This window comes from the organism of the source record quoted next, unplaced genomic scaffold (genome assembly GCF_019419815.1).
Source record: "Pyrus x bretschneideri cultivar Hongxiangsu unplaced genomic scaffold, Pyrus_bretschneideri_v1 Contig25, whole genome shotgun sequence".
Lineage (NCBI taxonomy): Eukaryota > Viridiplantae > Streptophyta > Magnoliopsida > Rosales > Rosaceae > Pyrus > Pyrus x bretschneideri.
In genome coordinates, this window is record NW_025999557.1 from 145,430 (window position 1) to 206,377 (window position 60,948).

The 60,948-nt window shown below is 37.7% G+C and overlaps 5 protein-coding genes across 5 annotated transcripts; 3 read left to right on the plus strand and 2 right to left on the minus strand.

The window, feature by feature from the left end:
• Positions 1-16,636: 16,636 nt before the first annotated feature.
• On the minus strand, positions 16,637-20,641 carry LOC103966973 (peroxidase 47). The gene is made up of 4 exons (XM_009380214.2): positions 20,122-20,641; positions 19,266-19,454; positions 17,419-17,581; positions 16,637-17,164 (listed from the first exon to the last, which is right to left on the minus strand). The coding sequence occupies exons 1-4, from the start codon at positions 20,332-20,334 to the stop codon at positions 16,782-16,784; spliced, it is 948 nt and encodes a 315-aa protein (XP_009378489.2). The 5' UTR covers positions 20,335-20,641; the 3' UTR covers positions 16,637-16,781.
• A 3,035-nt stretch (positions 20,642-23,676) lies between these two features.
• LOC125478457 (TIR-only protein-like) lies at positions 23,677-24,551 on the minus strand. Its single transcript, XM_048586636.1, has 2 exons — positions 24,262-24,551; positions 23,677-23,746 (listed from the first exon to the last, which is right to left on the minus strand). Exons 1-2 carry the CDS (start codon positions 24,549-24,551, stop codon positions 23,677-23,679), a joined length of 360 nt encoding a protein of 119 aa, XP_048442593.1.
• A 14,251-nt stretch (positions 24,552-38,802) lies between these two features.
• Positions 38,803-39,642, plus strand: LOC125478458 (COP1-interacting protein 7-like). The gene is made up of 3 exons (XM_048586637.1): positions 38,803-38,861; positions 38,970-39,152; positions 39,462-39,642. The coding sequence occupies exons 1-3, from the start codon at positions 38,803-38,805 to the stop codon at positions 39,640-39,642; spliced, it is 423 nt and encodes a 140-aa protein (XP_048442594.1).
• A 376-nt stretch (positions 39,643-40,018) lies between these two features.
• On the plus strand, positions 40,019-45,415 carry LOC125468297 (COP1-interacting protein 7-like). The gene is made up of 6 exons (XM_048586792.1): positions 40,019-40,181; positions 40,286-40,438; positions 40,758-41,026; positions 41,345-43,002; positions 43,324-44,562; positions 44,793-45,415. Exons 1-5 carry the CDS (start codon positions 40,162-40,164, stop codon positions 44,320-44,322), a joined length of 3,099 nt encoding a protein of 1,032 aa, XP_048442749.1. The 5' UTR covers positions 40,019-40,161; the 3' UTR covers positions 44,323-44,562; positions 44,793-45,415.
• Positions 45,416-49,571: 4,156 nt separating this feature from the next.
• On the plus strand, positions 49,572-51,787 carry LOC103966971. The gene is made up of 3 exons (XM_009380211.3): positions 49,572-49,732; positions 50,874-51,079; positions 51,284-51,787. The coding sequence occupies exons 1-3, from the start codon at positions 49,643-49,645 to the stop codon at positions 51,540-51,542; spliced, it is 555 nt and encodes a 184-aa protein (XP_009378486.2). The 5' UTR covers positions 49,572-49,642; the 3' UTR covers positions 51,543-51,787.
• Positions 51,788-60,948: the final 9,161 nt, after the last annotated feature.

Here is a 60,948-nt window from a genome sequence, read left to right on the forward strand (position 1 = left end):
ATGAGAAAATAACACCTCTTTTATGATTGCGTCCCTTTGTCTTCCGACGGTCCATCTCCTCCTCGATCCATTCTGCCATTTGTTCTACATCATTAGCCCACACACCGAAAAGTTCCTAGCTCCACCATTGTGCGTGGATTAGCGAATTATTACCTCCTCTTTATCTTTGGTCATTTCTCCTACAGTTCTTTCTCGGGTTTCAAATGTTATTCAAGCTCAAAGTGGATCATTACCAAAGTTCTAAAAGACAGACGAATGCCCAACCCCCACCTCTAGAAGCATTTTCGTCGGATAGTAGCGAGTTCTATAAACTTGTTCCACCAAAGACCCATTATTGGAGGAGAGCCGCCACACTTGCTTGGCAAGCAACGCCTGGTTAAAACATTCAAATTCTAAAAAACCCAATCCCCCTTCATGTTTGCTCATACATAAATTGTCCCATTTAATCCAATGTACTCCTTTCTCATTCTTGAGCATTGAATTTCTTTGCCCGCCCTTGAAGGGAACTTTTCTTTCCACCAACATATTTTCTTCCCAACTCGATCTTTAATGGCCCCAAATAACTGCTTTCGTCCTTTGCCCACCTACATCGGCAATCCTAAATACTTCTCATGGCATTGAACTTGTGGCATTCCCATGTAAGCAGCCACCATATTTTTTGTTTCATCATCCGTATTAGGACTCAACGCGACCACATATTTCGAGAAATAAACTTTTTGCCCTAACACCTCCTCATAAATCCGAAGGATTTCCTTCACTGTTTCACATGAACCCCTCGTGACATCCAAGAAAAGAAAATTGCCGTCTGCAAAAAAATATGATTTCTCTAACATTACTCGTGAATCTAGTGTATTTAAGACAATAAATTTCAGGATTGTTAGTGAAATTAAATAATAATTGTAATATTAGAGGATCAAAGAATGGGGAAGAGGATCATTTCCGGATCTACTTTATGGGGATCCTAGGGAATCTCACAACCTAGTTATTTATCGTACATCGTGCGGTCAGTTTTTTTTCAGATACTATTTTTGTTTAATTTTAAATAATAAAAAATCAAATGATTTGTGACCGTATGATGCATGATGAATGACTAAGATGTGAGGATCCTTAGGATCCCCACAATTTGAATCCGGATAGGATCCAAATCCGAAGAATGGTGGTTATACACAGTTGGTGGTTAAAAGTTGGCCTATGTGGAGCTCTGTGCTGCCTACCCCTATATCTGAAGACTGCTAGTTTAAAGAATGGCGGATGAGATTGGTTCCACACTTCCCACGTACCTAGTCGTAGAGAATTGTGTTGAATGACTTTCACCTTTCGAATGAAACTCTAGCTTTATTTATTACAAAATCAACGTACCTAGTAATAAACAACTTATAAAAGGAAAAGGATTATAGCACACTAGGAGTCCAGGACAACTTTTATATTCAGGAAGCCTTGAGCGAGAGAGTACAGGTCAACAGTTTCCAGAAAAAAGAAAGTCAAGTTATATGCAGGAGATCAGAGGGAGGAAAGACAGTAGTAATCAATGGTAGTGGGTTTGGGAGTAGAAGTAATGGTGGCATTGGTAGGGATATGGGCAGTATGTTTGCGACCATTTCTATTTGCATTTGCAGGAGAGATGGTGGACGTCATAAGGTTCCATGTACGCGATCTGATTAGGAGACACAACGGTAGGCACTCTTCTTCGTCCTTCCAGTAGCCACCAGTCGGGTGATATAACAAGCGTTGATATCCACAAGAAGAAGTGGACTTTTGGTGGACTTCAGCTACTCGTCAAATGAAGAAATAAGGGATGCCCTTTTAACTGCTCAATAATCCCCATTCTCTTCGCCATTTTTTCAATTTATAATGGAAGAGGAAATGACCAATGAGTTGATAACTTGATACGGATGTAACTTTTTGCAATTTTTGGATTTAATTAAGGAACAATGTAGTAGTTTTGACCTATTTTGTGCTTGTACATATTTGCATATGCATTTTTAATTAGTTAATTTGCGCATGAGTAGTTTTCAGCGTGGGTATAAGTCCAACACTTCCCATGAGATTAGAACTAAACTTTGCATGGTTAGATCAGAATCCCAATCCAGTAATGTCATTTCTGGTTTGACTTGTTATTGATTATTTGGTCATTACAACTTTCCCTTTCGGTATGTAGATAAGGAAATTGGATTACTCGCTTGTCAATTAGCTTTGAGGGTTTGGTTACAATATTTTTATGTATTTAATATATATATATAACTATTATTTTACAGTCAAATATATTTCATGTGAATATGCGTTTTTTACAATCATCATTTCACTGTCGAGATAGTGATTATATTAAATAAATACAAGTATTGTAGCCAAATTCTTTAATTTTTGGATTATTCATAAGTTGTGAGTGCTTACACAATTTATAGAAAGACATTCTATAACCCAAAATTTTGAACAAGCCTAAAATAATTCAAGTGTCGTACAAAGTACAAACACTATACATGAAAACCTACCAAATCAGAAGAAAATATATTGGCAAAGTTGAAGGAGTGTCTCGCTAATTGGGAGCAACGACGGCATGTTGCTATGTGTTCACCGATCATTAGAAGCTCTACCTTTTGTCAAAAGCCCATCACAATTGTATGTAAACAATCAAATTTCAATTTTTATTGCAAAACCAAAATGAAAAAAAAAACAAAAAAACAAAAAAACAAAACAAAACAAAAGAGCATTCCTGATTGATTCAGAGGTGGAGATGAGACCGTGAGGTGACAAGGCAGCAGATCTCAGAGATGCAATCTGAACGGGCCCCAAGTTAACAAGGCAGCAGATCCGAGAGGGACACACCATTGGACTCTCTCTCTTTCTTTATCTCTCTCTCTCTCTCTCTCTCTTTCTAGGTCCATCTACCACACACCCTACCCCAACCCCCATCTCTCTCGGTCCATCTACCACACACCCTAACCCAACCCCCATCCCCAATCAACCCCTCCCTCGGTCTTCCCTAACTTGTCGGACCTCGGTCACCATCTCCGATCAAACTGTAAACGTGTTCGTAATTAAGTCTCATCTCATGTAGATTACCTTTTGAGATCGATCAAGATAGTACTTTGAGTAATGAACATTCAGAACCTCTAATCTTATCCGTTATTATATAATTTAACATGTGTTTTATTGTTTCTAAATGCAAGAAAAACTTACTTTTAATTGTTCTCGTGTCCGCTCAATAACCACCAAGGCCACATTTGGTTGACCAAAATGGGAATAGGAATTGTCCCCCTTTCTCTAATTATCCTTGAATGAAATTGATTAAATATTTCCATTCAAGTATTTATGGATCAAAATCAAATTAATATCCTTAAACTGAAAGATTAGTTCTATGATTAGTTTCTTTTAATTGTACAATTTTATAGATAGCAGGATGGTCACAATATGTGAAACCTAAATCTCAGGGGCGGAAAGACTGAATTTGTTACTTTGGCTTGGTGGCTGCAATTTGGCCAAGGCAATGGGGTTATCTCATATAATTATTGATCGGATTCGAAGGAGGTCATCTCATGTCTCCACAGCTCTATTCACCTTGGCAGTTGAGGAGGCTTTCCCAACTTTTGAGATGATCTCTCATTTGGAGGAGTTCTTTCAAGTCTGTTGCTGGTCTTGATCCCAAGGACAACAATTATGGTAGCGGATATGATGGCTTCAAGTCAGAATCAAGAGATGGGTGCAAGCACTTGGGTCGTCAGATCTCCATCTTCTTTGGTACATATTCTTAAAAAGGACGGTCTGTCGTGTCCTCATTCTAGTTACTTTTTGTAGGGGTGTCTTCTTCTATCATGTATAGCACTCATGTGTATGTATGTTGTTGGTTATGTAATTTGTTAGCCTTCCTATTGGCTTTCTATCATCTCATTTAAAATCCTAATTGAATATCCCTATATTTATAAACCCTTTTAAAATCATTTAAAATTTCAATTGAGCACACCCCGATGCACATTAAATTTGGACACCTAACGGTAAAATCATATAAAAAAGGGAAATTTTAGCAATGTTCCCATGAACTTAGGTCTATAATTGATTTGTCTTCTGAACATTCAATTTGGTTATGAACCGTTTAATCTTTTAAAGGTCTCAATTTGCCGCCAACCATCAAATATATTTTTCTTTTTCGTCAAATTGATAGTATTGTCATCCATTTAAGTTATGACTTGCACTGGTAGCCCATTTGACCCCAAGCACCCTTCCTTTTGATGGAAAAGTTAGATGATCTCACACTTAGGGTCAAATTAGCACAATTCAAAAAACTTGTGGGGGGCTCAAAATCAAATTAAAATTCAGGCTATCATAGGCTTAGGTTTGAATTTCGAGTAAGCAATGCCTCTAGTAATTGTGTGCATCAACCGACTAAGCCGAATGATTCAGATCGTAATGGGCATTTTGATTTAGTTTTGACCGAAGAAAAAGTCAAACGGTCCAAAACAAATCCAATCTATAATTTGGTTCGGTTAAAAATTTTAGGCAAAGTACCCGAACCAACCATTAGACATTGATTTGGTTTTGTATCATTTTTTTTTAGGAATTTTGGTTAAAATCAAATCAAACCAGAATATTGTATTGTGATTAGTTTAGTTATGATTTTAGATTAGTTATCATTTTAGAATAAAACTAAGTTAATTCGGACGGTGCGAAGCTCTAACCTCTTGCAAGATCTCATTCTTGTTCTTCCGTAGCCTTCTTGTGGGCCTTGCTAAAGCCCTTAATATCGTTTTTTCGTCAGAAATACTATTTATTATTATTATTTTTTTAACAAACGATATTATCTATATCAAGAAAGTAAGAAATGAGTTTAGGCTCACAATGGACTAAAAATACTAAGTGTACGTAGGAATTATTGTAAAACTCCAAGCAGAAGAGTTGAACCAGTTAATTTATTTAAAAGGAACCTGATTGGCAGAAAACAACTGAGTCTTTGAATTTGTAGAAGATCATTATCTGAAAGCCAAAATTGCATCTCTAATGTGTTGTATCACGTACAACAAAGAAAAATTAAATTGAATCAATAGCATGTAGATCATTTTAATAAAATAATTAATTAATCATAAAAAGAATGATTAAAACATAATACTGAGGGAGAATGATTAAAACATAATGCTCCCCTGATTGAAGATCAAACTCTCTTTAGCACAGCATCAAGAGCGTGCTAATAATGTGTTGTAGGCATAATTTACTGAACAATTATGGAGGCTATAGAGAGAGGGGGTGTGGCATATAAAGAAAGGAGAGAGATGTGTAATTGTGAGGTGTGTCTTATTCCACCCCATTGTGCCTTTATTTATAGTAGTTAGGGAAGTTAAATTTCTTACCCTCATAAGATTAAAACTCTAATAGGATAATATCTAACCTTAGAGAATATTCTAAGATATCCCTAGATATACTAAAATTTACACAAATCACATTCCTAATCTAATAGGACTGCAATACAAAATAAATTATAGAAGTGCCAATAATAGCACCCATTAGAAAACCCTTAAATATGCCATGATACACAAACATATCAGAGGGAGTTTGTGCTTGTACGTTTAACTTTACACAAACCTTCCCCCACACTCAACAGCTGCATGTTTTTACTGTCTAGCTAGGATGTTTTTTCTTTTTTTTTAACAAATGATATTATCTACACCAAGAATGGTTTGGTATTTTTAAAAATCATTTCTGCTTAAAAGCATTTTTAGTAATAAAAGCACATTAAAATTTTTAACAATAATGCAAGTGCTTTCTAAAAAGCAAATTTAATTTTTTTGACCAAACATAATTAAAGAATATTTTTAGTTATTTTAAAAGAACTTCAAAACATACTCTAAATCGTTGTATAATCTTCTGTCAAGCTAACTTTTTATAGATTGGTGATCGTACCTGTGGAGCAAAAAATAATCAAGAAAATTATGGAGACGACACGTGGACTTTTGGGGTAAAAAAACAAAATTACCCTTAAAGCACATCGGGATTCCCATACGCATGCAACGGACAATAGCAGCTCAATCAAAGTCAAAGGTGATCAAAATGGTATTTTTTTTAAACCCTCTCATCATTCATCTTCAAATCCTCACCCACAAGGTAACTCCCAATTATCCTTTTCAAATTGGGATTATTTACCAAAATTAATTAATTAATTTCCTAATTGATTGCAAAATATTATTTGACATAATATCTTACAATTAGAGTAAAAAAAACAACCATAAGTGGCTAGTCCCCATTTCTCCAAATAGGGTTGGCCACACCCTTATATATAGCCCATCATTTCTCCAAAAACCTAAGTCCAATTTTCTTCTAAATTTCTCTAAACACTTCTCCCATAAATTATAACTTTGGCATCAGAGATTCTTCGGCCAAAGCCCCCCCCCATTCATTATGGGCACGTGAGGCTTTTGGCCTTGATCATAGGTGTTAATTGTTGTTTTGCAGGTAAATTTTCGTCCAAGAAAAAGAAGGCGGAAATTTGCATCCACAAATTGGTGTTTTCATTGAGAGTCTTGATTTACACGCTCGTAGAAGACTCTCGCATTCAAGGTTTCTAATTTTTTGTTCATTTGTAGATTTTTCGTACATTCTTATTTCTAGAATTTTTTTAATCCAAAAATTCTTTGAATAAACGTAAAAGAAAAGTACAATGACAAGAGATTCAGAAACCACGGCCAACGGAACTTCCTACATTCATGGATTTGGACCACAACAATCTACAAGGCTTAACACGACAATGAGTGAAGCAGCACCACCCCCACAAGATACCACCGCAACAGCCACCATGGTAGCCACTACCGTGGCAACCCATGGTGAAAGAGTCACCTTACAACCGCAAGCCTAGGCCCATGCCACCTTGCAGTGGCGAGCCCAGGGTCGCACCACAAGGGAACCCAGCTTGGCCCAAGTTGAGCAAGCCCAGAATCAGGCAATCACGGTAGGAGTAATGGCCCAGGCCTCGCAGGCCCAAAGCTATCACGAGCCCAATCCACTCCAAGGCGAGCCCATGACCAGAAGGCCCAAGCCATGCTACTTCAAGACTTAAGAGCCCAAGCCTAGGATAAGCCGACCTGAGCCACAACCCGACGCGAGTCTAGTGCACATCCGAGCAGAGCCCAAACCCAACTCCCACGCATGCCGCACGTGGAGCAGCCCACTCTCATGGTGTCCCAAGCAGCCCAAACCCGTCCAAGATAGGATCAACCGTCCCGGCTTTAGATTTCTGGGCCGACGATTGAACCGGGGGTATTTTCACCCTGTTTCTCCGTGAATTTGACATTTCCCAACTCAAATCTCTCGCCCAGAGTCTATTACACTTCCATTACTCAAGAAGATGCATTTCATCCAAGCTTTTCCAACCCAAATGGTGAACAACACTTGTGCCCTCGCACAGTAGACGACCTTAGTGAATCAGCTCCTGAAGTGCACCAAGATATAACATACCCTTGATAAGGTGTCTCGAAGTTGGACAAGGGCAGACGAAGAACCTCTCTAATAGCGTCTCAGCAAGCAGCCACTCGATCAACCCTGAACCAAGCATTCTGACAATGTACACTCCCGACCAGGTCCCCAAGATAGCGTATACTCTCGTCTTAGCGTGGGAATGAGCGTGCACTCTAGGTTAAGCCTATGGGTAAGCATACACTCACGATTGAGACCACACTCTAATGATCAACATGAGAAACCTTCCAGGCGAAGTGTTTATTCGCGGCTCGTCCCACAAGGAGCATACTCCACCTCACATTGGAGTAGGCAGCACAACGGACAGAGAGAAGCATTCACTTAATCTGGTTCAAGTTTAATCGATAGCCTACGAGGAATTTACTTGCCAGTTAGGGATATACCATATGCACCGCAGCCGCGGCGTAGGCGAGCTGAACATACAGAAGAGCAGCCTAAACCGGCAAGTCAAGACCGGGGGCAGCCGAGAGCTCCGCAACCCCCAACAAAGGCAAATTCAAGAAGTAGAAAGGCTCCTGACTAAGTAATTACGTGACTTCTAACACAACAAGGTCACCGATGAGGCGTTACGACAAGATATGACCAACATGAGGAGGTCACCCTTCATAGATGAGATCGAGCAGGTAGAGCCTCCATGCAAGTTTAGCATGCCACATTTCACATCTTCCAAAGGATATGGAAAGACATTTGAAGCACTACCGAAGCACCATGGTCCTTTACTAGAACAACAATGCTTTTATGTGCAAGATATTCGCCATCATTTTGCAAGGCAAGGCGCAAGATTGGTTTCACACCCTACCGCCACAATCCATCCGAAGTTTTGATGATCTTTCCTTGGTTTTCACCAAAGAATACTCATCATACCGCTCGATCAAGAAAAAAGTTCGATCATTTGTTCAATGTGAAAAAGAATCCAAATGAGACGCTCCGCGACTAAGTGAAAAGGTTCAAAGCAGAGAAAGCAAAGATAGTCGGATGCGACGACTCGATAGCAAGTGCAACCTTTCAAAAAGGACTATCACCAGACCACTCGCTGTTTGGAGAATTGATCATGAAAGGAGACCTTTACCCTCGTTCAGGCAACCGAGGTCCAAGGGGACGACGAAGCTACCAAATAGCAATTACAGCAAGCGGATCAAGAAGATGGCGTCCAAGCTAACACGCCAGCAGACGAGATGGGATGGAAACCTGAAGAGGACAACGAACACATCATTCTTGATCCCCCAGCAGCCGGAGAAAACTGCTAGAATTGGCTCACGTCTGAGCCCGGAGAAAAATGAGGAACTCATGGTTTTCTTTAGGGGAAATCGTGACGTCTTTGCGTGCTCACCTTCTAACATGCCCAACATCGACCCCAAGATAGCTTGCCCCAAGCTGCATGTCGACCCCACTACTAGACCAGAGATCCAAAAAATAAAACATTTCGCACCTAAGCGAGTAGCGATCATCGAAGTGGAAATTGACAAGCTATTGGAAAACGAATTCATAAAAGAAGTAGCACACTTAGCATGGCTTGCTAACATCGTGCTAGTAAAGAAGAAAGGGAAGGCAAATTGAGGGTTTGCGTAGACTACACCGACCTCAACAAAGCGTGCCCAAATGATTCTTATCCACTTCCTCAAATCGATCTATTAGTATATTCAACTTCTGGGAACTAGTTACTCAATTTCTTGGATGCATACTCTGACTACAACAAATAGCCATGTACGAGCATGACAAGGAGAAAACTACATTCGTGATCAAGCAAGGCACCTATTGCTACAAGGTGCCCTTTGGCCTCAAAAACTTGGAAGCCACTTACCAAAGATTGGTACACATGATATTCAAGAAGCAAATTGGATTAACCATGGAGGTCTACGTCAACGACATCATGGTAAAAGGCAAGCAGCGGTCAGATCACATCTGCAACTTAGGGAAAACTTTCAACATCCTTATAAAGTATAAGATGAAGCTTAATCCCACCAAATGCACATTTGAAGTATCTTCGAGCATATTCTTAGGGTACCTAGTAACCCAACGAGGAATCGAAGCATATCCCAAGCAAATCTGAGTAATCCTAGAGATGAAATCTCCAACTACCTTGAAGAAGATCCAAAGCTTGATTGGACGAGCAACCACCCTCAATCGCTTTCTTTAACGGTCCACCAATCGATGCAAGCCCTTTTTCAAGGCCATCAAAAGGGCACAACAAGACAAATAGGATGATGAGTGTGAAAAAGCCTTCCAAGACTTGAAGAAATAGCTTACATCACCTCATTTACTATCCAAGCTAGAAGCAGCGGAGGATTTATCATTTACTTGGCAGTCGTTGAGGTAGCAGTGAGCTCTGCCCTTATAAGAGAAGAGTTGGGGGCCCAATTATCAATATTCTACACTTCTAAAGCTCTTCTCGATGCGGAAACTAAATATCCAAAGATTGAGAAATTAATTTTGGCACTAGTTGTTGTGGCTCAAAAGCTCAGACTATACTTTCAAGCTCATATAGTCATTGTCACGACCTAATATCCTCTACGATCAATCCTACATAGTCTAAACGTTTCTCAACAAGTGATGAAATGGACGTTGGAACTTAGCCAATATGGTTTAGTTTTCTGACCCGTACGGAGATAAATGCCCAAGCCTTGGTGGACTTCATAGCAGAATTTTCACTTAGCCTAGGCAACGCAACAAAGCGGCCCAATGACACCCTAGAAGCAGCCAAGCACGCCTTAGCCATGTATGCTCCACCTGATGGAGACTTCTAGCACTTGCATGTTCATGGTGCATCTAACTACAAAGGCTCGAGAGAATGTGTGGTCCTTGTCATCCTAGACGGTTCAATGCTTGAGCAGGTGATCACTCCAAGCTTCAAAGCATTCAACAACGAAGCGAAGTACAAGGCCCTACTAGCAGGCCTCTGAATGGCAAAAGACTTGGCGGTGAAAAAGCTCTCAATTCATTCTAATTCCCAGCTAATCATCATCCACACTACTAGGGAGTACACAGTAAAACACCCAAGGATGGTGCAATACCTAGAGAATTTATGAAAACAACTTCAGACATTTCAGACTTACACCCTCACTCAAGTTCTACGGGCAGACAATGCCTACGCGGATGTGCTGGCCAGCCTAGGTTCCGCCATCGACCACCAACTCAAGCGTTATATACCAGTGGAATATCTAGACAAGCCAAGCATAGAGGCGAAGCCAACAACCGCGGTGTCATAGGTTAGTACAACTCTAAACTGGCAAGATTCCATTATAGACTACCTGGTTAATGGCACACTCCCCACAGAAAGATTAGAGTCTAGAAAGCTCCAAATAAAGGCGGCACGTTAATACATGTGGAACGGCATTCTCGTCCGAATACCCTACACTGGACCACATCTCCATTGCCTAGCACCTCCTAACAATCTAAAAGTTTTAAGCTCAATCCACGAAGGCATTTGTGGAAATCACTTCAGATGTCTATCTTTAGCACAAAAGGCTCTTAACGCGGGTTGCTATTGGCTTACCATGCATTAAGATGCTAAGGAATTAGTACAAAAATGCGACCGCTGCCAACGTTACAAGCCGATACCAGCATTGCCTGCTAACGAACTACCCTCATAGTCAAGTCAATAGATGTTCATGCAGTGGGCAATTGACTTGGTAGGACCAATGTCGCCAGCTACTAGGGGCAGAGGCATAACGATCGTGGCAATTAATTAATTCACCAAATAGGTAGAAGTAGAGCCTATGATGACCATGACTCAGACGGACATAGAGCACTTCATATGGAGTAATATCATTTGCCAATTGGGTATCACTTAATCCATCATCACAAACAACAGCCTGTAATTTGTAGGCAAAGATTTGGCCAAGTTCTTCCAAAACTATGGCATCAAGTAGCATATATCCACACCAAGGTATGCTCAAGGCAATAGGTAGGCCGAAGCATCCAACAAGATGATTCTCGACTGCATCAAGAAATCCCTTTCAGACTAGAAGGGAAAATGGCCAGACGAACTCCCCAGATGTCTATGGGCGTATCACACAACCAAGCGATGAGCAACCAGTGAGACTCCTTTCTCTTTGGCATTTGGATCAGAAGCAATCATTCATCCCAATGTCATCGTGACAAGTATCAGCACTCTACTGCTAATCATCGAGCCGAATAGTAAAGAGATGGCGACAAGCTTAGATCTACGAAGTATCAGCACTTGATTACATGTTTACAACAACTACTCACTCCAGAACTTCAAAAGAAGACTGCGCCCTTCTTAGGGACTCATCGCATGAATTACGCCCCTCCAAGGACCAACCATGCTCTCTAGCGCCAGAAGGTAAACCAATTCCTCGACATCTATATGGGCTGTTCTCCAAGGTGGAAAGATAAACTTTACACTTCGAATATCCAGACATGGATGAGCCAGGCTGCCCTAGTATAACAAGGTGCACAATGGCTTACGTCGGGATTCCTAGAAATAGCCACATTGATATTTTGCAAAGCTTAGCTAACTGAAGGATTTTGGGTTTCTCGGCCTAATCAGTGGGGAACCAGGACCTAGAAACGGATGAGGCACATTACGCAGTACGTCTTATGGACAATTGCCCTGAAGATTGCTTACGGCTTACCCTTTAAGCAGTAAGTCGCGTAAAATTTATATAACTGCACGTTTCTATGAAAGGTTAAACAAGTTAGCGCTTATATATGAAGTTTCATCCATTGACGATATGTTACGCAGTCGATAAGCTTCATTTATGCCTAAACGCGAAACGATCTACACTAATTCCTGAAGTGTTGTGATACTTACTACGCAACCCACTGAATTGGTTACACATAGTTTGTTGTGATGCAGGCCACACAGCTCAAAAGATTGAAGAAAGCCAAAGTTAATAGCCAAGTGGTTACGCGGACTCGTCTACTTCTGTAAGTAAGACAACTGGCTGTCGACCCTATGGCTAACAACTTTACCAAAGTTCTACACTACCACTTACGGCCGTATAGGTTACGCAGGCCTGTCTGTTTATACAAAAGTAGCACGCCTGCTGCTGGTCTAAAAAGTCTAAGGTAAGGTGAGAACAAAAGAAATGAAGATGAAGAAAAACGAAGGTAACAAGTTTATTAAATTTTCTTGCAAATTTGATAAACAACTAGCAAAGGTGGAATGAGTTCAAGCAAAGAAAAAAGTAACAAGGGAAACAAAGAAAATCCTAAAGACTACCTAGAAGACTGCTCTTCAACAACTTGGACCACCCATGACTACTCAGTCACCACACCATCAGCAATCGCGACACTCTCAGCAGCTGCATTATCCGGCGCTTCACCCTCGGCTGTTCTAGTCTGGGCACCAGCTTCTCCAGCTACTTCACCAATGGAAGCCTCGAAAGTAAAGATGAGCAAGTCTTCCGGAGAAATTGAGAAGGTCTCGAAGTCTTTACCAGCAATCTCAAAGTCAAACGGCCTACCAAAGAGATGGTCTACATCACCCAACTTTAGAAATCGGCTTGACTCTGAATAAGCAAAACCTCGAACCCAACCTTTTCACCATTTGACTATTCATTCTCCTCGAGCAGCCCAACATGGACACGCTGCAACTCATCCACTTCCTTCTTCAGACTTTCGTTGATCTTCAAGGCATCTTGAAGTTTCAACACTTTGGATTCGAGCTTATCAACTACCTTCTTGAAATGGATCACTTTATTATAAGCAGAAATCAACTTTTCATCATTTGCGTAAGCAACGGAGTGAAGCATAGAGACGGCATACTCAAGGTCTTGAATATGAGGTATGTAACATCCAATCTCCCTCTCTGCACTTTCATACTTAATTTGGATCGCGTCAAGCCTAGTCTTCAAATCCACGATCTATTGGAAAGCGGTCTCAAACTGCAGAAAAGTGGGGGCAGAGATATTAGACCCCTTCAAAACACCAAGCTTAGATTCCAACATCTTGATCTTCTTGGCCAAAGAATAAGCTTCGACTGCCATGGTCTTTGCTACCCCCTTGGCAGCCTTGGTATTCACTTGGTCAAGGATTATCGACTCGGCTGCCAGGATCACCGTTTTCTGCATCATAGCAAGCAGAGCAGTCCTTCTATACTTGGTGGTATGCTTCGCAAAGGAACTTGGCAGATAACCCCTTTAATGCCATCAACAAACTTGGCACATTTATCCATGTCTTCAAGCAGACTTGGTTTCAAGAGCGCGTAAATCTCAACAACTTCCCCAGAAACAGGCTTAGTGGATTTTTCACAACTGCCCACGCAAGCAGCCTCATTCTTCTCAACAGGCGAATCAGTCTCAGCAGCAAAAGGAGTGTGTTTTGGCAACACTTTAGCAGCAGAGTCCATCTTATCGTTCTTCATAATAGCAAGTCTCTTCAAGGGTGAACCAGACTTAATCCTTGATGGACGTTTCGGCATAAACTTTGACACTGGGGCACGGCTAAGCTTCTACACTGAGCAATCCTATCAGCAATCAAACTAACCACCTTTGGAATGGCAGACGTCACAGTCACGCATCTAGCAGCATCATCTTTCTCACCCTTAGAAGAAGTCAAGTCAATCACAAGCCTGGGGGCAGCCGGCGAGCCCTCGCGAGCAGGGGAAGAAGTCTTTGGCTTTTTCTCAGCCAACATCTCTTGAGCAGGCGGGGAAGATCTCTTTTCCCACCGTCATTTGCAGCAGGCTCCACGATGGTTATTGGACAAGCTAGTGTCTCCACCTTATTTGTTTTATCTCATCTCTCGAGGGCAACCCACATTTCCCCAGTAAAGAGGACTAAGCAGCGAACGCCACTTATGGTACTCAGAAAGGATACCTAATGCAACATGTACCTTCTTCATATCTGGGGAAGTCTTAGGAGTCAAGCTGAATTCTGAATCTACAAAAGTAGAGGAAGACAATTAGTAAAGCAACTTAGCAAAAGTATAAAGCAGCAGAGTGACTAAGCAGTCTACTTACTAAAAATGAAAGCCATCAGAACATGCAGCTTGGGAGAAGAATAGACTCTCATTCTCAACTTAACTCCAAAGTCTCCTTGGCCTAGTCATGATCTCCCTTGCTCTAGTAGTCAAAGAGTCTATGGCGAGAGCGCAACTGCCCAAATCCCTCAATGTGGTTTATGTCAAAGAAGTACCAAAACTCATTGACGGATAAATCCAAATCAAAGAATTAGCTTTAGATTGAGGAACCCTACCATCACACGGACAACATTGGGAGAACATAGAGCAGGGACACACTTCATAGAGCAAAGCACCTCTTAGAAGAAACGTAACATAGGATAAGTAAATCTCAACACGAAGTAATAAAAGAGGAACTTGATGACTCTTCGAGCCCCACTACATGGTTCATAGCTGCTACTTTCCTTGATGCGTTTCACACACACCCCTGATGGAATGGTATGCTTATATGCTTCAAGGAAATCTCTAAACAAGTCGTCGGAACTAATTTTGAAGTGAGCAGCATTGAAATAGCCCACCTTACTCGAAGACCTGCCTTGGCGATACAACAACGGTACACCATCGTCCCCCTTATGGCTTAAAGAAGACATGCTCGAAGAAATTCTACTAAGGTGCAAAGAAAATTGATTAGACGGCTACACAAAAAAAAAATGCACTAGGGCCTTACAGCCCAAAGATTAAGTCACGTCCAAGACCGCAAGAGCCCAGTAGCAATGCCAGCCCCTACGGCTTGGTCCATCCTACTCAGCCCAAAAGGCACCGCGACCCAAGACAGCAAAGAAAAGGGCAAGCACAAGGGGCCCAAATGTGTCTCTCTCTTCCTCCTATATCAGTACAGGCTCGAGCCCAGCGTTACAAAAAAAAATAAAAAATGAGGCATGCGCTTCTTCGGCCCAACCACCACGCCGGCATGGGCCCAAGCCTAGCAGGCCATTCCAAACAGGGGGGACTGGTGCCCCCACACCTCCCTTCCTCTCTCCTTTCCCGCACAGGCCCAAGCCTAGTGGCCCAGACCACAACACCCGTCAACTCGGTCCCAGCTAAGCCGCACCTGGCCTAGCTAGCCATCGTCGCGCCAAGCACTCTATGGCAACAACCATGTCGTGGCATTCCAACCAATTTTTCACACTTCTCGACCCTCGTCGAGCCAAATTTCAAGTCCCGAGGCTCCCAAAAATTACGAAGACAAGGAAAAAATAATTTTTTCTTACCTTTGTACGGCGTGAAGATGAAGAAAACAACGAAAGATAGTCATTTGCACGAGCAAGTGTGAACAATTGCTAGGGGAGGGGGAAAATATCCTCTAGCTTTTTCTCTCTTGTAGGGTAAAATAAATTGCTCTCTAAAGTTGATTTAATAATCTACTTTAGGTAGACTTAAATAGACTTGGATCTAATTTCCAATTAAAGAGAGAATCTACATTGAAATAGGAAACAATCCTATGTTTCCTAAAACAAGAAGATCTTCACACCTGCTACCCTTTCCTAGGAGTAGCCTAACAGGTGTGAGGGCATTTGTGGAGCAAAAAATTAATCAAGAAAATTATAGAGGCAGCACGTGGACTTTTGGGGTAAAAAGGTAAAATTACCCTTGAGGTACATCGGGATTCCCATGCGCATGCAACGGACAATAACAGCTTGATCAAGGTCAAAAGTGATCGAAATTGTATTCTTTTAAACTCTCTCATCATTCCTCATCAAATCTTCACCCATAAGGTAACTCCTAATTATCCTTTTCAAATTGGGATTAATTACCAAAATTAATTGATTGCAAGATATTATTTGACATAATATCTTGCAATTAGAGTAAAAAAAAACCACCATAAGTGGCCCTTCCCCATTTCTCCAAATAGGCCCGGCCACACCCTTATATATAGCCCCTCATTTCTCGAAAAACCTAAGTCCAATTCTCTTCTAAATTTCTCTAAATTTCTCTAAACACTTCTCCCACATATTCTAACTTTGGCATCGGAGATTCTTCGGCTAAAACCCTCCCCCATTCATCGTGGGCGCATGAGGCTTTTGACCTCGATCATAGGTGTTAATTGTTTTGCAGGTGCATTTTCGTCCAAGAAGAAGAATGCGGAAATTTGCACCCACAATACCAATTATATTGACACGTTTTAAGACAGTCACCAAAAGATTAATTGTTGACATCTGGTCTTGTGTCGCTAATTAGGTGATGACTGGGTTTTGTAGTTAGTATTTTGGGCTTTAGTCTGCTTTACGCGAAAAGCTAAGTACAAATACTACAAAGAAACAGTACAAGTAACAAGCTTAAAGGACAACAGATTATATATGTAACTTATCTATTAAACAATGACAGATATTGTTTTACCCATCAATAATTCACAATGAAGAAGAGATGAATGCTCAACTCTCTTCATAAAAAAGTACTCTTCTTCCTTAGTTCATTTTGTGGCAATTTGTTCTTATTTCTCCTTTGGAACCTTCCTTGACATCAAGGGTGCTCATTTTCACCATTGCCTGTTGAAAATCTAAGAAGAACATGGCTTGGTTGAAGGCATAACCATTTACAATGTTTCTAGTTTTTGCACTGGCAAATAGGGTTTGATCAGAAGTCAGGACTCCAGCCTTCCTTTGCAGTCCGTTGAAGTAGACATTATCAAAATTGTTTCTCGTTGCATCGAAGGGTTGCTCGGCGTTATCGCCTGTGCTGCATGTTTTGGTCAGTTGCTTTGCAAAACCTGAATCTAAATCTGGATCCACAGTATCACTCAATCGGTTTTTGAATGACGAGCACCTGGCTACACCTAGTGTGTGCGCACCTACAAAGTACCAAAAATATCAACGTAAGTATACAAGCATTAAACTTAAATGCTCTCTAAAATGACAATCTAACCGTCAATTTGAACTATTAATTGGGTAGAAATTGAAGGACACTATTGGCTAAGTAACATTTTAACTAATCCAAAAAAGAAAGAAAAACGCACCAATTGACAATTTTACAATTTAACAATATAACATATCAAGAAAATAACACCGAAACTTGTAGATTGTAAATTGGATCATATATGTGTACCAGATAAAGCAACCATTTCTTGAGCAGTAAATCCATGTTGCCCAAACATTGTAATGAGCTCAGAGGCATTCAAAGTGGGCGGAGGCAGATTCCTTGTGTCTTCTATTTTAGACCTCCTTCCATCCTTTCTTCCTTTGGGTATGTCATAAACCGGGCCCCCAGCCTGTTGTTAGTGAAGTCCCATTAAAAACAAAACTTAAATTTAATCATTTTTTGAAAATATTAGGATTTTTATCACAAATGGGGTTTTATGTATTGTAAATACATTTTGGTCTTGTATGTTTTGAATCAAACAATCAATTGTGGTCTTTTAGTGTTTGAAAACGTGGATGATGATATTGATTGATTCAAACATAAAAGACCAAAATTATGTATTTGCAACGCATAAAGACCATTTGTAATAACAATCTAAAATAATAATAACTAGCATTTGCCTACACACTATGTGTGTATGAACACATTTTTTTAGAAAATGAGGAGAGAGGGAGAGAGAAAGAGAGAACGTGGGGGCTGGGAGGTTTTTGTTTTTTTTTTTTTTTTTTTTAATTTTAAATATTAGAGACATTTTAACATCACATGTAGGTGAGGTTTCAACAAAAAATAGTAAAATTTGGACCTGTGAAATTACATTATTGCCCATCATTTTTTTTTTTTTTTTTGTGATAGAAGACTAAGTTGTCTTTTCACCCTCTTTTGGTTGACAAAGAGGATTTCATTAACTAATAGAGATAATAATAATAATAATAATAAATTGAGGAATATGCATGAATAACATAGTGCAAGTGATGAATGAGAGGTGACTTTCTTCTATACACTTAATATATATATATATATATATATATAGTGGGATAGAATCAAGGGACAAATACTTTTATACTCCTTGTTAGTCTTTAGATCTATTTGAATCCAATGATCCTAAATAAAACTAATATGACTCATATAAACTACTAAATGATGTGGAGTTGATGAAATGGAAATAAAAAGGCTTTAATCAATTAAAAATATTTAAGAAAAAATTATTAGGTTATGGAAACTTAAACACTTTGGAGCCTCCATCTTCATCTAACTCCCTATGCCATTGTTAATTAAGATGACAAGAACTCAATCATGCATGGATATATCAATCTCGCTCCATACAACCTAACTGACTTTTTCACTTTCCTCTTCCTATTCTCTCCCCTCTTTCGAATCCTACATTATCAATACTATGTTTGCATGGGTTGTCTGTAAATGATGGGAAGGTATAAAAAGTGGGCTGAATAAGATAGATTTAGAACTCTCGCCCTGTTAAATTTTATTTTTTTTCTTTTTCTGTTTGGTTCAATCACTGAAGATCCCCAGTTTCGTGCCCAGAATTTGAGTCTGGATATAGCCAGGGAAACAAAATTGAATCTTCCTGGAAAGGGATGAGGTTTTAACCCTAAAATTGATTTACATCAAATTTCTTAAGTATGTCCTTGATTGACAAGAAAGCTTTTTAATGGCTGGTTATTCCATAATATAAACAAAAGAACTAATCAGACTCAGCAACAATTTTTATTTGATGCACAACACAATGGCATGAAGGAAGATGGTGTTCGCCAAGGAAGGTGAATGGTTTAGGTACAACGGGACTTTTTTCAAAACATTTTAAATTTGTAGTAGAGGTTTATATTAATTAATTCCAAGCCATCGCCACATCACCTACTAAATTAATGACAATAATCTTAACTTTTAATTATGACCATTAGATTAAAAAAGATCCAAGGGCTAATAAGGAGTGTAAGGATATTTGTAAAAATATTTGTCTCTTGATCTATCCCATAATATATATATATATAGGTGTGCAAATCATTTCTCCTACTTACCGCAAAAACTGCATATGTAGAAGCCATTGCAACTATGTCGGCGCAAGAGACCACGCCAGGGCATTTTTTTTCAAGTTCCGCTTTTGCAGCATCTATAACTTCATAGCCACGCAAGCTCAAATTTGCTGGAGAGTCCTTTTCTGCTGTGTTATCTTTTGTTGAATCCAGGAGAATTGACGCATCACATCCCTAATTATCCAATAGTTACAAAACCAAAATTCTAATATTAATTAATAACGAATATATGTAGTGATCGAATCCCTAACAAAGTTTCTTTAACGTGAATACTTGACCATACACAAGGAAAAAAATATATATATTTTTCTATTTAGGTGGGTGTGTAACGTGTGATGATATGCTGATTGAAAAGTGCATGATATGTGAATAACAAGGGAACGAGTGAAGATGTAACACACAGCACTTCTTACAAACAACAAAAAAGAAAAGGTCAGGGTTTTGTATAATCATTTCGTTTCTAATTTCATATGCATTTCATCTTGTCTACTTCTTTCATATATTTTCAAGTACAAAAGGCTACGTAAAAACTACAAACTAAAGCTGAAATCATCGTAAACAGCTTTAAGATACCAAATGGAAGGACACATTTGAAAATATCTTTGGTACGTAATAGCAACTGAAAACACAAACACGAAAGCATTGTGAATATGTATGTCTGCATTATTTTATACCATGCAGACATATTTGCATAGTGATCTCGCCACACCAAGCCTATCGTTGTGCCTACCTCTAATTAAAAAACTTTCTTAAAAAAATTTAAAATAATGAGAAAGGAGGTATTGCTGTTGTGTGTTTACAGAGAGAGAGAGAGAGAGAGAGAGAGAGAGAGAGAGAGCACCTCTATGAAGCAGTCATGGAAGTGCATTCTGATTAGACCTGCAGCTAAGGTTGGATCAGCTTGCAAGGCCCTGGTGACTGTATTTCTCACAATAAGTTCAGCCATCGGGCAGCTCATAATGTAATAGCCCATACTCAAACCCTTTGCTCGAAATACGAAGCCACTCATCATTTGCAATAGTAGAAACACTACAAACAGCTTAGCAATAACCATCTTGGATAAATCTAAGGGGAAGATCTTGAATTCAAATAGTGGTGAGAGGAAATAACTAACAAGGTATATAATAGAAGGCTCAAGAAAGGAGGAGTAATTGTTAGAATGAAGAGTGAAGGCAATGTGGATTTATATAGGTGCAATTTAATGCTTCAACAAAAGTTGCCGCCCCAAACTAAACGGAAAAAACAAAAAGTTGAAGAGACTGTGCTTTATGATCAATATTAGTTAAATTACTCTTCTAATTCATAAGGAGGGGATCTGAAGTTGGGAATAAAAAAAGATATACACTACTCTGATCAATTGGTCTAATTCACAATTGCAAAAGTTACCACCCCAATCTTAGAGGAAAAAGACAAGTTGAAGACGACAGTGGTTTATGATCAATTTTAAACTACTCTTTTAATTTATAAGTGGATTCAAAGTTGGGTGTAAAAGAAGAGACACACTGTTCTAACCAACTGGTCTAATTTTCCTCTGCAAAGTAGAGTTCCCAATTTTAGAAGAAAAAAAGATAAGTTGAAGATGACAATGGTTTATGATCAATTATGCACCTAATCAATCTAATGGTCAAATCCAATACAAGAATTTTAATATAATTAATGCATGCTAATTGCAAATAGTTCGACTCGTAAATAATGCACCATGGGGCACTAAACCAATTTTATAGCCAAATCATGCATGCAAGTAGTTGCCACACTGAAATCGAAAGACGATAAAGATCACACAAAAAATTGAAATGCGGTTAATTAATAATCATATCTAAAAACATATGAGGTTAATTCTAAGAGTTGTTTTTTGAAATTTTCATGGATATAATGGATTAATATAACTATGGGGTGGGCATGGAAGTCAAATGTCAAAACGAAAGTGCGGAGGTGAAGTGTATGCACTATATATATATGTAGGCCACGACCAGAAAACGTCATGTACAGGCATGTATATATGTAGATCAGCTGGCTTCCATTGCAAAAGGAGCCTACCTACTCTCAGGGTCCATGTCTTTTTGTGAGAAGTGGGGGGAAGACTTATTTGGCCAAAGAAGATATCAATTTACGCGTGCAGATCAGCAGGTTAACATCAGTGTCATAACATGTTCAATTCATTTGGTTGTGGTACCATATTCTACACATGTGTGGAGATGGGGATTTGCTTTTACTTCAAGGAAGTGATATGTGTTAAAAACTTGATTATTGGGTACTTTTATATCATATATACTACTCATCTCTATTCATGAGATATAGAGAGAGAGATACAAAGGTTATACTACAAAGTCAACAAACATATTTTTAATTAATTGCATGCTAATTGCCATCTTCAAACTTGCAAAATTAGTTGTAAACCCGCTATAGAAATAACCTTAGCCACTCTACAAACCATGGACAACTAATAAAAGTCTTGGACATTTTTTAGCTCTCAAAAGTATAATTTTTAAAGGATTAGTAATAGACTAATTTTTCCGTTCTATGGAGGGTTAAATCTTTGCCCGTCTATATTTTTATTACTTTATAGTATGCTCAAGTGGAAAAGGATTATCACCGGATCTTTTTCTTGGGGATCTCGTGATCGTGGCCGTTTATCATACATCATGTGGTCAGTTTTCGTTAGGTACCATTTATATTAAATTTTAAATTTTAAATTTCAAATGATTTCTGACTGCACGATGTACGATGAACGGTCACAATCATGGGATCAGATCCTTTTCCTACTCAAGTACCTCTTGACCATGTCATCAAAACCTAAGTATGGGGCGGGCACATTTTAGCCCTTTAGGGGCTAACTTGAGCCCCTAAAATAAGCCCGTTTGCAAAATGATCTTTGGTTAATTGGAGATTGTTTTGTTCAAGTTTGGAGCTAATTTTGGCCAAAAGCACTTGATTAGAGATGCCATTAGCAACTATGCCTTCCGGTTCGTATTCAATCTTTACAAGTAGAAAACTGATTTTCCAAGAAACTAGGTTGCCTACGACAAGCGTTAAGTATGGACATGTAGGCTTTCTGTCAGTAATAGATATAGCTTAGTCATCGTCAGTTATACTCTTCCAATGTTAAGTGAACATTAATCTCTGTCTGGGAGCAAAGTGCCAGTGACTCCTAGTATGAATTACAACGATCGATCATATATGATCTTCAGTTCATGCATGCATCAATTGATTTACTACAATTCAAACATAGTTAATATGTGTTCAAGTAAGCAATAAATAAGTTCCAAAAATTCGCCCATATACCTCCTTACTATTGGTTGGAACCTGATAGGTAATCACTTAGCTTGTGATTTTGTATAATAGGTGTATCAGCCCATTTGCAGCAAACATCTATGTCTCGATCAACAAACATCCATGTCTCGATCAACAAACCTAATAATACATATATACATTCTTTGAAAATGAAAAATCATTTTGTCTTGATTAGGAAATTAACTTCATTCTCTAACACGCAAGTAGGTCTTTCATCTCAAATTTCTTTTTGACATAGTTTTGTAGTCACTCTCTTCATCCAAATCATTGTATGTAACAACCATATCATTCACATACACAATTTAGACGTAATTTTACCATGCTTATGCTTAAAAATAAAAAAATAAAAAATACATGGTCTGAGTCACTTTGTTGGTACATAAACACAATAACTTCTTTTTGTTTTTTGAACGCAACGAAAGTTTCATTGATAATAAAGGAACAGATAACAAATCAAGAAGGCAACACACTGCCACCATCAGTACATTCCGAATGAAGAGAAGACGAAATGAAATCAGGAGGCTCCTCAAACCATGAACAAGAGGCAGTATCCATATTGAGAGCACATGAATGGTATTAATCTTGGCATCTGGTGTGAATACTCTCCTAACATCTAGTTAACTTCATAGGTTTGGTCTACCCCTTTTGCTACCTGCCTTGAACATAGCTGTATAAATTCATCAACGTCCGACTGTGCTATTCTTAATTACCATTATGTATAATTAATTACTACAATATACGCACCGATCAAAGAGTCAAACTGATGAACAAATATTCAGAAATTCATGAACAAAGGTTGAATTGTGTGCATTAACTCTTATTGAACAGTTTGTAATGCAGACAACTACAAAGAATATCGTAAAGTACAATTCCATGTCAACTAACAGGCACGTAGCTTCAACTATGGTGTCTGTTACAAAGAAAAAAGAATTAAACAATTTGGAAATAGTAATTAAAATCGTTGTATACAAAATTTACTTTATTGCAGTATGAGTTAACTAAAGTAATCAAGGATCATCAGTTCATGTTATGATGATAACTTCATTATTTAGCGTGAGTCGTAATTATAAACGAATGGAGTTTTTAGACGCTGCATAGAATGCCTTTAGTTCTCAGTCTCCCTCAGGCTGTTGATTACAATGTCTGCAGCAGTTGTTACAAAATCTGCCATGTTCCTATATAACCCAAGAGAAACCGCAAGGAAATTCAGTAAGAAAATCAAAAGGGATTAATTGTTGAAGCATTTGCAGATGTACTTTTTCGTTATACTACGTTGGCTACCTAATATTTTTTGAAAACTCAAGAAAGCAGTTTCACTTTTTTGTTTTCAACTTTTGGTTAAAAATGAAAACTGAAAGTAGTTATTCCAAGCACGTTTTTAGTTTTCAGTTAAAAAAAACAACTGAGAATAAAAACTGAAAACGAAGTGGTTATCAAACAGCCTCTTCAGTGTTAGAAAAATGAAAACTGGAAAGTGAAAACAACTTTCTTGAGTTCTCATATTTGGCTTTCAATTCTCAATTTTCATTTTTTGTTTTAAATAAAAATAGTTACCAAACTAGTTTTCAATTAAAAAAAAAAAAAAAAACTGAAAACTAAAAACGAAATAGTTATCAAACAGCAAATAGTATGTATTGGTAGTCTATATAAACCTAAAGGGAAAAAATGAATATAGATTCGTCGATCTTACCCTTTTGAGGAGTTGTATGTCAACCCTACGGTATTCCTAGCCTCTTGAAGAGCCAACCTAAAACTTTGTAGCTTCTCCGGCGGACATTGCCCGTTGTCCACGACACGAAGCTGAGAGGGCTTGATGTCACAGAATATAGGAATGACCTTCTTATTGGACTCCATGATTAGGGCCAGTTCATGAAGGCAAAAATACGAGTCACAATAGCGAGGCGAAAACACAGCAACACCAACCTTGCAGCCCCTTATTGCACTATCAATTTTATCAAATAGTTTATCTCCAGGCCTCATGGTCCTATTATCTAAGAAAGGGCGCAAGTTGAGTCGAGAAAGGTGGTCGTAAAGCAAAGAGACGATTGTTCTCTTGGTGTCGATTCCTCTATGGTTAAGAAACACATCGCAAGATTTCGTGGCGCGTTCGGCCAATTGGGTTTGCTTTTGGAAGCTGAATAGATTGTGCTTCAAGCTAATGGCTGATGAACGATGCATGGTTTTTTATATGGAACCCTAGTTTTTCTTTTTCTGCCTTGTTCTTTAACTCTGTTTAATAATGAGAATTGTGCTTATCAGATGTTCTTTGAATACGAACGGCTTTAAATAGAGCCTCCGAAGCCTCTATTTTTCAAGTTCTTTAGAATGGAATGTGTTACTGTTCAAATTGATTTTGACAAAACTGATAAAGTGTGAAAAAAAACTAAAGATTTGACCAGCATTAAGCAAATAGATTCTGGAAATAAATGGGAACCCTTCAAACACGTTGAAGGTCCCTCTATATAGCATGCATTGGGGCATTTTCTTGACGAATTTAAAATTAATGTTCTATTTTTTCCACCAAATGTCGAGGACCAAATATATATAAAATGCACGTGAAACTTATTCAGCGAATTTCATTGTCAGTTCTTTCTCCTTTGAATTCTACACAAATTCAAAGTAACTTCTTGTCTGTATACTTCAATTAATATTATTTTTACCACAAAAGGAACACACTAATATGTACACATATGCTGATCAAATTTACTTTTATTGAACGTTTTACAAACCATCAAAAGGGTTTCTTTGACTGTTTGAACAATATACAAGTCGTGAATTAAAAGAAGGTCTCCTCCTTGCATACACACACATACAATAAGCTCTAACAAGTTAGTAACTTATTATGAAAATAGTAACTTGTTGGAGCCACTTCATAAAACATCTTATAATCTGAACACTTCACTTTTTATATTATACGGAAATATCAATCCTAGAAAAATTCATTAAAATTAGAAGTCATTTAGTTATCTAATCGTTATTTAATAAGTGGACAAACACATTGTTATGAAATATGCAAAATAATAACCAAAGCACCAAATCATTTGTAATTTGACTGGTTTTTTGGAAAAATATTCTATGAGGACCTAAATAATGAAAGGATCCGTTCACGTGATTACATTGTGGAGTGAGCCTAGATGAATTATTAGTAGTTAGTATTGTATTCAACTGCTAATTGGTTAACGCATGAGCACTCATGTGTGTATAGTTCAATATGTGTAGCACCCCCCTTCTTAGGAGGTACCTCTTTTGAAGAATAGTTGAAATGGATTCATTGGTCAAGGCACTCCGTGTTAGATTTCAATAATCCAAACTGTCTAGATTTTAGATCCTTGTCTAATTATCATCCTTACAACAACAAAAGAAACCGTTGATATCCAATCTTTGAATGAGGCCTCTTAATTGAATGGTTAGGATCATTGGATTGCATTGATGTTGGGCCCCCATGCAATGGCAAAGTTACAATTTTATAACAATAGAGTCAAATTAAATATGCTTACAAAACTGATCATTCTTTCATTTATATATACATGATGTCTTCTCGTGTATTAGAAACCTTGTATTACACCAAGGGAAAGGCGAGAAAAACTACTAATACTGTTTGAAGTTTTGAACCATAAAATGACCAAGTTTGGGATAAAACCCTTTACTTTTGGAGCCCATCGTTCTAAGTTGGTTTTGATCAATATTTGGGTGATAGTCTTATGGCCTAAGGATGACTATGGGGCAAACTTGTCTTGGAGTGGTGAAAAAGCATGTGGTTGTAAGGCATTTTTTATTGTAGACCACAAATGAAGATATTTTGAAGATGAGTGAAGGCTAGGGTTTGCTAGAGCACTTCATATAGAAGAGCACAAGGAGAAAGAGAAAGGGACATTCAACCAAACAAACAAACAAATTTCTCAAAAACCAACGGAGTAAATCTCTTCATTCAAAGCTTTATTCATGTCACATCCCGGCCCGGGGCGGAACCACTTCCCGGGCCCGCTCCACCACCGTAGCACGATATTGTCCGCTTTGGGCTTACCATTCCCTCACGGTTTTGTTTTTGGGAACTCACGAGCAACTTCCCAGTGGGTCACCCATTATGGGATTGCTCTAGCCCCCTTTTCGCTTAACTTCGGAGTTCCTACGGAACCTGAAGCCAGTGAGCTCCCAAAAGGCCTCGTGCTAGGTAGAGATGTGAATATACATTTAAGGATCACTTCCTTGTGCGATGTGGGATGTTACAATCCACCCCCCTTAGGGGCCCGACGTCCTCGTCGGCACACACGCGGCCAGGGTTAGGCTCTGATACCAATTTGTCACATCCCGGCCCAGGGCGGAACCACTTCCCGGGCCCGCTCCACCACCGTAGCACGATATTGTCCGCTTTGGGCTTACCATTCCCTCACGGTTTTGTTTTTGGGAACTCACGAGCAACTTCCCAGTGGGTCACCCATCATAGGATTGCTCTAGCCCCCTTCTCGCTTAACTTCGGAGTTCCTACGGAACCCGAAGCCAGTGAGCTGCCAAAATGCCTCGTGCTAGGTAGAGATGTGAATATACATTTAAGGATCACTTCCCTGGGCGATGTGGGATGTTACAATTCAATCAAGCAAGCTCTCTCATCTCTTTCAGAGTCAAAGCTTTATAATTGTACAAGCATTCTCTTTATGAATCACTCTTGTAATAGCTTTGTTATATTAGAGTGAATCTTTCTTTGAATCACTATTGTCATTTCAATACAAGCATTTAAGCAAATTTTCTCTCTTTTAGTGTCAAGGCTTCAACTACAAGTGTCATGTTAACTCACCATTGACATATCCTTAGCATTTAAGGCTGAAAAAGAATTAAGTTGAGCTTTCCCTCTCAATGACGCAATCCTTTGGTTGAAATAAGAGTAATTTTTCTCACACACATGCGCACCCTTTACTAGCTACAACTAGTAGTGGTACGCTCGTAATCTCTAAATTTCATGTTCATGTAAGTTCCTAACAAACACACAGGACCATGAAGAATTTAGGGGGTGAACAAATACACACACACACACACAGAAGAAGAAGGATGAGCTTGGGGTGGGGTAGACTGGACTATAAATGCTAAAACTCATCTGCTCATCTACAAAACATTGCTTCATGGACTGGTTATAGTACAAGTCAACTAATAAACTAATAATGTAGCAATCTTCAGCTTCTCATTAAATGTCCTTCATTGAGTTGGGAGTCTCTTAGGTTTCCATTAGATGCAAATTTTGGACAGCTGATTTGATGAGGGTGTCTGCCAAAGGGTCTTCAATGCCAAAGTCAGAAAAGTAGTAGAGAGAAAAAGAGAACTTGAGAGAGTTTTGAGTAGTAAGTGGCGATTATCGTTTCCTCTGTTTGACTTAGCTATTTATTGGGGGGGGGGGGGGAACCCTAACAGGCATTTGGAGGAAAACTGCAGAGAATACTAGGTAGTCTTTCCAGCTAGTAGTCCTGAAAGTTCATGTTGGTAAGAGCGCATGATGCGCCAGTTAAAACCGACGTGAGCCTAACAGACTTGACTGTGATTGCAAGTGGCGTCGAAGTAAGTAAAGGTTGCGTCAAAATAAGAGGTTGCGTCTGTTAAAACCGACGCCACCTCAGACACTGACAGAAAATCCTCTTCCTAATCCATTTCGTGTGTAAAAAAAGCGGAAAAATTCCCACCCAAAATATTTCAATTTAACCAACACAGATGACAAATGTCGTCAACTAAAAGCTACAGGAAACAAGCTTAAAAAAAATTAAAAAAAAAAAAAAAAAAGTTTAACCCAAAGTTAAAAAATAAGCAGCTACTTTTTTTTTATGTTATCTCATATAATATTTTAATAAATAAAATTTAACTTATATATAATACGTAATAAAAAAAATAATAATAATATAATTTAATGATAAAATATCATCACACACGAATTGAAACCTGAATTATGGAAGAATTCCGTTGTCGATCAATTCTTTATGTACTCAACCAGCTCAAATAAATTCCCTACAAAAATAAATTGTAAATAAAAATTAAACATAAGAGGAGAAAATAAAAATGTTAGAAGCAAGAAAAACTTACTGTGGTGAAGAAGGAATTAATGAAGTTGGAAGAACAAATAAGAAAGATGTGAGAGAGGAAGAAGAAAACATGGGGGAGGGTTTATAAATTGGAAGAACAAATAAGAAAGATGCAAGAAAGGAAGAAGAAAACACGGGGGAGACTATATAAAGGCCATCAATCTGTCGTTTACAACCGACACCGGGTTTCAAAATATTTTTAAAAAAAATTAAAATTTATGTCGGACAGAACCGACGCAGGCTTTAAAATATTTAAAAAAATCATTAGTGTCGGCTAGAAGTGACACCTATTCCGACACCAACTTTATGTCGCTTAAAAGCGACACGGTTTTTTTTTTAATACGACACCAGTATTTAAAAATTATTAAAATCTATGTCGGTTAAAAACGACATTAACTTTTACGTCGATTAAAAGCGACATAGATTGTTTATGATGCTTACAACCGACAGTAAATTCGACATCATGTTTAGTAGGTGTTGCAAATGTCTTGTCCGCCACTATATTATATAAAACCGACATCACCCACTAACAAAATAAGGTCCTTTTGTAGTACCCAAAAAAAAATTATGGAGAGCCGGTGTCGTGCCACCATTGGGCCGGATATGGCCCCGTGGAAAGACCTATTATGGGCGGCCACGTAAAAGGCTCGTGTAACATCTCCCAACACTTTTATAAGGTGTCTAATAATATTCCTCTGATGTTCCTTCAGGAGAACTTTTGCATTACGCCTCTGAACGACCCATTTGTAGTAATACAAGTTGTGTTCTACATGGCTTCTGTCAAAATATACAAATGAATATTTATAGTAATACAAGTTGTGTTCTATATGGTTTCTGTCAGGAAAAAAAAAAAAAATCTATATGTATGAAATGTTGAAAACTAAGAAACTTTATGGTAGTAAATTGAAATTAACTCTTTATATTAATACAAGTTGTAATTATCAAGTAATAGCAGAATGAGGAGGAATCTTGAGGATGTGGCTGAAGTCGTGATGTTGGCATCAAAATATGTACCCTTTTCTACTTCGGATTTAGGGTTTACTCGGTCTTATGGATGCTTACAAAATACCAGGGCTTTGTTTTGGACTTCACGATACGTTCTTGGCCTGCAAGGTTTCACAATCATGACAAGATTATTAACATATGTTGAAAACATTTTAACATGAAATTGACTTGTTTGCTCAAAAAGGAAATGACTATTGTGGCCATGATGAGCATCAACATTCGATATCAAACAACTGAAAATTGTGTTATAGTTTAATGGAGAAATTAAAATCCAGCCCCTAGTTAATACTATTCTATGATTAAAACCTTGTTGAATTTTAGTTTATGGTCAAGGTCCCTAAACTTTTTACACATCAACATTTTTACATATTTTCATGTCAACTTTTTATTTTATTTATTAAAAATTTTAATTTATAAATACCCTCATATCATTCATTATCACTATCAAAATAATTAGAGCATTGTAACTGAAACTCTCAAATTTCAGTTGCGCAATTCAAGCTATTCCCTTTTTTGTTTTTAGTTTGCATTCAAATTTTATCAAAATTTGAGCCGTGCTCATATGTTCTCCGCTAGCTTTCAAACAAACATATATTTTTGCAGAAGATTTGAATTGCATCCCTTTTTTTTTGTTACATCGGACATACTTTTTAAAAATTTTAAATGGGTAATCTTTGCACCATAGTTCTACCCAGCCGGAGGCATTTCAAGCGGGGAAGAACTGCATTGCATTTGCAGAGGAACTTGGAGATCCTACGACCAGTTTGAGGTTTTTTTTTTTTTTTTTTACAAGGTGTTTTTGTATATTCTTACCGACTTGTATTTGAATATGCAAGCATTTCGTTTTAGCTTGTATTTTTGTTTATGCAAATTTCTGGTATTCACAACAAGTGTTTGTAAAAATGTTCGAATGAGTTTTTTTTTTTTTTTTTTTTTTTTTTTTTTCCCCCTCCCTTGACAGGGCTTTAAAGGCCAGATGTGGGGTACAATCTGATTGCATTGGTGTAAACATGTAAATTTCGTCGCATACAAATGACGCATCACAAAGCTCCACGTGGCATATGACTCATCACAAATGGACAAGTCATCAATGACACAACACAAATCAAGCAAAGGAAGAATAAAACTTCCCAAAATTCGGCACAAGGGAGAAAGTATCCCTTAAAATCGGCAAACATGCCCAAATTGCTCCCAAAACCGGAAAGAAAGATAAAGCATCTACATAAAACAAGCAAGTATTGAAGATTTCTAACAAAATAGGCAACAAGGCATATAAATTTCGTCCAAGATAAGGGAAAGTGGCTGAAATTAAGACACAAAACATGCCTAAATTCTCCCATGAATGAATCAAGACACAAATTAAGGCCAAATCCATCCAAGGGCATGGCTTTGGAAGTCTATAAATACAAGGACCCAAGACACATAGAGGGGTCGAAAATTCTACATGGAGAAGAACCTCTGCACAAATCTTTGAAGACTAATACGCTGCCAAATCTCTTTTCGAAGAACACACAACCAAAACCGAAGCTTTCTTTCGACCAAAGCCGAAGCACTCTCTTGAAGAATCAACAAGCACTTGTTGCAAGCTCAAAACTTGTAACGACATTCATTTCAAGATCAAGTCGCCAAGACTCTTGAATCAACAAAATCTTGCATCAACATCATCTTTGCCGCACCTTGAGGTAAAGACCATCCACCCATTGTTTCAAGCTCAAAACTTAGAGCAATCGTTCAACCGTTCATCTGAGATCAAGTCATCGCGACCCTTGGATCAACAACCTATGCATCTACATCAATTTTGAAGACTGAATAAGAGGAAAATTGTAAACAAAGATTGTAACCTACAAATTGAAATCAAGACAAATCTACTTTGTTTACATGTTCTCGTTTCATTCGATACAGAATTTTCATGTTTACAATTGGGTACATTTTTTTTAGCATATATGGTGACTGCAAAATCAGTTTTTAATCATGGGTACAAACTAGCTAATCAAGTAAACAAAAATACCGGAAGATTTTTGCAGTCAATGAGACTAAAAAGGCCATATGCGGGTGTTTGGGGGTGGGGTGGGGGAGTTTTTGGGAGGTGGGGTACAATCTTATTGCATGGGGTATATTTTTCTGTTAGCGTGTATGGCGACTTCACATCAGCTTTTCCATAATAGACTCTGATCAAGTGAGTTTGTGTTTGTAATGAAGATACGAGACTTGTTCAATGCCATACTTTGAAGTTCTTTTTATTCAGACTTTATGGCTCATAAAGTCTGTCTTGGGTACAAACTATAAACGGAAGAATAGCTTGAATTGGGGGATTGAAATTTGGGATTTCAGTTACAATGGTCTCCAATAATTTTGCTGTGATAATAAGTGACATGAAGTATAATTTATAAATTAAAAATTTCAATCAAAGAATTATACCAACTAAGGACAGGATACAAAGTGTCCCTAGTTTAATAGCCACCAATTGAAAATCATCAAAATATTTTGTTGCCTTCCGCCGAATATTGAAACTGCATCATGAGTTTCAGTATTAGGTACAAACTGAAAATTGTGCAAATGTTCAATAGCAACCAATCGAAATCCTAAAAAATATTCGATTTTCTTCGTCAACTCCTTACATTCATCATCATTCCCACTATTCGCTAAAATCAACCAGAAATTGAGTGTAAGTTTAGTAGCTAACAACATAAAATCCTTAAAATATTCATGAGTCAGTAGATAGAATCACCGGTATTTGGACTGAGCGTACCTGAGAACTCTTTCATTTTTATTTCCCCAAAAGAGTCATGCAGGAAATTTTGAAAAGTCTGGTTATACAGTTTTGAATTAATAGGCTAACTACATTTTACAACATTTAAATTTGTGGTGGTTTCAAAACAATGACGTTTTAATTTTTTATGTTGACACATTACAATTCTAAGGTTTTGAAATTAATTATATCAACGTCTAATCATCCACTAAATTGATTACTTTTTTGTTGTTATGCAAATGTCGCTTACGCATTAGCACATATAAGGGTCTCAAGCTCACCATGTCACCAATTTAAAGATTATCATACAATCAATCATATCAAAGGAACAATTGATACAATTTTAAAATCTTAAAATGCAATAGAGAAAATTGAAACTTTATGGCCTGTTTTAAAAATCACTACAAATCTAAAGAATGTAAAATGTAATTAACCCTTAATTAATCATTCTTCGCTCTCAAGTCATGTCCATTTAACTCTTGTCATGATACCAAATATCTCAGACAAGCTCAAATTAATGATTATTTGTTAGGTAGTCAACATCGAATTTGGTTCAATTTTAATAAGGAAGATTTACACATAGTAATACATGCCACAAATCAATTTTTACACAAGTGAGTACTATGAATTATTTAGATCAGTCCATGGTCATGCTCACATATATACACAGTTAGGTCAACCTTCACAAAAATATAGCTCCACTTTTACATTATTTGGGATGATTTTGCTCCTAGTTTTAATCACAAATTCAAGGCACATGGAGCACAAGGAATCCAAAGTTGTGTGACACTCAGAAGAAACATAGGATAAGAAGGCAGTAGGAAATGAAAGTTTTGTGGTGGTGGTGGTTAAGATTTCCTATCAATGCTTAATCATGAAATCCAAAATAAAGATATATAGCCAATGGACCCAGAATGTTAGTCTTTTCAAATGAGTGTTTGCTGTTTGGTCATCACTATCATAGATAAAATGTCTTAATGTCTCCGGCTAATGTAAGGTAGATCGTTGTTTCACAATAAGACCTTATGTCTAAAAATTTGTATTACCTTATTTCCTAACTCTTTATAAACCAGTGCTCGAAATAGAAATGGTTTTTAGCTGAGGACTACTTTTGCTTACTTTCCACGGTTACCAGTTCCACAAAATCATTTACAAACAAGCTTTCAGGTGATCTTAATTGAATTATTTTTTTTATGATTACAAACCATATATTTGTCACCAAAGTAGTGTCCATGTTTTACTCACAAATTACTTAAAATGGAGTATTTCCAAACAGTTACTACTCTATTTATACTTAGGAGAAGAAAGAGAAAAAAAAAGAAAAAAAAAAAGGGGTTCAAATCGTCACGCAGCGAGTTGAAGGGAAAAGTCATTGCACCAGAAAAATCCAGCACCTTCCCAAACAATATTTCTACAACGAATTTTTTAATGTAGTGTGGGGCAATATAAATGCACAAAGAAACAAACAAATTAAAAATAAAATAAACTCCGGAATTCGAAATTCAATTTCTTTACATCCATCTAGCCTTGGGATGCCACATAGAAGTTGGAGGGTACTCAATTATTTTTTGAAATCATCAAATTTGGCTTAAGTTCTGGATCTGGAGCAAGCTAAAGAAAATAATTTTAAAATGCATAATAGAAAGGTGAATGGTGATCGTTGTGACTAATAAATTGTTGGATGTTCTTGTTAGCATATAAAACCATAAACAGCTGTTGGAATCGACCCACGATGATTGAAATCCCATTATTCCATCATCTTTTATTAAACTAAAATTTACATTTGATTTATGAAAATAAAGTAGTATACCTTGAAATTCCTCTATGCCAAGTACAGCTCTGTGCAATATAAAATGTCGAATGAAAGAAGGTTTATGGCTTATTAGGCAATAGCATTAAAGGTGAATAATTGGAATGGCACTTGGCAAAGCCAATTATTTCAGTCTCTCATTGGCGTTGCAAGGTCCACACCATAAGAAGAAAACAAATATACCTTGAAAACTTTCATGCATGGACGAGATTCAAATAAATATGTTTGTTGAGCCAATAATGCCTTATTTTATTTTTAAAAAAAATGATAATGAATTAGGCAAGTCGAGCTACACATAAAGCTTGATCCATCAGTCTACCATAATAATCTTACTCTCTAAACCCATGCACACAAAACGATCAAAAAGAACCAAGACCCCAAAATTTAGTCACATCCGCAATTTTATAAGCCAATGTGTAGCTTCCAATCTTTCCCGTCTGACTTTAGAGCATGGTTACAATGAAAATGAAATGAATGAGAGTCATTCTCGCTTCAATTTTTTATTTCCTACTCATTCTTATTCTTCTTTTCCATGTGGAGACTAGGCCTAGTAAATGGGTCATGTTTGTCGTGTTCGTGTTGTTTTAGTGTAACACATGTTATCTTAACAGATCGTGTCATGTCACACTCATTATCTTAACGGGTTCTTACAGGTAAAATGACCCAACCCGTTATGACCCGTTAAGATTTTTTTTTTTTTTTTTTAATAAATTTTCACTTATCACGTTGTCACATAAATATTATTTTGAAAACTAAACCCTCAATTTTCACAAACCTTATAAATGGAAAACCCCATTGAAGAAACGAAACCAATCTAAATTCGAAAACTAATTCGAAGCAAAACCTTATATGGTGAAAGTAATTCGAAAGAATCAACAATTACCTCCATTAGGGCTCAAGATTTGCTCAATCTAAAGAGACAGAAACGGAGACCAAAGTAGCAGATCGACTGGTGGTGGGTTACTAGGTTGTATGTGGTGACAGTGGTGTGGTGGAGGGTGATTAGAGATGATGGTGGTAGACTCAGGGTTGGCCAGAGTTAAGGTTCAAGACTGAGATTCGAAGTTCAGTTCAAGGGAGAGAGAGAGCGACTGCTTCGATTTGAGCCTTCGAAAATGAGAGAGAGTCTGATTTAGGGCTAAGAAAAGCATTGGATGACTGATATTAAATCTCAACCGATCCAATGGTCATCAATTTTCTAATTTAATTTAAATATATATACATACATATATATATATATATATATATATTAACTTTCAGTTCAATTCAGAATTAAATCATATTGTTGTTAATTATAGTATTTCTTTTTAGTGGTATAAAATTATTAAATTAATATTTTATTACCATGTAACAGGTTACCTACGTGTATACCTAGACCGACCCATTATCTTAACAGATGCTTATCAAGTTACCCGATAACGATTATCTTAATTTTGTATCGTGTCGTCTCGGATAAACGGGTCGTGTCAGAACTTGTCAAGCATAGTGGAGACCTAGCAATTTATTTCCATTTTCTTTCTTTCTCATTCTTACATCATATTTTTAATTAGTAGTCATGATGAATGGATAAGACCAGAAGATTAGGTAACATTATCCACCAATCACCATCCCAAATCATTTTAAGGAAAGAAAAGGAGAAAATGGAAAAATAGAACTAGGATATATGGGAGGAGGATGAGAGCGTATGGTAGGACATTCAATGTATGGGAGGTAGCTTTTTGCGGTTGGTGCTTGACAGTGTTATGATTCCTTGCCCACTCCCTCCCTCTATTTCGCTTCAAGTCTTCAACAGTATCAGTAAAGCAAAATCAATTGTAGCTTTTTCCTCACGTTTTTCTCACACATATTATCACGTATCCAACATGAGAGACAGACTAAGAGTGAGAGGACCACCTCTTTCTCTTTGTTTTCTATATTTACTGCTCTCTTCGTAAACAAGCTTGCAGAAGAGAGAAATCAAGCTATGGACTTCTCAACTACTAGCTCATAATCATAATGGTCTATCATAGGGATGTTCTTATATAGAAGTGCTGCATGTTAAATTATGTTATCGAGGTTAGCTCAATCAAGTGGTCCAATATTCTAATAGATATGATGTTAGGTTTCCACCCATGAGCCCCGGTTTGAAACTCTCAGCAGTTTTGAGCTCTCCATCTCCCTTTAATAATAATAAATAAATATGATGTAGATCAACTGGCCATTTGAATTGAAGATCAAGTTAAAAGGCGTAAATCGAACCAAATGAACAAATCAATGCAAATTTTTTTATTCGACGGAAATACAAATAAATTAGACTAACCGACAAAAGAATATTACTTATCTATAAATGAAATCTAATTTCTTATGGTTTCACTTCATGCTACGTAGCATTAGATGTTACGAGCATTAGATTATTTGAATTCACAGACCACAATAAAAGCAATAGCTAAAATATTAAGAGTATAAATGTTAAGCTTTCCTAAACACAAACAAGATTCCTGATAAAGGAAGTATTAGTTCTCCCTTTCTCATGTGCAGCTTCAATTTTTACTGATACGTGTTGCCATTCAACAACCAACTCTGGAAGCATGTGTTTGGGTTAATATTTGAATATTGGGCTTAATTGAAGGAAGGCCCAAAGGCACCAAAACGAGATGATCTTGCTCGAAGCCCAGCTACCAAGCCTGAAGCAAATTGAAGCCTACTCAGCCAAGGCATAGGCCATGTGCCTATGATTGAAGTGACAAGTGACAAAGACCAACTCACTACCAACCAAAAAGCACTTTTTAATGGCATAAAGGCGTAAATACAAGATGACTCACTACCCCTGAAAGCCATCGGCCAAGAGTGAAGCTAAAGCAATCGGGCCAAGTTGCCTATAAAAGTCAAGAGAGACAACAGAAATAAGGACATTCAACCAATCAAACAAACAACATGTAAACTCTGCTCTCAAGCCAGATTTGCATCCAGAAAGCTGAAATCAACCTATATTCAATCATTTTAGCAATAGTTCCCTTAGAAAATCTATCTTTTGTCTAGTGTAAAAACTCTGCGACCTTCCTTAGTGTTGTAGTATCGATTCCCTCATGTAAAACCTATTTACCATCCATCATTTTTTAGCTTACAACCTTTGTAAACACAAAGAAAAGTGGCTACAAGAAGTTCAACCTTGCCTGACAAGGTGAAATCTTGCCCGTGTCTCTTTGTTTGTACTTTAGCTTAATAGATCTATCGTCTAAATGTACTTTTCAACATGTATTCAAGTTATTCCCAACTGTTTTCTACTTAATAGCCTCATTTGCATTCAGATCTGGTTAACTTAATACACCTGTTTTCATTAAGAACAAACTGAAATTGAGGAAATGGTTTGAAGGGCTCTAAACTCCCTCTTTTTGGACATATAAGATTATGAACTAAAAGTCCTTGTTTGCAAGGCAAGAAAAAGAACTTAGTGTAGACTTAACCCATCTGTGACAATCCTTTGATAACAAGAAGTTTAAGTAACTTTGGGCGTAAGTGATCGGCTTAAAACACATTTGTTCTACATCTGTTATATTGAGATAGTAGTGGCACGCCTAGCATTTTGTTAGTTTTGATTGAGAGCCTCAAGGTCTACACCTAAGGCCCCAAAAAGGCACCTTTCAAACTAACTTCAAACTCATCTTGCAGCACATCAAGCAGCAAGAACCCAACTAACATTACACCAACTAGCAACCACCCTTGGGGAGCTGTGCGAGGAGCCATCCACCTTTGCCTCATGTACATCATCGAGAAACATCAGGATTTCAAACGTAAATAGAAGTAGCCATACCTGAAAAACTAAGCGCGACTTGTCCTTCACCTATTCTCATTCAAGCACATCTGTAGCCTATTTTTCAATAAAATGTTTAGATTCACACTTCAACTTCGTTCACTTTGAGCCTCAAGCCTCTCAATGTCTGTCAAACTCCAATCTCCCTCAAATCCTACGTCACCCCCAACTTGTAGATGTTTTGGCTTCAGCAATCAATCTTTCTTGAAAAGATAATTTTAACTTCACTTGTGCTTTTGTTTTAATGTAAGATTAAGGAAAGTTTTATGTTTGGATCACAATGATCACATTGAAAGTGTATTATTATCAAAAGAAACCATAAAAAAATTTAGGCCAAATAATAATGTAGAAAATGATTGTCCATAAGTATAATATCCCAATTCTTACAATCCAACATTACCATGATGTAGATTGTCGGGGAGTGGAGTGCGTCCAAGAAAGATCGAACACCTTAGATTCATCTCTCTTATGAAAACAGTGTGTGTGTGTGTGAGAGAGAGAGAGAGAGACTTGAGAGAGATACGCTTCCGCCGACCGTCGGCATAGTCACGTGGGATCCACTTCCACAAACAGTCTAATAGTGTAATAGTGGTTCTTTCTCCTCTCCAACCCTTTGAAGAAATTCTCGCCACATGTGTGCTCAGCTTCATCGCCTTCTGCTGGCACTCTCTCTCTCTCTCTAAGCTTCATATGTACACCCCCATTCAAACAAAACATCTCCATTTCCATGTCCACCAAGCTCACATTTTGATTCCCTAACTCTCTTACTCTCTCTCTCCTCCCTCTCTCTCTCTCTCTCTCTCGCTCTCTCTAACACAATGGACTCCAGAACTCGCCTTGACCATGTTCTCTTTCAACTCACTCCAACCAGAACAAGGTACATAAAAAGACACAATCTTTCGTGTAGTTTGATGTTGGTTTAAGCAATTAAACACAAAACATTATCTGGGTTTCTGCTAAAGTTTAATTTTTTCTGGTTTAAAAGATGTGAACTGGTGATATTTGCTGCTGGTGGAGGTGCAAACGAGAAATTGGCTTCAGGGCTTCTAGAACCATTTCTTGGTCACTTGAAATGCGCCAAAGATCAGATCTCGAAGGGAGGGTACTCCATCATTCTTCGTCCTTCGGCCTCCGGTGCCTCCTGGTTCACCAAAGCCACTTTGCAGAGGTAATTCTGTGCAAATGTATGTCTTTTTTTTAAATTGTCTAGTATAATTGAGTGATAATTTCTAAATTTGATGGCCATGTTTGGATCTGGGTTCGGGCTAAATTCAGATGAAGAATTGGTTTAGTTATAGAAAGAAACACTAATATTTGCAATTGAGATGAACAAAGTGGAGTTGGAGAGGTCAGAGTACATGAGATTTGATGTAAAGTTCTGGTCTTTAGCTTGTATGTGTTGCGGGTTTTATCGTGTGTGAAGTGCGAAATAGTTGTTCATTGTTGACAGATTGAGTAATTGGTGTGAATGCTACAGGTTTGTGCGATTTGTTAGCACACCAGAAGTTCTTGAGAGATTTGTGACCATTGAGAGGGAGATATTGCAAATTGAGAATTCGATTCAATCGAGTGAACTGACTGAATCAGAAGGTGCAATTCTGAGATCCTTCATTATATTTACTCTGTTATTGTCTATTCTTCAATTCATTACCTGCTGACTGCATTTACTGAATCTACGCCATTCTCAATTTGTCGAATTATTCTAGCATCAAAATCAATTATTAAATCCTGTTTTCTATTTTGGGTAAGATATCAACAGTTATTACTCGTTATCGTATTAACAAGTAATATGATGCTTTAATCTCTGCGGTCATGATGCTTCACTATGACATAGAGGTCGTGAGTAAAACTAGGACAGATTCTCTCACAGGACAGGAGTAAGGGCGTGGACGTCCGATCCAACCCAGACCATGCAATGCATGGGCCACCCTCTGTCCTTATCACTTTAACTGCTACAGTTAAGAAAATTTGTATTCTAACTTTTGGTTTGTCAAATGTCTACAGTGGATGGGAATCAAAATAAGTCAACTGCAATCAAGGTATGTATCATTAGGCAATTATATGTGAAAAAGTACTGATTTGTTTCCTTTTGAAGCTCTTGCAATTATAATGAACCCGGTTGTTGTGTTGTGATGGTGTTTTAGTTGAACAGTGAATCCTATGGAACCATTAATGCTATGCCCGAAGAGAACTCCAAGTAAGTAATCTGGATTTTCAAAAGTTCATATGCGATTATATAACTACTTGGTTCCAACATATTGCATTTTATGCATTAATTGTTCAGCTTTTGGTATTGAACAGGATTCGTCTTCAACGTGTTTTGGAAACCCGGAAGGTAGTACTATGCAAAGAGCAAGCGATGGCTTATGCTCGTGCACTCGTTGCTGGATTTGAACTGGACTATATAGATGATCTTTTATCTTTTGCTGATACTTTTGGAGCTTCACGTTTAAGGTATGAAAAGTTGACTTCACTTGCACCTGTTGATGTATTCCATTAGTTTTTCGAACATGGACCTTTGTTAGTTAAAGAAAACAAGTTAGGGACTTAGGACACTGAATTTTGAAAACATATGTAGATCTCTCCGTCCACGACACCCCTTTAGTGGGGATAATTGATTTTAAATGCTTTTATCCTCTTTCCAAAATTAATGTGATAAATTTTTAATTTTTTTGTTTTGAAACTGTCTTTCGTCTTTTTTTCTCGTTTAGAGGTTCTGCAGGTGTTATCTTTATTAAAGATGAAAATTTGTGTTTGATTTTTTTCTTTTCAGGGAAGCATGCATTAATTTCATAAATTTATACAAGCAAAAGAACGAAGATAGGCTTTGGATGGAAGAAATAGCAGCAATGCAGGCATGCGCTCAGCCACAACTGCCGTACTTGAGAACATCAGGAATAATTCTTGCTGGAGAAGATAATGACCCCAATCAGAATCTCATGATAAATGTTAACCAAAGTATTCTCTCTGTTGGGAAGAATGGCTCACTCGACACATCAGTGTCGGAGTCAACAAGTCATGGAAGTCTGGACGTGAACCAAGGTATGGTTGAACATCCATGAGTCTTTCCAGTTTCTACTTATAATTTGGCTGTGATCTACTTTACCCAAAAACTTCTTTTGCAACTTTATATTATATAACTCAACCGTTACGGGGTTTAAAATCACAATTGATAGATGTTCCGATGTCTTTTTCATTTCACATCTGTACAATCTAATGTGTGAAGTCGGTTCATTTTTGTCTAAATAAATGCTACCGTATAACCCATTGTTAAGCTACTGTAGTATGAGATAAATTGTTCAGTAAAATGAGAAAAACTGAGCTTCAGTCTCCAACGACGTCTTCTCTTGTCTTGTGCAGATAATAACTTGCCAGCATTGGATAAGACATCATCAACAGATGGGAAAACTCAAGTACCAAACCCATGGCCAAACCATCCTCAGTACATGCACAATTTTCAAGGTCCTATATATCCACAAATGCACCCCTATCAAGGTTACCTTTTTCCCAGTATGCAGGTTCCGCCATATTATCCTGGGAATATGAAATGGCCTCCAAATGGGGAGGAATCTGGTCCTATTTTTGATCAGGAATCTGATGGTCGGAGGAATCGTAAATCTTATAGGAATAAAAAGAAACATTCTCATGAAAAAGTAATGGAAAATTCAGAAGAAGATGGATCCGGTGACAACACTGGCTCTAGTTACGAGAGTGAACCTGATGATCAGATGCATAAGCAAAGACACGGGAGAAAGTCCTCGAGAAAGGTTGTTATCCGAAATATCAATTACATAACCTCTAAGAGGGATGGAGAAACAGGAAGTGTGTCTGAGGGAAATTCATCTGACGAGGATGGATTTGTTGATGGGAAATCCATTAAACAGCAGGTAGAGGAAGCTGTTGGGTCATTTGAGAAGAGACATAAATCAACCTCACACCGCCACAAGAAACAAGGTGGGGGCAAGTTCCGTGGCACTGTGGATGATTCAAATGGTGGTGTTGCAAATACTTACGAGGGGGAAAAACAAAATGACAACTGGAATGCTTTCCAAGACCTTCTCATGAGGGACAAGGATGAAAGTTCGTTTGGTACAGAACCACATAATGTACAGCTTGAGGAGGAATATTTTTCAAGTAGGAACTCTGGTGAAGGAAAAGTGACTAAGCAATTGGCAGATTCAAATGAATTTTTTGTGGTGACAGAGAGGGGTTCAAGTAATGAGAGTAAAACACGCGTTCAATACTTCCAAGGTGACAAGAATGTTGGCCGGATTACCATGAAAGGAGATAGCACATATGAGGATGTATTATTTTCACGGAGAACTGAAGAATCTGGGAACAAATCCCATGATACTTTATCTGATTGTGTCAATGAATTGTACATCACCAAATGTCCTAAAGAAGGGGATTGGTTCATGAACAACCAAACAGATATATCAGCAAATCGGGATGTCAACAATGATCTGAAATTGTTTGATGGTGTTGACGCAATTCATGCTGAGAGAAATAAGAGAGATGTTCTAGGGGATGACTCTTTCATGGTTCGAGACCGATCAGTAGTTGATCAATCTGATTCTCAGTTCAGGACAGATATAAGCTTCGTCCCAGAGATCAATGGAGCTACTCAAGATGAATATGGCATGCAAGAAACTTCAAATGATAAACCTGAAGCGTATGGTGTCCATGAACCGGATGACCTTTACATGATGCTTGACCGTGGTTCATCTGTGGAGCATGCTGTGGCACCATGGACTCCCGAAATGGATTATGAAACTATTGCTTCATCATTTGAAGCCAATAAAAAGAATCCCAACACTGAAGTGAGTGATTCTGTTGAAGTTAAGCAGCCTTCTGATGGTAAGGGCAGGAATGATAAAAGTAGTGGAATTCCTGGACAAAAAGCCAGGTCTAAAGTTGTAAATGGATCTATGGCGAAAAGCAAGTCTGATATCATGTCAAGAAGCAAGAAACCTGCTTCTGTAAGCAAAAGCACAGTCCACAAGAGCAAATCTGAAATGGTATGCACTGAAAGAAGCTCCCTTTGTAAGGTTTTCTAAGCTATTTTTAAAGATTTTATAGTCATTTCACTGACTGTATCTGATTTTTACTAATTTCTTTAACGATTTTTTACCCCTTTTCCTGTCAATTTGTGAGAGATTTATTATTTGGTGGCCTCATTATGCAGTTGAACTTTTTGTTTTGTGTTACCCAAACCAAATGGATTTTTTTTTTCTTAGATGTCTTCAGACTTCATTTTTGTCCATTGCTATTAGCACTCTCCCTCTCCCTTCCGTTTCCTTTTTGCTGGTTTATTGACTATCTTTTCCAATATATATCAGGAAGAAGAGCGGAAAAAGAGAATGGAGGAGTTACTGATTCAACGCCAGAAGAGAATTGCTGAAAGGAGTGGTTCTAATACAGCAACGTCTAAGAAGGCCCCGGTGGAAAATAAAGCTGCCAAAATTTCCATGACTAACACGAAGAATGAGACTAAGAAATCAGATAAGCCTGTCATCCGGAGTTCCACCATCGAACGCCTTGCAACTGCGCGAGTAGCTGAAAAGTTAACAACTTCGCCAAGTTCTGGTCAACCCAAAAAACAGAGCATCAAGGCAAATGGCATGATTGCAACTGCATCATCGCAGAAGGCAGCTGCTGCAGTGAATAAGAAACCCAGTCCAAACAAAGCCAAACCTTCGGATGCAAAAGATGACCTGAAGAATTCAAATCAAATAATTTCATCTAACTCTGATATCCAGGAAAAGGTTTGCGTAGAATCCACAGAAGCACTGCCGGTTAAGTCAGAAGCTGCACTTGTAACTCAATCCACTACTGCCATCAATCATTTGGAAGAGACTAAGGAACTCCACGGCACATCTTCTGTTGAAAAGAATGAGGGAAATTTGATGGTACAAAGAGAGGCATTGGAGAACAGAAGCTGCAACAGGTATTCTCCCAATTTGGTTTCATCGGTACCTTATGAAGAGAAGGCTCAACAACTGAATCAGTTTACAGGTGATGTTGAAGAGTTGTCTAAAGCATCTCCAGTTCTAAGTGAAGACAAAAGAAATTATATCCCGGAAATGAGTGTATCTCCTTCTATTCTGGGATCACCTAAGAAAGCTTCGATTGTTTCAGCCATGAACATTGAAGAAAATGGTGCAAGAACTAAGAATTTACCAGTTTCTGAGATTTCTGACGTAGCAATCTCTACTCCACCAAGTGATGAAACACTCGCGGAACAACTCCACTCCAGGAAGAAGTGGAACAGCGGCGAGAACTCTTCTAAAGCTGCAAAAGGGTTTAAGAAGCTTCTATTGTTTGGCCGCAAGGGCTGAAATACTCCTGTCAATTGGTACTGTGGAGCTTAGATAATTCATTGCTAGTGGCTTTTGAGTGCAGCATGTAGTAATACTTTTGCATTGGTTTCTGGGTTGTTTGTGTCCGAGGCATGGACCGACCAATTCAATTGCTTGATAATGCAGCTCATGCATTCCTTATGGCTGTCAAGTGGAATAGCCTCCTGCTCTCATATACAATAAGGCCTACAAGTGTTGCTGCCACACAAGGAGAACACTGTAAGTTATGTATTTTTATTTATTTTTTTTTTTTGCTTTAAAAGATAGAAAGATAGCCATTTGTTTATCCGATATAGCTTGTGCATTTGAATTGATAGACAATACGAGTTATTTTCTGCATCTCCTGTAATATTATTTCATGTCATCTGTTTGTTTGTGTAAGAACAGACATCTTTGCACCTTTGTTAATCAGCAAGTATATAATGTTTGTATGTCACTGATCCACACAGGCTCAACTTGCCGATCTACTAGTTCAAAATGGCCCGTCAATTGGTCTTGGAATAAGAATTCGTAAGGTGTATCTGCAGTGACATGATTCAACATCGTAGATATGGTCGGATTTCTCTTCTTTTTTGGTTCGAACTGTTTTTGGTTAGATTTGTCATGGAGGCCTTGACAGTTCTGACCCATTTGTTGAAACTAAACCAACTAGAATTCTCCTGTCTGTATAAGTAAAATGTGCACAGAAGAATGAGTAGTTGGAATCCTAAGAGTTTAAGCAAAAATCATTCCCCTTAAACAAATCATAAACCCCATTGCTGCATCCTCCTCAAATCGTCAGAAAACTGAAAAGTTATTACGATGCCTATACTCTGCCGTGAGCCAGGAGACATTCCCTGCGGCATTTTATGTCCATCAACCGAACCAGCGAAAGAATGGCAACTCTTCACCAGCATCTTGGAGCGATCTTTGTTCACAGCATCCCCGTTTGTACATTTTCTAGGTAAAGTAGTCATGGCAGGTGTCCTAGGGTTTGTATTTCTATCCTATGAGTCAATATCTTGAACTGCATGTATCTTGGTTTTTGGTTGAGCCAACCGAACCAGCAGTGCTATTTGAGCCATTTTGAGAATGCGTTGGCGTGGCCAGTGATAGCTTACCGTTCAACAGCGAAAAACGTATCCCGGGACTCTTCTTCTCTGTCTCCGAATTTCTGAATTTGTTATTGAATCCCATCAGCTTTCTGCTCATACTTGATATCTTTGTCTGCAAAGCTATCATTCTGTGCCATGCATCAGGAAAAGCACTTTTAGGAAATTCATCAAATTTACATTACATTAGGTTCAAACCACAAGTAGGGCTCAATTTTATTGTGCAAGGTTTAAACTTCTGATGTGAGGTTCTGTTAACAATGTCGTCAATAATGTGATCAGTAAATGTAAATGTGAGACAAATAGCATCAGCGTGCACTTGGCGTGTTGTGCCTTGGCTATCCTGAAGCGCCAGCTGAACATTAGTGATCTTCATTATATCACCTATTAAATCTTGTTTCACATTAGTGTGCCATGGCTACCCTGATGCATAGTTTCTCCATCAACTGAAATTCACACGATTCCCAGGACGTAATTTGACGCTGATAATGTCGAGTTCCCGTCCGCATTGCTCTTTGAACAGGCCACCCAGCAGAATTAGCTCTGGCAGTTCAACATATCTTGAGGCAGCAAATATCAAACTTGCAACTGCTTCTCCAACAGCAGTGGGCAAGTCCTGCACTGTCCTGCAGAATTTAACGGTTTGTTAAATTTTTATATTTGTATAAGCGATACGGGGAGCGAGGAATTGAATTCGGAACTTTTTAAGTACTGAATGTTTTAACCAACTTAACTACAAAGCCCTCCTACTTACCTATTACGTAATGCAGTTGCAGAAATGATTAATTTGATCATATGCAGCTAATAGACATTGGTCCTTGTGGAGTTTCTCAAAGCAAGAGTTTTCATTTCGAGAGACTTCAAATCAAATTTAAAAGTTTTTTTTTTTTATTTCTACAGTGTAACCAGGAATATATCGCTTTGTATTTAGATTTATCAATGGAAATACCAAATGATATATCCCAGTTTGTACACAAGGATTCTCCTATTCTGATGATCAAAAACCAAGTGGCCAAAATTGGTTTAGTACATGGGTAGATGGGAATTTCGATGGTTTCTCGTTGCTCATTTCGTAATTCAGCTGTTGAATCTATTTCTTACATTTTTTTTTTTTTTTGTTTAGGAATGTTCTTGGACAGTGGGTCTTTGACTCTGTGATCTTGGTTGTTGGAGTTTTTTCGTACAATTTTTTTTTTTTTTTTTTGAAACTTTTCTTACAACTTTTTATGGTTTTACTCGAAAACTTTGAATTATAGTGGCTTGTACTTTTATATTGGGCTTTCGCAATCAAATTTGGTTTGAGGGCAATTTTGGTTTCCTAGATTATGTGAAGTGCTGACTAGCAGCTCGGTTTTGTGACTCGACTCTAGAGTGTTTTTCGAGTGATAGCTCCTCTTCAATGTTGCCTATTTTCTCAATCTTGGGTATCTCGTCTCTTTCTATTGTGGCTCCATCTTTTATTCCATTCATATAAAGGTTGTCAATGGCCAAGTGGCTCAAGGTTAACATTGATAGGTCTTGTGCCAATGAACGTGCTAGATTTGCGGGGATTTTTTGCTCATCGGAGGGTGGGCCACTTGGTGCTTATGCATCAAACACAAAATTTGTAAGTTCAGTTGCTGCAGAAATTCTTGCTTTCATTGAGGTCGTGCTAATAGCTTGGGTTGGGTATTGAAAATATTTATGGACTGAAACAGACTCCATGTTAGTTATTCACTATCTTTTTAATTAAGGCTCCTAATGAGGTCATGTGGTTCTGATGGTGGAATGGAAGAATTGTCTCTGATGACTTAGTTAAATGCAATTTATGTGTACACATATCTATAGAAGGAAACCAGGTTGCTGATGTTTTAGCTTCATTTGGGACATATAGTTATGTTTATTATTGATGGTCTACAATTCTAGATTTTGTAGCATCTGCTCGTGCTTGTGACATTTCGTTGTCTTTACTATTGTTTTGGTTGATAGATTTTTCTTTGTGGATCTTGGCATAGTCCCTCCGCATGTATCTTTTTCGTTTACTTTCATTTATTATCAATAAATTTGGTGGAGAAGGGATCGGCAAGGGTTTCTAGGTGTAATGGTCTCGACTCTTTCGGGGAAGAGTAGGTGTCTCGCAAACGACCATTGCCAAAAAACTAATCTCGCCTAATCTTTCTCCATTTGAGATTAAAAGAAGATGGTTTGTAAAGCTTCATTATTCTCTACAAACTATGATTCCTTTCTACTGCATCCTACCACTTGTGTTAAGGTTTGCAAATTTTTTGTTAGTTCTCTCTCTAATGGGTTTAATAATTCTTCTAATAGTATAGATGATACCATGCAACGGTTACAAAATATAAAAACTCGTTGAGGATAATTATGGTTATTGTGAATAGATCATATTATCGAAGCAGATGTTAATCTTAACTTTTGATTACTTGGAATTTAGATATATGTTATGGTGTTTTGAGTTGGTAATTTTATAAATAGTTCTACATTTATAAGAGGCCTCTCTTGACACGAAATCTTGACTCCTCCATTGTCGATTATTTAACGCCCAATCTCACCATGTTCGTGTTTCTTGTTAACCACCGAATCTATCGAACCAGATAAGGTGAGGACACAGTGAATAAAGCACAGGTTGTAGGGTAGGGTATAAGTGCAGAAAGGAGACGGTGAAAGACGAGCAAACACTGAAAGCAAGGTTCTAATCTTCAAAAAAGAATAAAGTTTTCAATTTAAGTTGTATTTTATCTTACAAGTAATGATAAATGACGGAAAAATTATTAATTTGTTTTCTTTCTTTCGAGCACTTCACGCGTCCCAAAAATACCGCAACATCAGCCGTTGGATCTGATCTATCTTGTAGATGAAAAAGCCTGCTGGCCTTTATACGCTTAAGAAGCATCCATTGATTCTCTCTCTCTCTCTCTCTCTCTCTCTCTCTCTCTCTCTCTCTCTCTCTCTCTCTCTCTCTCTCTCTCTCTCTCTCTCTCTAGATATTTTTCAATGTGATCGGTACATTGAGTGGTATATTACATGCTACTATAAAAATAATGAATTATATATGCTAAAAAGTTAATAACTTAAAAAATAAAAATTTTCACCACTTCTATTAAAACACATAATTTATCATTTGTATTCCGCTACAATTAAAATTTTCTCCTCTATCCCTGTCAACAACTACTACACAAAGAACCCCTCACCGACAATATTGATTACATCATTATTCATATGAAACGCTTTCTGGTGTGGTATGGATCCTTTAAATCCATCGTATGCCAAATTTACCCCTCCACCAATAAAAGGCCAAGCTTTTCTTGGCTTCTTTGAGACATAATTAAGAAAAATATGTTAAATATAAAAAGTGATTATTTGGGATGTCCAACTGTGACATGAAAGTCTTGCTGCATGTGCACATTGTGTTTATATATCATTTTCCAGCATTAATTGATGATGGAGCCTTTTTCATTGAAAACTTGTAAGTAGCGTGAGGAATTCGAATTAACATACTGTCATTGAGATTCAAATGACAACCATCGTTTTAATTTATTCATTTAAAAAAAATCAATTATCCAAAATTACTGGCATTCTAGCTTTTCACTTTACATGTGATAAAAACTCTACAAAATTTATAGAGTGAGAAAATGGATGGCAGAATTTCAAATTAAATAATATAAATTAAACGTTGAAGTTGTTTTTTGTTAGACAACGCTAATATGCTATTCAGTATGAGCTCAAACAACATGTTTTCATTTTGTTTGAATCCTCCACTAATTTCATCGAACACACATAACTTTATTAGTTTTTTTAACACAATATCAATAAAAATTATGCAGCTTAAATGATTAAGTTTGAAATCCTAAATCTGATTTTGTCTTTCACCGTTATTCCTGATATAAAATAGAATACATAAGAGAAATTTAACTCCCAATATTCCCTTGACCAACAATGGCTATTTTGGTAATTTAACCAGGTGATAAACCCATTTTCAAGTCACTCAACTGGTGGCAGATAGCTTTCTGATGGTAATAAATCTATTCACTATTTTATTATTTCCTCTTCTTTTTTTCTTTTTTTTCTAAATATTTCTTCACTTATTCAATACATTTCAGAGTTGGATTTTGTATTTAGAGGAAGAAACAGATAGACAAAGGGTACAAAGTGTGGACTAGAGAGAGAGAGAGAGAGAGATCTGGGAAGTAAGTGAGTGAGTTCTTGAAGCCATGGCATCCAAGCTGTTACTGATTACGGTCTTCATCCTCAATGTCATTGCTTTTGGGCTTGCTGTTGCAGCTGAGCAGAGAAGAAGCTCTGTAAGTTCTCTCTTTCCCCTTTTTCTTAAGCTATGAAAATTGTCTTTTAATGGATCTGTTTGTAGACAATTGAATTTTGATTCTGGGATTGTGCAATATCTGTCCTTTTGCTGATATATTATGTTTGGTTGCTGAGAAAATGCTGGAAACTCGATGCATTCTGTTTTAATTCTTGGGGATTAAAGAAAATAAAAGCAACCCATTTGGTATTTGATTGGCCTAATACTTTTAGATTTTAATTTTGATATTCTGATCACATCGGGCCCCAAAAATATGGGTTCAATCAGAAATGCGATAGGCAATAAAATTGTGTTCTTGCTGATACAAATAATTTGACTCCATGGCCAGATCTACTGATATTGATTGTTTTCTTGTAGTGTTGTTCTTCTGTTCATGTATATGATTTTCTTGGAGAATTTGTTGGAGCAAATTGTAATGATTGCTGAAACATATTCAGGCAAATGTAATTGAATAAATTGGTGTTCTTGAATGAAAAAACTTGTTTTGGGAGATTTTCGAGCCAAATAAGAGAGTTTATTTACAAAGAACTTCAAAAGTCGCCCTCTTTCGTTCAGAATTGTTGGTTGAGCATGAGAGTTGTGATTAATTGCAATGGGGTTTGTAGCTCGGTTGGTTAAGAGCATGCACCCTAGCAACCGAGGTTCTTAGTTCAATTCCCCGTTCCCCCAGTATTGCTTGTATCACACACAAAAAATAAAAGAGTTGTGATTAATTTTGTATCCGAAAAACTTCCTTCTTATAATTTGTTGTTGATTTAGCCCCGTACCTCAGTCAGCATAGGAAGTAAGATTCCACAGAGCTTTCCCTTCCCCACCATAAATTGAATAACTGAAATCTTGACATGAGCCAAATAATACAGTACGTAATACATATTTACTTCTCTCAAAAGTTAATGTTTGTTTGCTATTGTCATAGCTTCGCACGACGCAATTATATATTTTACTCAACCCCTTGTGTAATCGAACCGAGACCTTAAAGTAAACCGGTTTTACATTCATCATATTCACATCTAAACTGGTTTATTCATCCTCAACATAATAGCATAAAAGAAGTGCATTCGTATCTGATGTACGATGTAGTCCTTGCTAACTAACAGTCTTATCTGTGTTGTTACTGGCAGGCAAAGGTCGTTCAGGATACTGAGGTGAATTACAACTACTGTGTCTATGAGTCAGACATAGCAACTGGCTACGGGGTTGGTGCATTTTTGTTCTTCTTGGTAGGTCAGCTCATTATAATGGTGGCAAGCCGATGCTTCTGTTGCGGGAAGCCATTGAGGCCTGGAGGGTCAAGAGCCTGGGCAGTTATCCTTTTCATAATCTGCTGGTAAGATTTATAGCATACTGAAAAAACTGTTGCCAAATGGATTGAGTATAATTTGTCGATTTAATTAGATCAACACATTTGTTTCTTATAAATGCATACTAAGTTTAGATTTTAAGTTCGACACCAAAATTTAAGGTTCACATCTTGCAATGGATTGTCATATAGATATGATGTACTTACACTTCTTGATGTTACTCTTACCAGGGTATTTTTCTTAATCGCTGAGGTGTGCTTGTTGGCGGGTTCGGTGAGGAATGCATACCACACCAAGTACAGGACCATTTTCAGCGAAAGCCCTCCGGATTGCCAGCAACTAAGAAGGGGAGTTTTCGGTGCAGGGGCAGCCTTCATTTTCCTCACCACAATTGTTTCTGAGTTCTACTATGTTTGCTATTCCAGAGCCAGGGAAAGCTTCCAGCCATACGGGGGAGAGGCTGCTGTTGGTCTCGGAACCTTCAAATGATTTCATCGTCATCAGAATCAACGCAATAGATGGACATAATCGTCATTATATTGTATTAGATCATTTGACCATGTCTGGACTCCCACATTTCATGTTTTTAGTTTCAAAATGATGTATTGAAGGGTTTGGTTCAGTTGAGTTTGTATTTAGTGTGTATTAGTACTTTATATTTTTTACACTACCGTTGAATTTTTTTCTCTGGTTGTCAAATATGGTATTAATAATAGATAAATCATTGCTTGTAATCTGATGAGAGTGTGAATCGGGGAATTAAGGGACGTTGAGTGTGCTTATAAGACGTTGGCTACTTCTTATTTTGCCAATTGAATTTATGATAAAACTTAAAAGGACTTTCTTTCAAGAAAGTTCATCTTTTGTCCATATGGCATCCTGGTATGTTAGAAACAAAAGTGAACTTAAACTCTGTTGAACTTAAAGATTGGTGCAATGTAATTAACCCGTACATATATATTTCTTAACTATTACACGGTAATCTTTGCCTACAAATAGCAAAATCTCACTTTTGAGCAAAACTACTAACAGTTTGTACCACGAGGGTTTTAATCTTAATTCTTTTGTTACAAGACTATCTTCCGTTTACTCTATCACTGCATGGACCATTTGTGGAATATGATATTTGATTCATGTAATTTTATTGTGATTTTTTTCCAAAATTATTTACTCGCGTCCGTCGTAAAATTGAAATCCGTCTGGAGTGTTGATTCCTATGGGGTTCAAATGGACTCAAGAGTCAGGGCTAAGGAAAAGCCCTACTCCCTACAGGCCTGTACACAGGCTCACAGCTAACACCCCTAATGCATATGATGAGATTAACGGATCTTTGATCCATAAAAGATTAATTGGTCTAGGAATATTAAGTGTCATTGCCTTGATAAATTGACACGAATGGAACATAAAGATATGATTCATAGATCTCTATTCAATCTCCTCAAGGGTTGTTACAAGTCTCAATGATAAAGTTTTGTACGTGTTCGTGACACCACATTTGATATTACTAATTCATATGTTATAATATAAGCGGACAACAAATCATATTATAAAGTACAGTATATTAGTTATTTTATCTCGCCGATATATGTTTTTAATTTAACAATCACGAAAGGAATGTAGATGAAACATATCATAATGTGCCAAGGGATGAAATTTGTGTTGGCTCATATAGAAAACGGCTTGATTTAAAACTTTTAAACTTCTTGAAAGGGTCGACAACTTGAAGCTTAACTGGTTAAAAATATTCATTCTAACACCCGAAATTCTGGTTGCCAATTCAACAATAAGAATCTAGTCGAAATAGAACTAGACAACACCATAAAATAAGCCAAACAAGCCCTCATGCTGTCTTGTTCTTGGTTGGTTCCTAGCCACTGGCGGATCCATATAGGGACTCGGGGGGTCTCGGGACATTTCGGAAGTCCGAAGAAACACTTTTGATCGACCTTCGGGACCCTCCAATAACTTGGGTGCAGTGGAGAGGCTAGTTGCCTCCATGGATGTGCATGCAGCAATGCTTATAACAAAGAAGAAGAAGAGGTTTTTAATTTTTGTTTTAAAAGACCTAACCAAAACAACAATGTTTTTTAGCCAGGTCATTATAAAAAATTTAAAAACTAAAATATCTCTGTTTTCTCTACAGAGCCTAAGAACTCCGGTATTTTCCAGTATCCCTAAATTATATTTAAGAACTTCCAGCCCCAATCGTCCCAACCCTCCAACTTTAAACCCAAGTTACCCTATTCTCCACCACCATTTGCCGTTCCACCGCCTTTAGCTGCCTAATTTTATTTCTTCCAAATTTATGTAAGTTTTTTAATCCTAGATTCTATAGTCCCAACTCCCAATTAATAAGATATATGTTACATTAACAACTTTTATCTTTGTAGAGTCACTAGTTGCGTTATGTTGGTGAGGAGAATTTGTTGGTTTTATTACCTTTGAGATTAATACTGATTTATTCAAGGAACCAAATTCAATAAAAAATAATGATATGGAACCAAATTAATATATATATATATATATATATTAAGCTTTTATGTTAGGACCCCTCGATCTTGAAATTCTGGATCTGCCATTGTTTCTAGCCAATAGAATCGATCACTATCATCTCACACATACACATTGATACCTCTGAAACCTCATCTGACCTAACTACAGCAACTAATATTTAAGCCTTCGTGTGGCCTATATATCCAAAGTGTCAGTGCCAACTGATGCCCGCACGCAGCTTTGGGAAGTGTACTATTAGGCCATCGTGCTGCTCCATATCTTAACCCAAATGGTGCAATGATATGCGAAACTTGTACTTGCAATTTAGCCTGCTTGGCTCTATTTTGTGAAAGCTTTTCTGGCACCACGCCCAGATCTGAGAATCCGCCATATCTATCCCTCAAGGCCTCAAGTGATCACTAACCACGCATAAATCAGCAGAGATTGGAGGTCACTGTTGAGTCACCAAAATTTGATTCACACTGCGCTGCACGAATATCGTCTGAGCTTGAAGAAATATTATGCACCAAAATCGTTTTTGAGCCCAATGATGACATGATCGACAATGATAGCTTCTTCCAAAACCAGCATAGATCGTGGGTTAGGTTTAATCCGTGAGGATGTTATGTTAAGAAGGAACAGAAACATGACATATGAAAGAGAAATGCTTAATTAGGGCAATGGCGTAAAAGACAAAAGCCCCGAAAAGAAAAATGCTTAATTAGAATCACATGCGTGTGAACGATTGTCAATTATTAATGTATGCCTAAACTACTGTAAAAATATAAAAATGCATCTAAAATTATCGTGAATTCTAGTGCACATAAAAAAATAAAAATAAAACCAATTAGAAAAACAAAGTACGAAAGGATTGATAATTTGATTCATGACAAAACAGGAGGCATGTTCATCATTTTGTTAAGCAGAAAAATTCGTGATTCTCGCTCTCCTATATAAATTGTCAAAATGCCAACCTCCAAATCATGTTTCCCCTCTTCTGTTTCTTCGTTTCAATCTTTTAATTTAATGGGTATTAGTACACACTGCACATGCAAAGCTTTTAACATGCTAGAATATGTTACATTGTCATGTCCCCCTTACATAGCATGATTGTAGCTGCCACATGCTCTCAGTTTCATTTTTTCTCTGCAGTAGCGGCCCTTTTCTTTATTCGTGATAGTACATGCATGCATGCACGATGCATTCAGTCTACAATCAAGATTTAGTTTTAGTGGCGTCATCATTCAATTAATAGATGTTTTCTATTTGGTTAAAATGTAAGTTAATTGTCCAATAAACACTTATTGCGTGATAAAATGATGATCAAAGAGTGTCTCTCCAAGTTAGGGCATATACATATATGAGGGTATTTTGATATTTTTCATGGCTACTGTGATGCAACATTGTAGTGGCCCGGGGGCTTCGATACGAACATGTCAAATCGAAACTTTTAGTCTATGAAAAGTGTGTTTGACGTATTTGATGAAATGAAGCAATGTGAAGATTTCTGCTTTCTTCAAAATGCAGCCAAAACAGACATGAAGAAAAACGTTTTCTTAGGTTGATGTATCTGCACCTTTCGCAGGAGTGATGATATGTTTTGCCATCTTCACCATCTAATAATTCACATGCATATGACTCACCAAGACATTGATCTATGGTATTATTTGTTGTTATGGTCCTGCAGGCTTGCCAGTGCCTCTCCAATCCATGTAGTCATTTGAAGTATTACAATTGGCTCCATGCAACCCAATAAGCCAATTTGTATTCCACTTAGTACCATATATACTACAACCATTGTATCCATAGAATATAATCCTCTAAAAATCAGGTTAGTCTACGGTATATATTCTTAAGAAAGAAAATGGTATTGGTACTCTTTGGTCGGACAATGTTTTTGTAACTTATTACAGTAATAATAATGTCCTCATGTGGTGTGGTCGCGCTTCAGCGATAATAATGTTTTTGTAAAGTCAGGTTGGAATAATGTAGTTTTGTTATCTCGCCTAGTGAGTGTTGTGGTCGTGCTTCGGCAATGGCTAGATGTGGTTTTTGCCTATGAGCATCGAGATTTGTGGTCTCGTCTTCCAACGATGACTTTACATGGTTTAACTCTTCCACGATGACTTTATGTAGCCTCGTTAGTCAACGATGATTGGTGTGGTTGCCGATGCGGATTTGTTGCGTATCGATTTTTGTGACAATTTTGTATTAGGTGACATTTGTAGTTTCATGCATGTAGTAGCCATATGGGGTCTTACTGTAGTTGTTCGTTTGTACAAATTCACTCCAAATCAATTTCTTAGGTACTGTATCCAATGAACTCAATTATCACCTTTGTATTGGTTTGTGTTGATCAATAAAATACTAGCCCCACGATCCGCTGTCTTGTCAGCAAATAGTATAGGATCTTCTTTGTGCTCATTCTGAAGCAGTTAATTAACTTTGTAGTTTAGTTATGATTTCTGTCTTTCATCACATGAATAGATGATTGCTGAATAATTAAATTAATTAATGGCTGGCTAGTTGATCATATAAAATTAGTGTGTGTGTGTGTGTGTGTGTGTGTGTGTATCTCCCGTATTATCTCTCGCATTATCATTACTGGGTGAAAATCATGACAATCTGATGAAATATAAATAAATTTAAAATTTAAAGCATATTGTACAAGACTATTTTGGTTATGGATGATTTGTCTAAAAAAAATTTGGGGCGGCAGCTTGTGGTGGCATTTTTAGGATCGTCGTGGTCGATTTCTGACTAGTTTTTTATAGGGTGTTGACTATTCTAATTTTTTTTCTTTGCAGAACTTTATGTAATTATTATTGGTGTTCAATTTGCTTATTATAGGATTTGACATTATCTTAGGTTAGAATGTGATTATTCTAGTGTTATTTTCATTCTCCATTCGAATAATTTTGATCTTTCATGGGTTTTTCGCTCACAATGGTTTACTTGTTTGGCCTGCATTTACGAGATGACTTTTTATTCTTTCACATCTTTCGAGAGGGGAATGTCATTGTGTATAGCCTTGCTAATAGGCATGTCTTCTCCTAATTTGTTTGGCTTGATTCTCCTCCGTTGATATATCAGGGTACTTTGTTTTCAGATTTTGCTGACTTGCCTAACTTCCACTTCACAAATTACTGCATATCCTAGAATGATGTATTATTTTTTCTTTGCAGGTTTTGATTTCGTCCCCCACTTGTATATTTAATTTTTCTCTCTTTTAGTATTTAAAATTATGGAATAGGGGACATAGGTGTCGTTCTATTTGGAAGTTAGCCATTTCTAATTAATCTAAGTTGAAAAAAAGTAGCTTACTTTGTAGTTTTTTTTTTTTTTTTTTTTTTGTCGAAATTTTGAATATTATTAAAGACGAATCGAAAGGATTACATCAGACGCTAGAGTATTAAACAACCAATCTAGTTCAAAATCACCCCATAAATGAACACCCCCTACATGCGTGACATAAGATGTCATAAGATGAGCAACCTCATTACAGGCACGAGGAGCATAAAGAAACTCAACAACACATAATTGTTGTTTAAGCAGAACAATATCCCATAAAATGTCATCCAAAACTGCCTCTGGCCGCAAACTCCCACGAATATATCAACAAGAACTTGAGAATCAGTTTCCAGCTGCACCGACTCAAAGCCACCTTCCACACATCACAGCAAAGCCACCTTCCACACACCACAGCAAAGCCAACCTCACTGCTTCCGCTTCCGCCATAACACTCGAAACACACATGATATTGCCCACACCTCCAGCCCCTTTAAAAATGCCTGCAAAATCCCTTGCAACCCATCCAAAACCACCCCTACCAGTACGGCTACACCATCCTCCATCAAAATTAACTTTTATTGTTCCAAAAGGTGGCTTTAACCACCCTTGCAATCCCATCCGTCTCCCTTGGTGCCAACGGGATGATTGTTGCACCGGTTCCCCATCACACATCACCATATCTGCCCAATGTTGCTGTAATAATTGCAGAGCAACAAGAGGCTCTACCCCAGTCTTATCAAACACCAAACTATTGTGACACTTCTAGATCCTCCACAAACCACAGACTACCCATCGCATGAGGTCATTAAGTTTGATGGTTAAATCTCGGAGTCTTGGACGGTTTAAGAAAGCAAGGACCAATAACCATGCGGTCCATGCCTAATTTGTACGAGACTACAAGTTATGTATAATTAACTAATATTTTGGGACGAAATAATAGTTGTTTTATTATAAAATTAAAAATTAGAGTGAACTATCAATTTAGTCCTTGAATTATTATCTAAGTGAAAATTAGGTCCTTAAATTATTTTTTCAGAAAAATCCATTCTTCAATTATAAAAATTTGTCCATACATCTCTAATATTATATTCAAAGCTACTATATTCAATTTTTCCATCGCTTTAAATTGTAAAGCATCAAGTGTTATTGAGAAAAGAGATTATACAGAAGCAAGAAGAAGAAGAAGATAGAGGAAGAAGGAGACGATCGGAGATATTTGAGAGAGAAGTTTGTTGTGAATTGTTGTATTCTTTTCTTATTAGTTACAATGATTTGTTACGAGCTATATATAATAACATTTGGTAGCTTACACTCTAAGTAACAATATAACCAATGTAACTAACTTCATGATCTTTTGACACTTGTCCATTTCATAACCATTGGATCTTAATACTCCAAACATCCCCCCTCAAGCTCAGGGGCAGAGAATTGAAGCCTGAGATTGGCACAATGAGTCTGAAATAGAGGAGCAGATAATCCTTTGGTGAGTATATCAGCAAACTGCTCGTTGGAAGAAACAAAATGCACCTGCAGTTTCTGGGTTGCAACCCGTTCTCGAACAAAATGCACATCAACCTCGATGTGTTTTGTACGTTGATGCTGAATAGGATTTAAGGTCAAGGCGATGGCAGACAAGTTGTCACAAAAGAGAAGAGGCGTGTCTTGAACTGGAACATGCAAAAAATGCAACAGTTGATGGAGCCAATCAAGTTCAGCAGCGGTAGTGGATAATGCCCGGTACTCAGCTTCTGTGGATGAACGAGAAACAGTAAGTTGTTTCTTGGAAGACCACGAAATTGGATTAGATCCTAGAAACACAACCATCCCAGTAGTCGATCGCCGATCATTAGGATCGCCAGCCCAATCTGCGTCACTATAAGCAGTAATATCCAAAGAACCCTTGACATAATGAAGACCACAACCTCGAGTAGCTTTGAGATACCGAAGAATCCGTTTTACTGCCATGAAATGAGACTCCATAGGATGTTGCATAAACTGGCAAACCTGATGAACGGCAAAGGCAATGTCAGGTCTAGTGAATGTTAAGTACTGTAACGCTCCAACTAAGCTGCGATAAAGGGCAGGGTTATTATAAGGTTTGCCATCATCTTTGAGCAGCCGGTTGTATGGCAGGCATGGAGTTGCACAGGGTTTAGACAGTAGCATATCAGCCTTAGTTAACAAGTCTGTGACATATTTGTCTTGAGAGAAAAATAAACCATCAGGCTTCTGCACAATCTGAATCCCCAGAAAGTAGTGTAGGGTGCCCAGATCTTTGATATCAAACTCTCATGTAAGGGAGTCAATGACCTCAGTAATTGCATGTGGTGCACTGCCAGTAAGAATAATGTCATCCACATACAAGAGTAAAATCACCACAGAGCTGGCAACAACCTTTACAAATAATGAGGAATCGGCATAAGTGGATTTGAACCCCAGAGATGGTAGAAAGCTCGTAAACCTCTCATTCCAAGCCCTTGGTGCTTGCTTTAAACCATATAAGGACTTATGTAAACGGCACACATAATCTTCATGTTTGGAATTCACAAATCCGGGTGGTTGAGTCATATATACTTCCTATTGCAGGATACCGTGGAGAAAGGCGTTTTTCACATCTAATTGCCGCAATGGCCAACCAAAATGTGCAGATAATGCTAGAACAAGTCGTACTGTAGTAGGTTTCACAACCGGACTAAAGGTCTCCCCAAAATCGATACCGGCTTCTTGATTAAACCCTTTAGCTACTAGGCGAGCCTTATACCTTCCAATAGAACCATCAGCATTCTTTTTGATCTTGAAGACCCATTTACAGCCTACTAAGTTCTTATGGTGGGTTAGAGGTACGAGAGACCATGTACCTTGATTTTGCAAAGCTAAAATCTCATCTTGCATAGCCGCAGACCACACCGGGGACTTTAAGGCAGACTTATAAGTGGCAGGCTCCACTTGACTCAGATCAACCCCTCCATGTTCATGCAGATCAGCGAAAAGGGCAATTTTCTTGGAAATACCATTCTTGGACCGTGTCTGCATAGGATGGAGATTCAGTGGTGGTATAGATAGTACCACTTGCAGATGGTCAGGTTGGAATTCAGGTACCACAGGGAGAGTGGTAGACAAGGGCTGTGTAAGTGCAGCAACAATGGATTGACTAGAGCTTGAGTCTTCAGAGTTTGAACTTGGAGCAACAGCTGAGATGGAATGAGGCTCAGGAGAGGCTTGATGCATATCAGTATTTGACAGAGGACTAAGTGGAGCATTGGAATCGGGATGTACAGTACCATGAGATGAACCAAAACTAGATGAATTTGGAGGTGTTGGGAAACTAAGAACATTATTATGATCTGGAACTGGAAAATGGGAATGTATGAGTGATGGTAATGGTGCAGAAGTGACAGATTGGTATTTAAGGACCAATGACTTGTAAGGAAACTCAGTTTCATCGAAAATCACATGTCTTGACACATAAACTTTCTTCGTAGCCACATCATAACAAAGATACCCCTTATACTTAGATGCATAACCTAAGAAGACACACTTTGTTGTTCTAGGGTCTAATTTAGTGCAAGTGTATGGTCTTAACCATGGATAACAAGAACACCCAAACACTTTCAAGTGTTGAATTTCAGGGAAAGAATGATACAGCAACTCAAATGAAGATTTATGATCTAATGTTGGGGATGGCATGCGATTGATCAAATAGACTGAAGCTTGACAGGCAAAGGACCAAAACAGAGATGGTAATGAAGCTGTCTGTAACAAGGTAATGGATGTTTCAACGATATGCCTATGTTTTCTCTCTGCTGTACCATTTTGTTCGGGTGTGTAAGGGCAAGACATCTGATGCTTTATTCCTTTATCAAGAAGAAATTGTTGAAGGACCTTACTTATATACTCACCACCACCATCACTTTGAAGAGCTTTTATAGTAGTATGAAACTGATTTAGAATGAAATTGGAGAAGGATACAAAAGTTGCAGAAACATCACTTTTATTGCAGATCGGAAACAGCCAACAGTACTTAGTACAATGGTCAACGAAAGTCACATAATATTTGAATCCCTCAAAGGACACACAAGGAGCAGGGCCCCACACATCACTATGGACAATA

Bases quoted from the DNA above. Each gene is read 5' to 3' on its own strand.
- LOC103966973 (XM_009380214.2), bottom strand. From the start codon at position 20,334: ATGGTTATTGCTAAGCTGTTTGTAGTGTTTCTACTATTGCAAATGATG. The intron at 19,455-20,121 runs GTGCTCTCTCTC...TTGGATAATTAG, and splicing joins TCCATGACTGCTTCATAGAG to GGATGTGATGCGTCAATTCT. The intron at 17,582-19,265 runs GTAAGTAGGAGA...CACTAACAACAG, and splicing joins CTACATATGCAGTTTTTGCG to GCTGGGGGCCCGGTTTATGA.
- LOC125478457 (XM_048586636.1), bottom strand. From the start codon at position 24,551: ATGAGGCCTGGAGATAAACTATTTGATAAAATTGATAGTGCAATAAGG. The intron at 23,747-24,261 runs GTAAGATCGACG...TGGGTTATATAG, and splicing joins ACATACAACTCCTCAAAAGG to GAACATGGCAGATTTTGTAA.
- LOC125478458 (XM_048586637.1), top strand. From the start codon at position 38,803: ATGGACTCCAGAACTCGCCTTGACCATGTTCTCTTTCAACTCACTCCA. The intron at 38,862-38,969 runs GTACATAAAAAG...CTGGTTTAAAAG, and splicing joins CTCACTCCAACCAGAACAAG to ATGTGAACTGGTGATATTTG. The intron at 39,153-39,461 runs GTAATTCTGTGC...TGAATGCTACAG, and splicing joins ACCAAAGCCACTTTGCAGAG to GTTTGTGCGATTTGTTAGCA.
- LOC125468297 (XM_048586792.1), top strand. From the start codon at position 40,162: ATGCCCGAAGAGAACTCCAA. The intron at 40,182-40,285 runs GTAAGTAATCTG...GGTATTGAACAG, and splicing joins ATGCCCGAAGAGAACTCCAA to GATTCGTCTTCAACGTGTTT. The intron at 43,003-43,323 runs GTATGCACTGAA...AATATATATCAG, and splicing joins ACAAGAGCAAATCTGAAATG to GAAGAAGAGCGGAAAAAGAG.
- LOC103966971 (XM_009380211.3), top strand. From the start codon at position 49,643: ATGGCATCCAAGCTGTTACTGATTACGGTCTTCATCCTCAATGTCATT. The intron at 49,733-50,873 runs GTAAGTTCTCTC...TGTTACTGGCAG, and splicing joins CTGAGCAGAGAAGAAGCTCT to GCAAAGGTCGTTCAGGATAC. The intron at 51,080-51,283 runs GTAAGATTTATA...TACTCTTACCAG, and splicing joins ATCCTTTTCATAATCTGCTG to GGTATTTTTCTTAATCGCTG.